Source organism: Zea mays, chromosome 1 (genome assembly GCF_902167145.1).
Source record: "Zea mays cultivar B73 chromosome 1, Zm-B73-REFERENCE-NAM-5.0, whole genome shotgun sequence".
Taxonomy (NCBI): domain Eukaryota; kingdom Viridiplantae; phylum Streptophyta; class Magnoliopsida; order Poales; family Poaceae; genus Zea; species Zea mays.
Genome location: NC_050096.1, coordinates 282,698,039 through 282,769,692, shown reverse-complemented (window position 1 = coordinate 282,769,692; position 71,654 = coordinate 282,698,039). Strand labels below are relative to the sequence as shown.

The 71,654-nt window shown below is 44.1% G+C and overlaps 2 protein-coding genes and 1 pseudogene across 6 annotated transcripts in view; 1 reads left to right on the top strand and 2 right to left on the bottom strand.

Annotated features, from left to right (window-relative positions):
- Nucleotides 1-5,283, bottom strand: part of LOC100191229 (uncharacterized) — a 5,659-nt gene extending 376 nt beyond the window's left edge. Inside the window, exons 1-7 of one of the 2 annotated variants that reach the window (XM_008649119.2) lie at nt 4,646-5,283; nt 4,477-4,548; nt 3,858-4,042; nt 3,218-3,281; nt 2,871-3,121; nt 2,719-2,757; nt 1,891-2,004 (exon numbers count right to left, since the gene is read on the bottom strand). In XM_008649119.2, the coding sequence (XP_008647341.1) occupies nt 1,903-2,004; nt 2,719-2,757; nt 2,871-3,121; nt 3,218-3,281; nt 3,858-4,042; nt 4,477-4,548; nt 4,646-4,691 (759 nt within the window). In that variant the 5' untranslated portion in view covers nt 4,692-5,283 and the 3' untranslated portion in view covers nt 1,891-1,902. 2 annotated transcript variants of the gene reach the window in all.
- A 29,036-nt stretch (nt 5,284-34,319) lies between these two features.
- LOC103645611 (uncharacterized) lies at nt 34,320-35,678 on the top strand (annotated as a pseudogene).
- A 705-nt stretch (nt 35,679-36,383) lies between these two features.
- On the bottom strand, nt 36,384-40,863 carry LOC100383052 (evolutionarily conserved C-terminal region 2). 4 transcript variants are annotated; one of them, XM_008646108.3, is made up of 9 exons: nt 40,288-40,863; nt 39,999-40,063; nt 39,717-39,879; nt 39,558-39,625; nt 38,768-39,319; nt 37,941-38,525; nt 37,650-37,862; nt 37,071-37,217; nt 36,384-36,993 (listed from the first exon to the last, which is right to left on the bottom strand). In XM_008646108.3, the coding sequence occupies exons 1-9, from the start codon at nt 40,322-40,324 to the stop codon at nt 36,943-36,945; spliced, it is 1,881 nt and encodes a 626-aa protein (XP_008644330.1). In that variant the 5' UTR covers nt 40,325-40,863; the 3' UTR covers nt 36,384-36,942. The 4 variants fall into 4 exon arrangements, with proteins under 4 accessions (XP_008644330.1, XP_008644321.1, XP_020393976.1 ...); XM_008646099.2 differs by having other exon boundaries at nt 36,384-36,983; nt 38,768-39,316; nt 40,288-40,738; XM_020538387.2 differs by having other exon boundaries at nt 38,768-39,316; nt 40,288-40,660.
- Nucleotides 40,864-71,654: the final 30,791 nt, after the last annotated feature.

Below are 71,654 nucleotides of genomic sequence, written 5' to 3'. Positions count from 1 at the left end.
GCAAGTTTATCAGCTTGCCGCCTCAAACAAGATCAGGGAACAACTGATCTCTTCTCTGGCCTCCAACAGTAATAGGTTAGTTGCATTGTAGACGAGAACTTGTAGAACGTTGCTTTAAGTAAGGTCTTGATATTAAGCTGCCAAAGCTCAGTTGGTCAAGCGTGTAGATGCAAATTTGGGTGCGAGACCTCATAAATGTGAATTTGGGTGCATATCTTCTTAATAAAATGCCAAACATTCCTCCTAGGTTGGTCCGGTTTTAGAACATTTTCCTAAGGGCCCGTTTGTTTCCCTTGATTTTGAGGAATTAGAATCTAACTAATGGAGTAGTCTATTTTTTAGAATGTGACATTCAATAACTTTCCAACATTTATATATAAGCCTATCTCAAATTCATGGGTGAGATATGGAAATTGATTCTATAGATTTACATACTACTTTTCTAATGTACAACTTATAGCACACTCTTCTACTTGTTTTTTATAGCATAAATGTAGTGTATAACTATGTCTCTCATATGATTTAGGATAATATACAAATAAATTACATATACAAATATAATAACTTAATTAGTTTGTGTGTAAATTATGATTATTGGAATGAAATTCAATTCCAACCAAACAAACGGGTCCTAATAGCTTTTGTTGAGGATCTAGCTGTGGCTGTTATACTCATGTTTAGCGCTAGTTTGGGAGTCCAAAAACCAGAGGGGATTGGAGGGAGCTAAAATTTCCTCCTTATTCAATTTTGAATACGAAGTGGATTTTAGCCCCTCCATTCCCCTCCGGTTTTGTTGCTCCCAAACTAGCTCTTAGAGTTAGAATTTGGGCCCTATAATTACCTAAATTAATTACCCCAATTGTAATGGGTTTGGCCCAACTAAGGGCTTATTTGGTTTGTGGCTAACTATGCCACGCTTTGCCTAAGGTTAGTCGTTCGAATTGAAGAACTAACCTTAAGTAGAAAAGTTAGGTAAAGTGTGACAAGTTAGACAGCCAACCAAACAGGCCACTCTTCTATAAAAATATTCACCCAACCAGGATTAAGGTTCAGGTTTCATTCATTCCAACTGTGGCTGCAATATACGACATAATATGCATGATGCATGCTAGTTTATAATTGAAATTTCTTGACAGGAACAATCTCTAGTCATGTTTAATTCTACCACCCCAGCGAGCTATCCCCCTCTATCCCTAAATAACCGTTGTCCTCGCTTCCGAAAAAGTCAAAACATATTCAGCTTTGACCAAATGCATACAAGAAAATAGTAATATTTGTAATATATAATTAGTATAATTAGATTAGATAGATCCTTGAACATATTTTCATAATAAACTTGAAGATACAAATGTTGCTACTATTTTCTATAAACCTAATTAAATTTTTAAAAAGTTCGACAAACACGCCTTCCATAGCGACAGTCAATAAAATACGGAGAGACTAGGTAGCTTCTTCAGTGCACCACTAATCCCCATGCATTTGGATTTTTTCCCTAGAACAACAGAGTTACATGTCATTTCATTTAAGAAACTTTGTGTGCGCTTGTGTGTGCGCGCGCACAAATAGAAATGGAAAATGTGAAGAGCCACTGCATTTTAGAGTTATTTTTTCCTGTATCGTTTCATTTAATAAAAGAAATAGTACACGGAGAGATCAAGAGGCCTCTCCAAAACCAAACCCCTTACCTTATATTAGCACCTATTACAAAATTTAGACTTACTGTGAACAGCTAATACTATATGAGAATTTTCTTTTCTAATGAGGAAAGACTGTAGAAAAGGAACGGCTTAACATGGTTTTAAAATTACTATGTCCTACATTAAAAAAGGACTCAGTTTTATAATATTCAGATTTCTGGAAATCAACAGTGGTTACTACCATCATACCTACTTGGAGAACCTCTCACTGAAGATTCCTGCACGTTGGGCAAAACCATTTCCCCTTGAATCTCGTTTCTGGTGTAAGACCCACACACGTGTAATGAAACCATTCACCTCCTCCACACTGTAGTGTCAAGGCGAAACAGTTAGCATTTATATTTATATAAGAGATAGGTTGCTCTCACATTGAGAAAAAATTTGTATTGTAAAATAACAAGCTTTGGTGTTTCTAATGTGATTGTTCAACACTATTGTGGATTCAAAACACACCATTTGTTTGTCAGAAACCTTTCTTTAGTAATGATGTTTGGAAATCGTAATTATTATAGTGCAGGCTTAAGCATGATCACAAAGAGTCATACACCATGCATGTCGGCATATGACAGTGAATTGTTGACAAAAAATATTCGGATACACCATGTAGGTGCTTTAACTGGTTTACAAAGAATTATTTGTTTATCTATTTTCTTTCTTCAAAGGTGTATACATTGATAATAACAGTTTATCAAACATCAAATACTGGCAATATTTAACGTTGAAAGATGACCTATGTATCAAGCAAACCAACTGAACAGAGTTTTCTTTTTGTTGTGCGCAATGGCAACAGAAGAAAACTACATAGTATAGACTTGATAAGATCATAGATTATCAGTCAAGCTGCAACAAAGCATAACGAATGCTACATTCTGGTGTTTGAAATAGGAAAAGAAAATCTTAAAATCACAGCAAAGTTCTAAAGCTTATCCAAGATCTGATTAGATTAAAATGTAAAGAGAACTATTTTATACTCTGAAAAATAACTAATGAGGCGTGATTGTTTGGCACCAAGATGACTTACATTCTCATTGTCACAAGCAATCATGTCACCATATGAAATCTGAAATAGCAATAACAAAGAAATCTTTTTTTCAGAAAGTGATCACGAAAAAAAAAGTTTCATGCAAATAAGTTCCAGGAAATATTAGCACGCATATTATCTTCAAAACTGACCTGGTGGCATATACAGTATGTCGGTTCATTTGGATCAATTGTTTGATCCACATCCATAGATGTACCTGCTTTCTTGCTGCTACCTGGAGGGGGCATTAAATCAAAGTCCATACCCCTTTCCCTGTCCCATTCCCTCTCTCTAAATTTTTTTGATGCTTGAGGTGTACTAAAACCAAACCTCCTTTTCTCATCCCTGCTAACCACCGGAACTGGAGGAAGGACTGTAGGTTCATCTGGAGGTATCTTCCCTTCTGCAATTAAAATAGAAGAAATCAATAATCTGTTTGACGAAGATCTAAGAATGGCAGCCCACGATAATGCCTAGCATCTGCCATGAGTGCTAATACCATGCTTTAAATCTTCTGCAAACTGGCCCAAGTCTTCATCAAGGCGTTTTATATGGCTCTCTATCTGTAAAATAATGCACAAGGTGCTTGCAATCAGATATCCACGGTCCACGCAAAGCCAGTCACACTGAATAAAATGGAAAGACTATAGAAGTTGGCATTTTATTTCTTGATTGATCCATATTCACCAAAATCTCTTTAGCGGGTGTTACATCTGTTAGGCTTCTAATATAAACATCTAATCTTAGATATATGGAGGCATAGATAACAATATGAAATTATAAATCGTATCATGCTCTTCATATTCAAGTTCAATTTCTTCTTGCTGACCCATATCTAGTAGTTTTAGTTAGTACTCATATTTGAATTTGCGGCAGCTTTTGACTGCAAAGACTTGACTCTATAATTAGTTTAGGTTTATATAAAATTACAAATGCATACTCTCATAGTTCCTTTTGGATTTCAGATAAAAAAAAAGTTGGACCTGATAGGGGAATAGAAAAGAAACAGCAACTAAGATAGTTATCAAATATGAAACAAATGTATTGTTGCACTAGGTGAGCATTTAAAATTGAAAAGAACTCATACCGAAGCTTCTTAAACCTAGGACCACAGGGAAACAACAGGAAAGAAGCAGTACCAGGTCATAAGCTTGGCGTGCCAGTAAGACTTTCTCGGTGCAAAGATTCAGAGCATTGTCCTGGCTAGCTTCAATGTCCTTCTTCATCCTCTCCGACTCATCATCATCCATGTTTGACCTGTCATACCCATGGGATGATACTCCTAGAATATACTTTATCTGTTCTTTGGTCTGACCCATAATGCCTGAAACACAAAATCGCATAGGCAAAAACAATCATTCACTTATCATCATCACATCAAGCAGCAATAAGTGCTTGGATAAAGTCTACAGTTCATGAAAATGCCAACTTAGAATCAACTGACTAAAAGAAATTGTCTACATACTCCATCCCGAAAAGAGTGCAATTCTCGATACAGTTCTAAGTCAGACCATATTTAAATTGACCAAAAAAATGTACAATAAACTAGTATGCCTACGATTTATGACATCAAATAGGCATCAATATTCATCGTGTAACATATTGTCATAGCTTAGCTTTTGAAACTATTTTCTACAAACTTAGTCAAATTTAAAGTGGCCAGACTTGGACAAGATTTGAAGTTGCACTTTTTTGGAGACTGAGGGAGTACAAGATAAGCAAACATAAGAAAAACAGAGATGGGGAAGAAATCATCACCATGTGCCCTGTCATCGAGCTCGCGCATGGTGGAGAGAATCCTTTGCAGGTCGCCGGCCAGGGTGCTCGAGTCTACACGATTCCAAACACAAAATAAACTGGTACGGACGAACAATCGGAGGGGGTAGAAAACTTCATAATCCGTGAAATAGGGGCGCGTAAGTCTCACACTCGAGGTAGTCGTCGACGTACACGCCGGTCCGAGCGATCGCCATGCCTGTCTATGATTGCTCGCGTCTCCGGGCAGGGTTCGATGAATCGATGCCCCGGTTTGGGGAACTAGGGGTGGAGAGACGAACCGTAACGGGACGGGACGGTCCTCTTCTCGCTGGCGTTTGGTTGGATGTGAGGAGAAGTGGGATGGGCTCGTCCCACAGGCGAATATTCACCGTAGATGCGGGACGGGGTCGTCCCGCTTGCAGGGCGTGAAGCGCCGTTTCCCGAGAAGACGGGCTCAAGGACAGCGTGGTGGTCTCCGGCGAAGGAGCGGGCGCGAAGGGACAAGGGGGCGTGGACAAGCTCCGGTGAGGACGGCGCTGAATCGACCTTCGACCCTTGGCTCGGGGAAACGCGAGCACGCAGCGACTCGGGGAAGCGCTGGGGATCGGAAGCGCGGACCGGCACGGGGAATGTCGAGCGACCGGCGACGACGGGGAGGCCCCAGCGACCGGGTGGGCTGTGGGCGGCGGCGAATCTACCCGCCGAGGTCGCGATAAACAATGTTATGTGCAAGGATAATATTCTTACTAAGAGCTGATTTGGTGATTAGGTATCCCAAGGGGATCCATGGGGGAGGAATCCCTTCCAATTCAATTTTGAAAAGTAAGAGGATTTCTTCCCCTAGGGATCCCCGATCACCAAATTAGTCCTAAGAGCATCTCTAACGATGCCTCAAACTAGTGCCTCAAATTAAAATATAGGGCTCTACACAGGAAAAACTACTCCAACAGTGCTCTATTTCATAAAATTTTGTCAAAAAACTATAGGGCACCCTCTCAAGTGACTCAAATATACTACACCGTAGTGGGCTGCCCTATAATCTAGATTTGGGGCTTTACTGTTGGAGCGGGGTGTTTTGTTGGTGCCCTAAATTCTATAAAATATACTCATTTTCAAATTATAGGGCATTTTTATAGGTCACGTTGTTGGAGATGCTCTAACCGATTCACCTATAGTGTGTTTGGTTTGAGCAATAAAGTGGTTCATTTTCTTCTCACTCCTCACTTTTTTTATTTGGTTTGTGGAATAAAATGGATTGATTCATCACCACCTCATTTCTCATAAGCTAATCTCTACTACTTATTAAGGCTGTGATAGTAGTCGGCCATTCCGCGTTCTGTCATTCCCTGTTCTGCCTTTCCGATTCCCTCCTCCCCGCGCACAGTCCATTCCCTGCCTTTCCGATTCCCTCCTCCCCGCGCACAGTCCATTCCCATGTTCTGCCACCAGTACAACCGAAGTCTAGCTAAAATTAAAAAAAAATACACATGGCCCCAAAGGGATTTGAATCCATGACCTCTCAAGCAAATGTTAGCAGTAGCTACCACTACACCACATGTGTGTTTATGTCTACATCTATAACAGAAAACACATCTACTACATCTCTCCTCAAGCCCACCTGCTATCCTTGCACAATGCGTAGTAGTAGATAAGTATCACCGAGATTCTTAAATTATATTTTTGGATGAAGGGAGTAGTATTTAAAGAAGAGTCTTGCATGCAATTTCTTTTGTTTGAATAGTGTTTTCAACTTAAATTATTTTTTTGCATGTGTGACATTTATTCTTCGTAATATTTTTTCCATGGATCTGACTTGTGAGTCATTTTTATAAACCAACGCCAAACATGAATTTATGTTTCTTACTTGAAAACCCCGAACAAACTCTATTAGCAGGAGGCACTCGTGTTAGGGTCGCTCATCGACGACAAGAAGAAACTTGGCGACTGCCAGTTCGACCTCTAGAAACAGTCCTACGTGGTCGCATGTGCCGCTATGTACGACAAGTTCCGGCACAGCCGCCGCTTGGACGCGGTGCAGAGCGGCTGCTTCGCGTTGTCCATCGTCAAGCAGGGGGACCTCATGGTCGTCGCCGACGTCGGCGACTCTCGGGTTGTTCTGGGCACCGCATTCGACGACAACGCCATCACGTCGTCCAGCTCATCGTCCACCTGAAGCCCAACCTGCCACGTAAGTCGCTACCGACTGGCCATGAATTCTTGTGCGCTGAGACGATGGCCGTTGCTGACGTTGTATGAGTATCCTCGAACACGATGTATGTAGAGGAGTAGCGCATCCGGTGGTGCAACGGCCAGGGTACTACCTTGCTGATGAGCCTAGGTGCACTTCGTTTTACAGCCCAACCAAGAGTCATCAGTACTCGGTATGTCGCGCGCGTTCGACGACTACTATATCGAGGATTGTGGCGTCATCTTGGCGCCATAGGTGACGCAGGGGAGGACCGACAACAATGACCAGTTGGTCATCCTCGCCACCGTTGGGGTAGCTTTTGTGCCGACTTGCCTTTAATTCTCTTCGCAAACACACACTTGCTTTTTTGTTTAAGCAAAAGCGTATGTTGGTACGTGTCTGATGACTAACGATGTACGAGGAAATTTCTTCCGGTATGTGTGGAACGTGTTCTCCAATGATGAGACCATGCAAATCGTAACATATATCGAAGTCTGCATGATACTGATGGTTGCAATGTATTGGTGAAACAGATAGATTATAAATAACAAAATTTATGTATGGCCAGAATCACAAATTGGTTATGAAACATTTTCTCATAACGATATAACACACATTTTGTATATAAGTTATCGTAGTATACTGGTATTATATATTTCCGTTGCAACGCACGGGCATTCAGCTAGTAATTAGTATATATATGAGGAGTGGGTTGATTCCACCAAAATTAATGGAATGAACTTATGATACATTAACTCATGAAGCATAGAGTGACTCCACAAACCAAACACACCACTACTAATGTAACCAGAAGAGTTGAACCATTGCCTACAATGATAGATGAAGGACTATAAGAGTTTAAAGGATGAAGTTTAGAGATATTACCGACTGATGGAATGGTATGGTGCAACACACCAAAGTTTGTTACCAAAGCATTGATCGAGTTGAGAGGCGGACGTAACTCCATGGTGCTGAAGGTGTTCGTGAACGACAGTTAGTTCTATCCCACACATGTCTAGGGTGACCAACCTAGTGCAGGAGCAGGTGTAGGAGTTGCCTACGGGTACAACGGTTGCTTCCGTGCAAACCCTAAGGGCATGTAGTGGCTCGACGTGTCCATAAATCCCTGTAACCGCTGCTATCGTATGGACGCCAAGCTAGGGTACATGGCAATGTGCCCCTACCATAGGTTAACGTACGTCGCCCAAGGAGGGGCCCCTTGTCATCGTTGTTGGTGGTGGCAATGGGAGCGGTGGTGGTGTTGCCAAAGTTGCCACTACCATGGTCATTATTGTGTTGGTTGTTGTTCCTCTTTCTATTGTTGGTGTCAGAGTTGGACTGGTTGGTGTTGTTGGTGTCGAACTTGACATTAGGCGGGTGAGGTGGTGTGGAGCATAATGACTTCAAAGCGGGTGGCACATTGTTGGAGTAGAACGCCATAGGAACAATAGCTCGACTAGAGGTGTCTAGGTTGATCTCCTACAGGAGGAGGTTATCATGAGCCTTGAGGAAGTTTGGGAATGGTGAATAGCGTCGAATGATGGCCCCAACTTGCTAGAAGTGTTGGTTTACATTGAGCGAGATGTTGAGGACGATGATATGATCGTCAATGAGTGACCCCACATCATCTAGGGCATCGACCATGCCTTTAAACTTGCAACATTACTCACTCACGGTGACGTCACCCTATACAAAATTGTTGAAGACAACATCAAGGTGAAGAGTACCTATCACGCGGTTACCAAAGAACTGGTTCTTGAGGCTGAGCCACAGGTGTCACGCAGTGCGGCCACTTCCTAGATGACCTCCTGTGAATTCTCTAAGCCCCTAAGTGGTGTTTTGGTAATTAATGACAACTGATTGTATACTAACAGTTCCTTGAGTGATAAGATTGCAGGACTGAACCACAAGGTACAACAAAGTTCTTGAGGAATCATAACCATTGATTGTGGATCAAGTGAAGGCAAAAGGTAAAACATAGGTTTTTGCTTTTACCAGTCAGCAGGTGTTTAGAGAAGAAACTGACTGGAATAGTAGGATAGACAGTCGTACTATTAAGAGGGGTCAATGAACTTGAATGGTGTATAACTTAGTGCCTCGTAGAGCATAAACGGTAATATGTGCATGAGGTCTAACAGCGCTACGGATTTCAAAATTAAGATTCTTTTGAAATAGCGCAAAAAACTTGTTTCCCTGTGGTCGGCGGACCGTCTGGGCCAGATGGGCGGACCGTTCGCGACTCTGCCAGGGAGGTCTGTCTCTGCCTTGTTGTGGCGGACCGTCCGGCCCCGGCAGGCGAACCGTCCGCATAAGTGAAATCGAGTTTGGGCAGGGACGGTGTGTTTTTGGGACTTTGTGAAAGTCGCCTAGAGGGGGGTGAATAGGCAAATCTGAAATTTATGAACTTAGACCGAGTGAGCTTCTCTTCTCAATCAATCGGGACACTAAGTCCCCACAAGGACCACCACACAATTGGTGTCTATTGCCTTGATTACAATTGAGTTGAACACAAGAAAGAATGAAGAAGAAAAGCAATCCAAGCGCAAGAGCTCAAATGAACACAAGTCTCTCTCTCTCACTAGTCACTATTTGATTGGAATGATCTTTGTACTTGAGAGAGGATTTGATCTCTTTGATTGTGTCTTGTATTGAATGCTATAGCTCTTGTAAGGTGTTTGAAGGCTGAAAACTTGGATGCAATGAATGGTGAGTGGTTGGGGGTATTTATAGCCCCAACCACGAAACTAGCCGTTTGGTGGAGGCTGTTGTCGCATGACGCACCGGACAGTCCGGTGCGCCAGCCACGTCACCCGGTTGTTGGGTTCTGACCGTTGGATCTTCTGACTTCTGGGCCACCGGATAGTCCGGTGGTGCACCGGACAGTCACTGTTCACTGCCCGGTGCGCCTTCTGGCTCTGCTCTGACTTCTGCGCGCACTGTAGCGCATTAACTGCTCTCTGCAGACGACCGTTGGCGCGATTTAGCCGTTGCTCCAATGGAACACCGGACAGTCCGGTGCTACACCGGACAATCCGGTGAATTATAGCAGAGCGGCCCCCAGAATTCCCGAAGGTGGCAAGTTTGGAGTCGGGTTCCCTGGTGCACCGGACACTGTCTGGTGGCACACCGGACAGTCCGGTGCGCCAGACCAGGGCACACTTCAGTAGTCTTTTGCTCTTTTTATTTGAACCCTTTCTTGGTCTTTTTATTGGTTTGTTGTGAGCCTTTGTCACCTGTAAAACTTATAATCTAGAGCAAACTAGTTAGTCCAATTATTTGTGTTGGGCAATTCAACCACCAAAATTCATATAGGAAAAGGTGTAAGCCTATTTCCCTTTCAATCTCCCCCTTTTTGGTGATTGATGCCAACACAAACCAAAGTAAATATAAAAGTGCAGAATTGAACTAATTTGCATAATGTAAGTGCAAAGGTTGCTTGGAATGAAACCAATAATTATTTCTACTAGATATGCATGGATGACTTTCTTCTAATTAAAATTTTGGACCACGCTTGCACCACTTGTTTTGTTTTGCAATGTTTTGGAAATTCTTTTTCAAATAGTCAAAGGTATATGAATAAGATTTTGAGAAGCATTTTCAAGATTTGAAATTTTCTCCCCCTGTTTCAAATGTTTTCCTTTGACTAAACAAAACTCCCCCTTAATGAAATCCTCCTCTTAGTGTTCAAGAGGGTTTTAGATATTAATTTTGAAGAGGGTATACCAATTTGAAATTATATCAAAATAAGATACCAATAGAAAAATCTTTTCTTAACACAAATTTGAAAGACTATTTTTTTTGAAATTGGTGGTGGTGCGGTCCTTTTGCTTTGGGCTAATACTTTCTCCCCTTTGGCATGAATCGCCAAAAACGGATACTTGTGAGTGAAATATAAGCCCTTTATACTTTCTCCCCCTATGGTAAATAACATATGAGTGAAGATTATACCAGAGGTGGAGAGTGGAGTGACGGCGAAGGATGAATACTTTGATGGAGTGGAGTGGAAGCCTTGTCTTCGCCGAAGTCTCCAATTCCCTTTCAATCTATGACTTAGCATGAAATGCACTTGAAACCACATTAGTCATAGCACATGAAAGAGATATGATCAAAGGTATATAAATGAGCTATGTGTGCAAAATATCAATCAAAATTCCTAGAATCAAGAATATTTAGCTCATGCCTAAGTTTGGTAAAAGTTTGCTCATCTAATGGCTTGGTAAAGATATCGGCTAATTGTTCTTTGGTGTTAACATATGCAATCTCGATATCCCCCTTTTGTTGGTGATCCCTTAAAAAAGTGATACTGAATGGCTATGTGTTTAGTGCGGCTATGCTCAACGGGATTATCCGCCATGCGGATTGCACTCTCATTATCACATAGAAGAGGAACTTTGGTTAATTTGTAACCATAGTCCCTGAGGGTTTGCCTCATCCAAAGCAATTGCGCGCAACAATGGCCTGCGGCAATATACTCGGCTTTGGCGGTAGAAAGAGCCACAGAATTTTGCTTCTTTGAAGCCCAAGACACCAGAGATCTTCCCAAGAACTGGCAAGTCCCTGATGTGCTCTTTCTATTAATTTTACACCCTACCCAATCAGCATCCGAATAACCAAGTAAATCAAATGTGGATCCCCTGGGGTACCAAAGGCCAAACTTAGGAGTATAAACTAAATATCTCAAGATTCGTTTCACGGCCCTAAGGTGAACTTCCTTAGGATCAGCTTGGAATCTTGCACACATGCATACGGAAAGCATTATATTCGGTCGTGAAGCACATAAATAGAGTAAAGAACCTATCATTGACCAGTATACCTTTTGATCTACGGATTTACCTCCCGTGTCGAGGTCGAGATGCCCATTTGTTCCCATGGGTGTCTTGATGGGCTTGGCATCCTTCATCCCAAACTTTGCAAGAATGTCTTGAATGTACTTCGTTTGGCTAATGAAGGTGCCCTCTTGGAGTTGCTTGACTTGAAATACTAGAAAATACTTCAACTCCCCCATCATAGACATCTCGAATTTTTGAGTCATGATCCTACTAAACTCTTCACATGTAGATTCGTTAGTAGACCCAAATATGATATCATCGACATAAATTTGGCATACAAACAAATCATTTGCAAGTGTTTTAGTAAAGAGAGTAGGATCGGCTTTTCCGACTTTGAAGCCATTAGCTAAAAGAAAATCTCTTAGGCATTCATACCATGCTCTTGGGGCTTGCTTGAGCCCATAAAGCGCCTTAGAGAGTTTATAAACATGGTTAGGATACTCACTATCTTCAAAGCCGGGAGGTTGCTCAACATAGACCTCTTCCTTGATTGGTCCATTGAGGAAGGCACTCTTCACGTCCATTTGATAAAGCTTGAAGCCATGGTAAGTAGCATAGGCAAGTAATATGCGAATTGACTCAAGCCTAGCTACGGGTGCATAGGTTTCACCGAAATCTAAACCTTCGACTTGTGAATATCCTTTGGCTACAAGTCGGGCTTTGTTCCTTGTCACCACACCATGCTCATCTTGCTTGTTGCGAAATACCCACTTGGTTCCTACAACATTTTGGTTAGGACGTGGAACTAAATGCCATACCTCATTTCTCGTGAAGTTGTTGAGCTCCTCTTGCATCGCCAACACCCAATCTGAATCCCTTAATGCATCTTCTACCATGTATGGCTCAATAGAAGACACAAAGGAGTAATGTTCACAAAAATGAGCAACACGAGATCGAGTGGTTACCCCCTTATGAATATCGCCGAGGATGGTGTTCACGGGGTGATCTCGTTGGATTGCTTGGTGGACTCTTGGGTGTGGCGGTCTTGGACCCTCATCATCTTCCTTGTCTTGATCATTAGAATCCCCCCCTTGATCATTGTCCTCCTCTTGAGGTGGCTCCTCTTGATCTTCATCATCATCATTTTGAGCTTGATCCTTATCTTGAGTTGGTGGAGATGCTTGCATGGAGGAAGATGGTTGATCTTGCGCATGTGGAGGCTCTTTGGATTCCTTAGGACACACATCCCCGATGGACATGTTCCTTAGCGCGACACACGGAGCCTCTTCATCATCTAGCTCATCAAGATCAACTTGCTCTACTTGAGAGCCGTTAGTCTCATCAAACACAATGTCACAAGAAACTTCAACTAGTCCAGTGGACTTGTTAAAGACTCTATATGCCCTTGTGTTTGAATCATAACCAAGTAAAAAACCTTCTACAGCCTTGGGAGCAAATTTAGATTTTCTACCTCTTTTAACAAGAATAAAGCATTTGCTACCAAAGACTCTAAAATATGAAACATTTGGCTTTTTACCGGTTAGGAGTTCATAAGATGTCTTCTTGAGGATTCGGTGAAGATATAACCAGTTGATGGCGTAGCAAGCGGTGTTGACCGCCTCGGCCCAAAACCGATCCGAAGTCTTGTACTCATCAAGCATGGTTCTTGCCATGTCCAATAGAGTTCTATTCTTCCTCTCCACTACACCATTTTGTTGTGGCGTGTAGGGAGAAGAGAACTCATGCTTGATGCCCTCTTCCTCAAGAAAGCCTTCAATTTGTGAATTCTTGAACTCCGTTTCGTTGTCACTTCTTATTTTCTTGATCCTCAAGCCGAACTCATTTTGAGCTCGTCTCAAGAATCCCTTTAAAGTCTCTTGGGTTTGAGATTTTTCCTGCAAAAAGAACACCCAAGTGAAGCGAGAATAATCATCCACAATAACTAGCCAATACTTACTCTCGCCGATGCTTATGTAAGCTATCGGGCCGAATAGATCCATGTGGAGTAGCTCCAGTGGCCTGTCAGTCGCCATGATGTTCTTGTGTGGATGATGAACACCAACTTGCTTCCCTGCTTGACATGCGCTACAAACCCTATCTTTCTCAAAATAAACATTGGTTAGTCCCAAAATGTGCTCTCCCTTTAGAAGCTTATGAAGATTCTTCATTCCAACGTGGGCTAGTCGGCGATGCCAGAGCCAACCATGTTAGTCTTAGCAATTAAGCAAGTGTCGAGTTTAGCTCTATTGAAATCAACTAAGTATAGCTGACCCTCTAACACTCCCTTAAATGCTACTGAATCATCGCTTCTTCTAAAGACAGTAACACTTATATCCGTAAAAAGACAGTTGTAGCCCATTTTACATAATTGAGAAACTAAAAGCAAATTGTAGTCTAAAGAGTCTACAAGAAAAACATTGGAAATAGAATGGTCAGGAGATATAGCAATTTTACCCAATCCTTTGACCAAACATTGATTTCCATCCACGAATGTGATAGCTCGTTGGGGATCTTGGTTTTTCTCATAGGAGGAGAACATCCTTTTCTCCCCTGTCATGTGGTTTGTGCACCCGCTATCGATGATCCAACTTGAGCCCCCGGATGCATAAACCTACAAAACAAATTTAGTTCTTGATTTTAGGTACCCAAACAAATTTGGGTCCTTTGACATTAGATACAAGAACTTTGGATACCCAAACACAAGTCTTTGACCCCTTGTGTTTGCCCCCAACATATTTGGCAACTACTTTGCCAAATTTGTTAGTCAAAACATAAGATGCATCAAAAGTCTTAAATGAAATACTAGGTTCATTTGATGCAATAGGAGTTTTCTTCTTAGGCAATTTAGCATGTGTTGATTGTCTAGAACTAGATGCCTCACTCTTATACATAAACGCATGATGAGAGCTAGAGTGAGACTTCCTAGAGTGAACTCTCCTAATTTTGTGCTCGGGATAACCGGCAGGGTACAAAATGTAGCCCTCGTTATCCTGAGCCATGGGAGCTTTGCCCTTAACAAAGTTTGACAATCTTTTAGGAGGGGCATTAAGCTTGACATTGTCTCCCTTTTGGAAGCCAATGCCATCCTTAATACCTGGGCGTCTCCCACTATAAAGCATACTACGAGCAAATTTAAATTTTTCATTTTCTAATTCATGCTCGGCAATTTTAGCATCTAATTTTGCTATATGATCATTCAGTTTTTTTATCATAGCCATGTGATCATGAATAGCATCAATGTTAACATCTCTACATCTAGTGCAAATAGTGACATGCTCAACGGTAGATGTAGAGGGTTTGCAAGTTTTTAACTCAACAATCTTAGCATGTAAAATGTTGCAAACATCTAAGTCTTTAGCCTTAATAATTAATTTTTCATTCTCAATATTAAGGCTAGCAAGAGAGGCATTCAATTTATCAATCTTAGCAATTAAACTAGCATTATCATCTCTAAGATTGGTAATTGAATCATCACATACATTTGAACTCTCAACCTTAGCAATTAATCTAGCATTTTCATTTCTAAGATTTGAGATAACATCATGGCAAGTGCTTAGCTCATTAGTTAAATTTTCACATTTTTCAACCTCTAGAGCATAAGCATTTTTAACTTTAACATGCTTTTTGTTTTCTTTAATTAGGAAGTCCTCTTGGCTATCCAAGAGTTCATCCTTCTCATGAATAGCACTAACCAATTCATTTAATTTTTCCTTTTGTTGCATGTTTAAGTTGGCAAAAAGGGTGAGCAAATTATCCTCATCATCACTAGAGCTAGCATCATCACTAGAAGTAGCATACTTAGTGGAGGATCTTGATTTTACCTTCTTCTTGTCGTCCTTTGCCATGAGGCACTTGTGGCCGACGTTTGGGAAGAGCAGGCCTTTGGTGACGGCGATGTTGGCGACGTCCTCGTCGGAGGAGTCGGTGGAGCTCTCGTTGGAGTCCCACTACCTGCAAACATGGGCATCGCCGCCCTTCTTCTTGTAGTACCTCTTCTTTTCTCTCCTCTTTCCCTTCTTGACGTTATCCCTGTCACTATCACTAGACAAAGGGCATTTAGCGGTAAAATGACCGGGCTTACCACACTTGTAGCAAACCTTCTTGGAGCGGGACTTGTAGTCTTTCCCCCTTCTTTGCTTGAGGATTTGGCGAAAGCTCTTGATGATGAGCGCCATCTGCTCATTGTCGAGCTTGGAGGCGTCGATGGGGACCCTACTAGGTGTAGAGTCTTCTTTCTTCTCCTCTGTTGTCTTGAATGCAACGGGTTGCACATCAGATGTGGAGGAGGCGCCTTGCTCGATGATTTTCTTGGAGCCTTTGATCATCAATTCAAAGCTCACAAATTTTCCTATCACTTCCTCGGGAGACATTAGTCTATATCTTGGATCACCACGAATTAATTGTACTTGAGTAGGGTTAAGAAAAACAAGTGATCTAAGAATAACCTTGACCATTTCATGGTCATCCCATTTGATGCTCCCGAGGTTGCGCACTTGGTTCACCAAGGTCTTTAGCCGGTTGTACATGGCTTGCGGGTCTTCTCCTTGGTTGAGCATGAACTGACCGAGCTCCCCCTCGATCGTTTCCATTTTGGTGATCTTGGTCACCTCGTCTCCTTCGTGCACGGTCTTTAGTACATCCCAAATCTCTTTTGCACTTTTCAATCCTTGCACCTTATTATACTCCTCCGGACTTAGAGAGGAGAGGAGTATAGTAGTTGCTTGGGAATTAATGTGTTGGATTTGGATGACTTCATCCGCATCATAATCTTCATCCCCTACCGAAGGTACCTGTACTCCAAATTCAACAATGTCCCATATACTTTTGTGGAGAGAGGTTAGGTGATATCTCATCAAATTACTCCACCTAGAATAATCTTCACCGTTAAACATTGGTGGTTTTCCTAATGGGACCGAAAGTAATGGAGTATGTCTAGGAATGCGAGGGTAGCGTAGGGGGATCTCACTAAACTTCTTGCGCTCATGGCGCTTAGAAGTGACGGACGGCGTGTCGGAGCCGGAGGTGGATGGCGATGAAGAGTCGATCTCGTAGTAGACCACTTTCTTCATCTTCTTTTTCTTCTCGCCGCTCCGACGCGACTTGTCGTGTGAAGGGGATCCCTTCACCTTGTTGCTGGACTCCCCGGATGGAGCCTTCCCATGGCTTGTGGCGGGCTTCTCGCCGGTCACCATCTCCTTCTTGGCGTGATCTCCCGACATCACTTCGAGCGGTTAAGCTCTAATGAAGCACCGGGCTCTGATACCAATTGAAATTCGCCTAGAGGGGGGTGAATAGGCAAATCTGAAATTTATGAACTTAAGCACACACTACAAGTCGGGGTTAGCGTTAGAAATATAAACGAGTCTGAAAGAGAGGTCGAAAACAAATCACAAGCGAATAAGAGCGGATGACACAGTGATTTGTTTTACCGAGGTTCGGTTCTTGCAAACGTACTCTCCGTTGAGGTGGTCACAAAGACCGGGTCTCTTTCAACCCTTTCCCTCTCTCAAACAATCACTTAGACCGAGTGAGCTTCTCTTCTCAATAAATCGGGACACTAAGTCCCCACAAGGACCACCACACAATTGGTGTCTCTTGCCTTGATTACAATTGAGTTGAACACAAGAAAGAATGAAGAAGAAAAGCAATCCAAGCGCAAGAGCTCAAATGAACACAAGTCTCTCTCTCACTAGTCACTATTTGATTGGAATGATCTTTGGACTTGGGAGAGGATTTGATCTCTTTGATTGTGTCTTGTATTGAATGGTATAGCTCTTGTAAGGTGTTTGAAGGCTGAAAACTTGGATGCAATGAATGGTGGGTGGTTGGGGGTATTGAAAGGGAAATGTGCCTTTGGGCCATTTCTAAGTATTTTGGTGATTGAGTGCAAACACAAGTGCTTAAATGTGAAAATATGCCCAAGGATGATCAAAGTGCAAATCACAAGTTAAGGTATGTTTCTAAGCCTTAGTACATTGGTTTTGTGTACTAATATATTTGTCTAAGTGTTAGAAACAGATAGAAGAAGAGAAGAGAAGACTTGGCTGTGTACAGCCAAGGGGCTGCTTCGGTCTGGGGCACCGGACTGTCCGGTGGTGCACCGGACAGTGTCCGGTGGTGCACCGGATAGTGTCCGGTGCGCCAGGCTGCCTCGGCCGAAGAGGCCGCTCTCGGGTTTTTCTCCGGCGACTTCGGCTAAAATTCACCGGACTGTCCGGTGTGCACCGGACTGTCCGGTGAGCCAACGGTCGGCCGGGCCAACGGTCGGCCGCGCGATCGGCGCGCGACACGTGGCCGAGCCAACGGTCGGAAGGAAGCACCGGACTGTCCGGTGTGCACCAGACTGTCCGGTGCGCCAGATCTGCAACGGTCGGCAACGGTCGGCTTCACCATTTAAGGAAACAAATCGGGCACCGGACAGTGTCCGGTGTGCACCGGACTGTCCGGTGCGCCACGAGACAGAAGGCAAAGATGGCTTTCCAGATTTGTTCCCAACGGCTCCTAGATGCCTTGGGGCTATAAAAGGGACCCCTAGGCGCATGGAGGAGGATACCAAGCATTCCTACAACTCTTCTAAGCACCAAGACATCAATCTCACGCATTCGTTTCATTGTGATAGCATATAGAGCTCTTGTGGAGTTGTGAACTCTTTGTGTTGCGTTGCGAGCTCTTGTTGCGACTTGTGTGCGTGTTGTTGCTCTGATTTTCGAGTCTTGTGTGCGTTGCTCATTCCCACCTTACTCCGTATTCTTTGTGAACTCAATTGTAAGGGCGAGAGACTCCAAGTTGTGGAGATTCCTCGCAAACGGGAAAAGATCAAAGGAAAGAAAAACACCGTGGTATTCAAGTTGATCATTGGATCACTTGAGAGGAGTTGAGTGCAACTCTCGTCCGTTGGGACGCCACAACGTGGAGTAGGCAAGTTTTGTACTTGGCCGAACCACGGGATAACCACCGTGTCAACTCTGTGATCGCTTTCTTGTGGTTATCGTGTTTTGAGTTCTCTCTAGCCACTTGGCCATACTTGTGCTAACCCTTAACAAGTTTTTGTGGCTTAAGTTTTGAATTTTTACAGGATCACCTATTCACCCCCCCCCCTCTAGGTGCTCTCAATTGGTATCGGAGCCATTCTCTTCAAGAAAGGGACTAACCGCCCGAAGAGATGGATCCTAAGGGGAAGGGAATTGTGATAAACGACAAGGAGAAGGAGTCCTTCGTCAACGAGCCAAGGGATGACAAGTCCAATGACTCGGGCTCGGGCCACAAGCGAAGAGATGGGAAGAAGAAGAAGACAAGACGCATCAAGGAGATCGTCTACTACGACAGCGATGAGTCCTCTTCTTCCCAAAAGAACGACGACCACGACAAACAAAGGAAACCGGTTAATTCGAACTTTTCATTTGATTATTCTCGTATTCCACATAGTTCGAATTCGCATTTGCTTTCCATTCCTCTTGGTAAACCTCCACATTTTGATGGGGAGGACTACGGATTTTGGAGTCACAAAATGCGTAGTCATTTATTCTCTCTCCATCCAAGCATATGGGAGATTGTAGAGAATGGAATGAAATTCGATAGCTCGGATAGCCCTATGTTTATCAATGAACAAATTCATAAAAATGCACAAGCTACTACTGTTCTCTTAGCATCTTTGTGCAGGGAAGAGTACAATAAGGTGAGCGGCTTGGACAATGCCAAGCAGATATGGGACACCCTCAAGATCTCTCACGAGGGGAACGACATCACCATGCTCACCAAGATGGAGTTGGTGGAGGGCGAGCTTGGACGATTCGCCATGATAAGGGGAGAAGAGCCAACTCAAACTTACAACCGGCTCAAGACCCTTATCAACAAGATAAGGAGCTACGGAAGCACGCGTTGGACGGATCACGACGTCGTCCGCCTAATGCTCAGGTCATTTACCGTTCTTGATCCTCATCTCGTGAACAATATTCGTGAGAACCCCAGGTACACGATGATGACGCCCGAAGAAGTACTTGGAAAATTCGTGAGCGGGCGGATGATGATCAAGGAGGCAAGGTACGTCGATGACGCGTTGAACGGTCCAATCCACGAGCCTCAACCCATTGCTCTCAAGGCATCGAGGAGCAAGGAGGCACTACCAAGCAAGGTGGCGCAAATTGAGGCGGCCGGGCTTAATGATGAAGAAATGGCTCTCATCATTAAGCGCTTCAAGACGGTGCTAAAGGGTCGCAATGGACAGCCGAGCAAGACTAAGACCAAGGGGAAGCGATCATGCTTCAAATGCGGTAAGCTTGGTCATTTTATTGCTAACTGTCCTGATAATGAAAGTGACCAGGAAAAGGGAAACAAGAGGGAAAAGAAGAAGCATTATAAGAAGGCAAAGGGTGAGGCGCATCTAGGCAAGGAGTGGGACTCGGATTGCTCCTCATCCGACTCCGATAATGAAGGACTCGCCGCCACCGCCTTCAACAAATCAACCATCTTCCCCAACGAGCGTCACACATGCCTTATGGCAAGGGAGAAGAAGGTATGTACTCGCAACTCTACCTATGCTTCTTCAAGTGAGGACGAATCTAGTGATGAGGATGAAGTAGATTATTCATGTTTGTTCAAGGGCTTAGATAGATCTAAGATAGACAAAATTAATGAATTAATTGATGCCTTGAATGAAAAGAATATACTTTTAGAAAAGCAAGAGGATTTGTTGTATGAAGAGCATGATAAATTTGTTGAGGCACAAAAATCCTATGCTTTAGAAGTTAAGAGAAATGAAATGCTTTCTTTTGAACTATCTACTTGTCATGAAACCATTTCTACTTTGAAAGGTGTCAACAATGATTTAAATGCTAAATTAGAAGTAGCAAACAAATCCAATTCTTGTGTAGAACATGTTGAAATTTGTACTAGGTGTAAAGACTTTGACATTAATGCTTGTAGTGAACACCTAGTTTCAATTTCCAAGCTTAATGATGAACTCGCTAGTCTTAATGCTCAACTTAAGACTAGCAAGAATGATTTCGATAAGCTAAAATTTGCAAGGGATGCCTACACAATTGGTAGACACCCCTCAATTAAGGATGGACTTGGCTTCAAGAGAGAAGCTAAGAACTTAACAAGCCATAAGGCTCCCATTCCCGCCAAGGAGAAAGGGAAGGCCCCTATGGCTACTAGTGCTAAAAGGAACCATGCATTTTTGTATCATGATAGAAGACAAACTAGAAATGTAAGTCATGATGCTTATGATTCATATGTTTATGATTCTCATGCCATGTTTGCTCCTAGTTCTTCTTATGTGTATAATAGAAATGTTACTAGGAGAAATGTTGTTCCTAAAAGAAATGCTATTCATCATGTGCCTAGAAGGAATGTTATTCATGCTCCTAGGAAAATAGCAAATGAACCTTCTACAATTTATTGTGCTTTGAATGCTTCATTTGCAATTTGTAGAAAGGATAGAAAAGTAATTGCTAGGAAGTTAGGGGCAAAATGCAAAGGTGATAAAACTTGCATTTGGGTCCCTAAGGAAATTGTGACTAACCTTGTAGGACCCAACAAGAGTTGGGTACCTAAGTCCCAAGCCTAAATTTGCCTTGCAGGTTTATGCATCCGGGGGTTCAAGCTGGATTATCGACAGCGGATGCACAAACCATATGACGGGGGAAAAGAAGATGTTCACCTCCTACGTCAAAAATAAGGATTCCCAAGATTCAATTGTATTCGGTGATGGGAATCAAGGCAAGGTAAAAGGGTTAGGTAAAATTGCGATTTCTAATGAGCATTCTATCTCTAATGTATTTTTAGTAGAGAGTCTTGGATATAATTTGCTATCTGTTAGTCAATTATGTCATATGGGGTATAACTGTCTATTTACAAACGTAGATGTGTCTGTCTTTAGAAGGAGTGATGGTTCACTAGCTTTTAAGGGTGTATTAGACGGCAAACTTTATTTAGTTGATTTTGCAAAAGAAGAGGCCGGTCTAGATGCATGCTTAATAGCTAAGACTAGCATGGGCTGGCTGTGGCATCGCCGCTTAGCACATGTGGGGATGAAGAACCTTCACAAGCTTCTAAAGGGAGAACACGTGATAGGTTTGACTAACGTTCAATTCGAAAAAGATAGACCTTGTGCAGCTTGTCAAGCAGGGAAACAGGTGGGAGGAGCACATCACAGCAAGAATGTGATGACCACTTCAAGACCCCTGGAGCTGCTGCATATGGACCTCTTCGGACCCGTCGCCTATCTAAGCATAGGGGGAAGTAAGTATGGTTTAGTTATTGTTGATGATTTTTCCCGCTTCACTTGGGTGTTCTTTTTGCAGGATAAGTCTGAAACCCAAGGGACCCTCAAGCGCTTCCTCAGGAGAGCTCAAAATGAGTTTGAGCTCAAAGTGAAAAAGATAAGGAGCGACAACGGGTCCGAGTTCAAGAACCTTCAAGTGGAGGAGTTCCTTGAAGAGGAAGGGATCAAGCACGAGTTCTCCGCTCCCTACACACCACAGCAAAATGGTGTGGTAGAGAGGAAGAACAGGACGCTCATTGACATGGCGAGGACGATGCTAGGAGAGTTCAAGACCCCCGAGTGCTTTTGGACGGAAGCCGTGAACACTGCTTGCCACGCCATCAACAGGGTCTACCTTCATCGCCTCCTCAAGAAGACGTCGTATGAGCTTCTAACCGGTAACAAACCCAATGTATCTTACTTTCGTGTATTTGGGAGCAAGTGCTACATTCTAGTGAAGAAAGGTAGAAATTCTAAGTTTGCTCCCAAAGCTGTAGAAGGGTTTTTGTTAGGTTATGACTCAAATACAAAGGCGTATAGAGTCTTCAACAAATCATCGGGTTTGGTTGAAGTCTCTAGCGACGTTGTATTTGATGAGACTAATGGCTCTTCAAGAGAGCAAGTTGTTGATTGTGATGATGTAGATGAAGAAGATGTTCCGACAGCCGCTATACGAACCATGGCGATTGGAGAAGTGCGGCCACAGGAACAAGATGAGCAAGATCAACCCTCTTCCTCAATTATGGTGCATCTCCCGACTCAAGACGATGAACAGGTTCATCATAAGGAGGCGTGTGATCAAGGGGGAGCACAAGATGATAACGTAATGGAGGAAGAAGCGCAACCGGCACCTCCAACCCAAGTTCGAGCGATGATTCAAAGGGATCATCCCGTCGACCAAATTCTGGGTGACATTAGCAAGGGAGTAACTACTCGATCTCGATTAGTTAATTTTTGTGAGCATTACTCCTTTGTCTCTTCTATTGAGCCTTTCAGGGTAGAAGAGGCCTTGCTAGATCCAGACTGGGTGTTGGCCATGCAAGAGGAGTTAAACAACTTCAAGCGCAATGAAGTTTGGACACTGGTGCCTCGTCCGAAGCAAAATGTTGTGGGAACCAAGTGGGTGTTCCGCAACAAACAGGACGAGCACGGGGTGGTGACGAGGAACAAGGCTCGACTTGTGGCAAAAGGTTATGCCCAAGTCGCAGGTTTGGATTTCGAGGAGACCTTTGCTCCTGTGGCTAGGCTAGAGTCAATTCGAATCTTGCTAGCATATGCCGCTCACCATTCTTTCAGGTTGTTTCAAATGGATGTGAAGAGCGCTTTCCTCAACGGGACAATCAAGGAGGAGGTGTACGTGGAGCAACCCCCTGGCTTCGAGGATGAACGGTACCCCGACCATGTGTGTAAGCTCTCTAAGGCGCTCTATGGACTTAAGCAAGCCCCAATAGCATGGTATGAATGCCTTAGAGACTTTTTAATTGCTAATGCTTTCAAGGTTGGGAAAGCCGATCCAACTCTTTTTACAAAGACATGTGATGGTGATTTGTTTGTGTGCCAAATTTATGTCGATGACATAATATTTGGTTCTACTAACCAAAAGTCTTGTGAAGAGTTTAGCAGGGTGATGACGCAGAAATTCGAGATGTCGATGATGGGCGAGTTGAACTACTTCCTTGGGTTCCAAGTGAAGCAACTCAAGGACGGCACCTTCATCTCCCAAACGAAGTACACGCAAGATCTGCTAAAGCGGTTTGGGATGAAGGACGCCAAGCCCGCAAAGACTCCGATGGGGACCGACGGACACACCGACCTCAACAAAGGAGGTAAGTCCGTTGATCAAAAAGCATACCGGTCAATGATAGGTTCTTTGCTTTACTTATGTGCTAGTAGACCGGATATTATGCTTAGCGTATGCATGTGTGCTAGATTTCAATCCGATCCTAAGGAATGTCACTTAGTGGCGGTGAAGCGAATTCTTAGATATTTAGTTGCTACGCCTTGCTTCGGACTCTGGTATCCAAAGGGGTCTACCTTTGACTTAGTTGGATACTCAGACTCCGACTATGCTGGATGTAAGGTCGATAGGAAGAGTACATCGGGGACGTGCCAATTCTTAGGAAGGTCCCTGGTGTCATGGAACTCTAAGAAACAAACCTCCGTTGCCCTATCCACCGCTGAGGCCGAGTATGTTGCCGCAGGACAGTGTTGCGCGCAACTACTTTGGATGAGGCAAACCCTCAGGGACTTTGGCTACAATCTGAGCAAAGTCCCACTCCTATGTGACAATGAGAGTGCTATCCGCATGGCGGAAAATCCTGTTGAACACAGCCGCACAAAGCACATAGACATCCGGCATCACTTTTTGAGAGACCACCAGCAAAAGGGAGATATCGAAGTGTTTCATGTTAGCACCGAGAACCAGCTAGCCGATATCTTCACTAAGCCTCTAGATGAGAAGACCTTTTGCAGGTTGCGTAGTGAGCTAAATGTCTTAGATTCGCGGAACATGGATTGAATTGTAGCATACATGTAGTTATGCTTTTGATCATGTTCCTTTTTTTGCATTATGTTGCTTATTATGGTGCTCAAGTTGTACAAACACTCCCTGGACCTCACAAGTCCGTTGCAAAGTGATGCACATGTTTAGGGGGAGATGTGTTACAACTTGACCCTTTGAGACTAACCATGTGCTTGAGTTTGGTAATTTAGTCTCGAAGGAGGATTGAAAGGGAAAAGGTGGACTTGGACCATGAAAGACTTCCACTGCACTCCGATGAGAGGGTAACTAATTCCAAGTTCATCTCATGAAATCTTATTGCCATTTGCTCTTAATTGAAGACTTTGGTGAGGCAATGAGGTTAAAAGGCCAAGATTGATCCCGTTTTGGTGCTTGATGCCAAAGGGGGAGAAAATAAAGGCCAAAGCGATAAATGGATCAGCTACCACTTGAGAGATTTTGAAAATAGTAGAATAGAGTTTTTGTTGTATCAAAAGCTTTTATTGTCTCTCTTGTCAAAAGTTGGCTTCTTGTGGGGAGAAGTATTGATTATGGGAAATAGGGGGAGTTTTTGAAATCTTTGATCAATCTCTTTTGGAATGACTCTCTTTATACTTCAACATGTGTGTTTGACTTAGAGATAGAGATTTGAGTTTGATTTGCAAAAACAAACCAAGTGGTGGCAAAGGATGATCCATATATGCCAAAATTGAATAAAACCAATTTGAGTTTTTATTTAAAGTGATTTTGCACTTGTTCTAGTTGCTTTATATTGTGTTGGCATAAATCACCAAAAAGGGGGAGATTGAAAGGGAAATGTGCCTTTGGGCCATTTCTAAGTATTTTGGTGATTGAGTGCAAACACAAGTGCTTAAATGTGAAAATATGCCCAAGGATGATCAAAGTGCAAATCACAAGTTAAGGTATGTTTCTAAGCCTTAGTACATTGGTTTTGTGTACTAATATATTTGTCTAAGTGTTAGAAACAGATAGAAGAAGAGAAGAGAAGACTTGGCTGTGTACAGCCAAGGGGCTGCTTCGGTCTGGGGCACCGGACTGTCCGGTGGTGCACCGGACAGTGTCCGGTGGTGCACCGGACAGTGTCCGGTGGTGCACCGGACAGTGTCCGGTGCGCCAGGCTGCCTCGGCCGAAGAGGCCGCTCTCGGGTTTTTCTCCGGCGACTTCGGCTAAAATTCACCGGACTGTCCGGTGTGCACCGGACTGTCCGGTGAGCCAACGGTCGGCCGGGCCAACGGTCGGCCGCGCAATCGGCGCGCGACACGTGGCCGAGCCAACGGTCGGAAGGAAGCACCGGACTGTCCGGTGTGCACCGGACTGTCCGGTGCGCCAGATCTGCAACGGTCGGCAACGGTCAGCTTCGCCATTTAAGGAAACAAATCGGGCACCGGACAGTGTCCGGTGTGCACCGGACTGTCCGGTGCGCCACGAGACAGAAGGCAAAGATGGCTTTCCAGATTTGTTCCCAACGGCTCCTAGATGCCTTGGGGCTATAAAAGGGACCCCTAGGCGCATGGAGGAGGATACCAAGCATTCCTACAACTCTTCTAAGCACCAAGACATCAATCTCACGCATTCGTTTCATTGTGATAGCATATAGAGCTCTTGTGGAGTTGTGAACTCTTTGTGTTGCGTTGCGAGCTCTTGTTGCGACTTGTGTGCGTGTTGTTGCTCTGATTTTCGAGTCTTGTGTGCGTTGCTCATTCCCACCTTACTCCGTATTCTTTGTGAACTCAATTGTAAGGGCGAGAGACTCCAAGTTGTGGAGATTCCTCGCAAACGGGAAAAGATCAAAGGAAAGAAAAACACCGTGGTATTCAAGTTGATCATTGGATCACTTGAGAGGAGTTGAGTGCAACTCTCGTCCGTTGGGACGCCACAACGTGGAGTAGGCAAGTTTTGTACTTGGCCGAACCACGGGATAACCACCGTGTCAACTCTGTGATCGCTTTCTTGTGGTTATCGTGTTTTGAGTTCTCTCTAGCCACTTGGCCATACTTGTGCTAACCCTTAACAAGTTTTTGTGGCTTAAGTTTTGAATTTTTACAGGATCACCTATTCACCCCCCCCCCCTCTAGGTGCTCTCAGGTATTTATAGCCCCACCCACCAAACTAGCCGTTTGGTGGAGGCTACTGTCGCATGGCGCACCGGACACTGTCCGGTGCGCCAGCCACGTCACCCGGCCGTTGGGTTCTAACCATTGGAGCTTCTGACTTCTGGGCCACCGGACAGTCCGGTGGTGCACCAGACAGTCACTGTTCACTGTCCGGTGCGCCTTCTGGCTCTGCTCTGACTTCTGCGCGCACTGTAGCGCATTAACTGCTCTCTGCAGACGACCGTTGGCGCGATGTAGTCGTTGCTCCGCTGGCACACCGGACAGTCCGGTGCTACACCGGACAGTCCGGTGAATTATAGCGGAGCGGCCCCAGAATTCCCGAAGGTGGCAAGTTTGGAGTCGCGTTCCCTGGTGCACCGGACAGTCCGGTGCGCCAGACCAGGGCACACTTCGGTAGTCTTTTGCTCTTTTTATTTGAACCCTTTCTTGGTCTTTTTATTGGTTTGTTGTGAACCTTTGGCACCTGTAAAACTTATGCTCTAAAGCAAACTAGTTAGTCCAATTATTTGTGTTGGGCAATTCAACCACCAAAATTCATATAGGAAAAGGTGTAAGCATATTTCCCTTTCACTTTGTACTACGGACTGTCTGGGGTTTTTAGCCGGATGGTAAGTGGTCCATGTGCGGACCGTTCAGCCATGATTGTCGGACTGTCCGCTCGTATTACTGAGACTGATCAAACTGTCTATTACGCAAGTGTGTCAGGTTCCGGACCGTCCAGCCTCAGTGGGCGGACCATCCGACCTTTACTTTTCTGACAACTCTGACAGGTTTCAAACGGTCGATATAGCCGTTACTGGTACGGTGGACCGTCTGTGTGTACGCAGAAACTGTGTATGCTGCTCATAACGGCTACATATGAGTAGAGGGGTTATAAATAGAAGGGTGGCTCGTGTGTGGAGGCTCTCTTGGCCGTTTCTAGCAGACATTGAACTCATTTGTGAGCCTCTCACTCAAACACTCACACTAGTTGATTGAGATCACATTCTAGTGAGTGATTAACACACTCTAGTGCATTAACATTCGTTGCAATCTTTGAGGCACTAGGTGATACACCGGGAAGCGTCATGGACTTGTTACTCTTGGAGGTTGTCGCCTCCTAGACGGCTTGGGTGTTGTCTTTGTCGAGCTCTCCGTGAAGACTGTGGAGGAGCCGCGAAGTTGATTGTGAGAGGTTTGCGCCTACCTCGCCGAAGCGGCAAAGGTGACACTAGTGAAATCGAGGTATTGAGTGAGTTCTTGTCCACTTGGCTCAAAGATCAAGTCGTGTCTTGGTAGAGGAGCAAGTGAGAGCTTGAATTCCACCTCAACGTGGATTAGGGGTGAACGGAAAATCACCGATACCACGGGATAAATCTTGGTGTCCTTCTTGCAACTATTTTACATTGTTTACAAGTAGTTGGTAACTTATATATTGTTTATCTTTGTGGCATTAGATTAGATTGTTCATTACATTTTGATGTTTCATCAAGGCTAGAAATATTTACATCTATTGTTGTTTTTTATTGAATTTGTCTAGTGTATTTCATTATAGTCAAAACCATCTATTCACCCCCCTCTAGCCGGTGTCCTAGATCCTACACCTCCTGAAGATCAGGGAGTTCGTGTTGGTGAGCCAACAAAGGACAACAACATCCATATGGATCTAGTCAGGGTTTTTGGAGTGGGTAACTGTAGACTCAATGTTGTCAGTGAGGGTGTATCTTGTTAGTTCTACCAACATTAGATCACGCCAACATGCATAATTGGTCGATGAGGCGTCCAGACCGATGTCGATGAGGTCACAAACATTCTGAACTGCATCTACCTAGATGTGGAGGTTGGCAACAATGATCTCCACATACAATGAGAAGTTAGTTGTGTCTTCATAGACGAGGAAGATGACAATAATGTTTTGACTATGGAGGCCTTCTCAAGATTGGAAACAATCGTTTGCTCCTTATCAAGAAGCTGGTGGGTAGCCAACACACGACAGCATGCGGCAGTGGCCTTTTCTTCGGCATCGTTGGCGGTGATTAGGGCGGCAAGCCGCTCCTTAAGGGCATCAATGTTCAGCTATAAAGACCGTTTGAAACTCTGTCAGAAAAAGTCAAGTCTAGACGGTTCGGGACCTGTCAACTTGGAATACCAGAGCACTGGCCAGTTAAAACAACCCGAGCGGACTGTCCGCCAATCATGACCGGACGGTCCGTACACAGACCACTTACCGTCCCGCTAAAACTAACCGACTATAAATCTTCTACGTTCCTATCGTTCCTATCATCTCAAGGCATGAGTCAGTAAGAGCATGTAGCATCGTGTCGAACCACGTAGAGCAGGCGCTAATGGATCATGAGCAACGGTGGTGGCGCGCAGCCCCGGTCCTATGATTTTAAGGGCCCCTAGGCGAACTGGTCACGGTGGGCCCTCTAGACTATATAAAAATTCTATGATATAAAGCGATGCAGATTAGCACTTCGTAGATAAATGATGATGTGCATTAGAATTAATTTTTAAAATATCTAAGACGCTAGATAATATACAGCGGTGCAGATTAGCACTTTGCAGGTTGAGAAATAAGAATGACGGTCACAGAGAATCTGAATCCTGATCGCTCGACTGTGCATGACTGGAGGCTAGCACATCGGTGCCAACATCCTAGAATCCTAGATGGCTGGATCGGCAAGATGGCGAACAACGATCACGTGGAGGGTGTGATCGCACAGACGCGCACTCGTGTGGCGGTGTGGGCATGGCGGTTGTGCAGTGGGCAGCGCGTGTTGCGCAGTCCATGTGTGTCGGACATCCATGTGCTTAGACCTACCGGCTTGTGGCTACCCTTACTATTTTAATGCTAGCGTATAGCTCGTGCTAACGCTACTGGCGTGTTTCATGTGTGTCCAATATAAAGTCAAGTTGGTATGTGACACGACACGAGCATCGTGACCTTTTTCGTCGCAATGCAGGGGGCAATTCCCTGTGTCATCAGAATTTATAATCATCCCTTGTGTGCCATTACCCTACATGTCATACACACAAAATTCTTTATGTCACATAATGGCACACGAAAGATAAGTATAAATTATGATGGCACATAGAAAGTTTTTCCTAGTTCTAACTCATGACTATCGACAAACACAATATCTAGACTATCAAATATATTCTAGGAGAAAAAATTTACATGCGCCTGAGCCGCAAAAGACATGACCTATGTAAACACACAAACCCAACATATCTTCTCCCGTAACTTTTAGCATCTGTGATTGAAAAGACATACTAGTATTTTAGGACTTCAAAGCACGACACAGTTCTGACTTGAATCTCTACTAACTATTAAGAAGGCAGTGTAGACTGCCCCCGCTCCCGGCTCCGCCCGCCCGGAAACACCGCCACGCTTCCAACCCCCTCCTCAAACCACGCCGGGAACGCCGGAAACCCCGCCGCACGCAACTCCTCTGTCGCCTCCACCGCACACAGCATGCGCGCTCCTTCCCCGCTCTCTTCTCGTCCCCGCGTCGCTCAGATCTGCTCTGGCTCCTCGCCACGTGCGCCCTCGGACCTCGACCCATGGCGCTCCCGCGTCGCTCAGATCTGCTCTGGCTCCTCGCCACGCGCGCCCTCGGACCTCGACCCATGGCGCGTCGATCTGCCCCCAGACCCCGCCCCGGCTCCCGACTCCTCTCCCTTCCCTACATCGCGCTTCCACGACATCGCGCGTGGGGCCACGACAACGTCGACATCGCGGTCGCCACCTCTGCCAACAAATGCCTCTATCGCGCCGAGCTCTCAGCGTGGCCGCGCCATGAATTCCTCAACTCGCCATGGGTCCGCGCGCGGGAGCTCCTCAACCAACTCTGTCGTCCCACCGCCCCATTGCGATCCGCCAACCCAGCTCGATCCCATGCGCCCCCCTTAAAAGCGGCGGCGCACACCCGTGTCTCCCTCTCGCCCAACCACCCCCACCGCCACCCTCACCCTAGCCCCGAACCCTCCTAGCGGCGGCCCCGCGCGTGCAGGCGCGCGACATCCTATCGGGAGGCGAGGGGGGCTCCGATGACCACCAGTGCCACACCTGATGAACCATCCGCATCACCGCCTCGCTCCCCGTCGTGAATAGGGTTCTGTCATATATGTGCTCGATTGGTCCAGGAACTCTGAGTCCCGCTTCCAGTTCATTGTCATGAATACGCGCAACACTGGTACACGGCGATCACTGCTCGGATCGGTCACCCGCGGCGCCCAGACAGGGATTCAAATCACTACGCTATTGTTGCAGATGCCTTACAATCTCTTTTGGTAATGTGGATTCTCTTTTCGTCCATCTGTTTCTTATTTATTTCTTGTTATATAGGCTCGATTAGCATCCAGATTCAACGTTTGGCATGGCATGACTATTCCTAAAATATTGCAAATGATCATCTTCTTCGAAATATAAAAAAATGGTACCATTTGTACCTACGGTATTCGTCATTGCTTTGACTGAAAACAAAAGTCTATTTGTGTTATGCGCTCAAACAGATGTACACAATAGACGTGCATTACCTGTTCTATATATCAGATGCATATAAACTACTCCATTTATTTCTACAGCTTGTCGATTCAAATTCCAAGGAGATGAAGAGCAAGACAAAGGAGTGAAATGACATAATCAAGCCAGACATAGTAAGTTTTTGTGTTCACTGGTTCCCATGAGGATTATGTAATAATTATAGCTTTTAGTTTTCTCCTATTACATTATGGCCACTAACATTTACTACCAGGCAAATAATGTTTTTCATATTTATAGCTGTTGAAACGAAATTAGTTGGTTAAAGTTAAGGATTTGTACTTGTTCATGATATCTTGAGGTTCCTCCGGCTCTAGATGTTTAAGAAATTTAAGTAATATACACCAATTTCATGAGTACACTTCACTTGCTTATGTAAATTTAATGTCATGCTAAGGAGATAATGATCCAGGCCTTTGTCTTTGATTTTTTTGTTTATTCTGTATAGATTAGACTTTTTTGTTATCTATGACAAATATTTCTCATATCTATGTATGTGTGTACTTATAGTCAGGCTGATAATAACAACTTCAGTGGAAGCTCCATCCTGCTGAATACAACAACATACGAACACTTCTAAAGTTGTGAGTGTAACAACCTTTTCGGTCGTGTTCTCTCTTTTCAGAATTTGAGGTAGATGAGGGCAAAAGAATTTAAACAGCTATTACAACTTCTGTTATTGAGAACAATTGTTAAAAATGTAGGCATTGGTGAGTAAAAACCTAAGGTTAAAAGAAGAATATTTTGAATAAAAGTGTTTGTATTTGCTAAATGGCTTATGCTTTTAGTTGAGATGGGTAGTATATCAAAGTTCAGGGCATCACATAGATAAGAACGAATTTGCTCTGTGTGCAACAAAAAGCTCGTTTTTACACTACTCTTCTATTGCAGCCTATAGATGCCAAATAGTTGGATGCAACTGGTCCATTTATCTGGAAATATTTACATTTAAAAAAATCTCGAAAAAATTACATTTAAAATTTTATAGGTAGTCTTCTTCCATTCTGTGGAGATCATTTTCACTCATAATCGAAACAACAATTAATTCATTATATTCATTCAAGGACAAGCGCCACACAATCAACATCATGTTTAAACCCAAATCAAGACGTGTTGAGTAAATCATCCTTTTACATGTTACCAGGAGTCTAAGGAACTACAGTTTGGGTTGTTCCAGATTTGAGTGTCATACCTAAATTTGGCTACTTGTAACTCCAGATTAAATGCAATGTTTCCTTTCTTAGTTTTTGGACATCTTACAATCATAAATTATCCTTTTACATCAACTTGCAGCCTTTCAAAAACATATGTTTTGCCAATATTATTTCTTAAATGCATTTAGTATTGTATCTTCATTTTAGAGTGAGAAATCTGCAATGACTCCATTGTGCTTTGGTAGCGTACAGTGCCCTGACGTTTCCTATTGAATTCTCTCCTAGAGCATCATCAAACATCTTGTAATATTTTATCCTGAGCATGTTTCAGCAATAGCCACCTCATGCTTTTTGATAGTTATAGTAACATACTTGCCCATTTGCTTGAGCTTTAATTTCTTTGCTGACAACCTTTTGGTTCAGGTGTAGAGCTTTGTTTCATTTGTGCATTGCTGCAACACTTTGATGTTGTTTGGTTCGGGTAAATTGTTTCGTGATGGGTTTACACCGCTATCAAATAACGTTAGTTGTTGTTTGGTTCGGCCAAAATGTTATCGCCTCCCACGGGATCGGATACAAGCCTTCACAACATCGTTACCACCGCTCTACCAGCGTTATCAATTACACCTGCACGTTTTTCTCTCCACTCGTGCATGTTCCGTCAACCAAACAAATGGAGGTAATCATTGCACCTAAGCATATGCCACCCGCAATTCATTCCATTGTCGTTACCAATCTCGAAGCCAAACCAAACAGCACCTTTGTACAATAGTCTGTTTTTTGACATAGTAAATTTACTTGCAGATAAATACTTGTCATCTGATCCAAATAAGTTGACTGATATGAAACAAGATGTTTTCGGTAGCAACTGAGACATCTTTGGTTACTCTGGAAATACTAGGGATGATATGTTGCCACTTTCAAGTACTTCTGAGGAATCTCGCTTTATGAAAATGGAAGAGAACAATTCCAGGAAAACGGGAGATTTTGTCACTGCTCTCAAGGAACTTGTAAGTCTAGCTAGATTTGTTGATTATTGACTTCATACTCTTTCATGAAGCAGACCTTATGATGTATATAAAAATACACTGCAGTGCACAGTTGAGGGATATAACTTAGTTTTTCAAGCCTGTCCATCTCCAGCAGATGGTTATTTGGGAAAGAATCTTATGCTCATGTACAAATTGGTAGGCAAATTCTAGGCAAAGGAGTTGGGTTAAAATGGGAAGAGGCCAAGCTCCACGTAATGAGCAGTCTAATACTGACTGACTTTGTTTTCCTACTGTTACCTTAGTTTCCTTGCCTAAAAAATCTGGATTCATTTAGTAAACCCAGAGAATATCTCTGTTTGCATTTAAATCAGCATCAAGGATGGTCATGCTTCATTTTGTTTTCTTGTGTGGGTTTAAATTTTTTATATGTAAACTGGACTTATGTACTATTTCCTTCAACGGGCATGTTTTGCTCAATCAGCTCTTGTTTCTTTATTGACATAAAAACTCAAACTATCCAGTAAGGTCTAATCAAGCCCTCAATCACTTTTTTGCACATTTATTTCATAGTTGATTGGTCAGTGATGCTTTTACCTACGCATTTGCGTGAAAGAAAATTCTAGCTTTCATGAAACTTTTTTCGAATCATAAATAAGACTGATTCGTAGTATTTTTTATGGTAGATGCCTACAAGGCAGTAGACTAACTAGATCGATGCCTCCCGACCTTTCAGTTTTGCATTACTTTAATATGCCATTTAGAAATGCTTTTTGGGTGGCATCTCTTCTTAATGCTTCATTCGAGATCACCATAACTATCCAAGGACCTGGTGTCCTGCATCCATGGATTAGTTGTTGTATTGTCAGTTTGCTTATTTCCTCTTTCCTTTGTTTCATTATGGATTTTTGGACTTTGGTTGCTTTAGTGCTGTGAGCTGCTACTTGTGTTTTTAATTGATCACGAAACTGCTTACTGAAATGCAGGCCATACTATTGGTTCACGTGCCATCTAAATTTAGGACCTTCACGATTGAAGGCTCTTCTCACTTATGTAATTCTTCCTTCTAAATCCATTTTTAATTTATTCATTTAGCAAATGGCCCATAGTTTATTTTTTTGTTTGTTTGCTTGAATTCAGTCAAACAAAGTGAGAAAGGTGTGGTTCTTATTGCTTCTTTATGCCATAATTATCATACCTCTGAAGAACGTTTGAACGAAATGATGGACAAGTCTCACAAGGCAATAGAAGACGTTTTCAGTATGAAAGCACAAAGTGCTTCAGAGTTCAAAACAAAGAATTTCGATAAGATAGACACATGCATGGAACCCTTCCTCACATGAATAAGAAGGGTGTTGTGAGCCAAAAATGGGATGCCATACCAACAGTCAACAGGTAGATAAAATGAAAAAAATGATACATAAAGTAGGCCTCACTTGAATCCAAGGTATCTGGCGTATATAGGAATAACTGTATTTTACCTATCCTTTCTCTGCAAAAGCTGCTCAAGTGCTTGAATCAGACTGTGTTTTATGGAGCAACAGACAAATCCCCATGGGCCACAATTCCACCTATTTCTCCACAAGTGCACCACCTTGCCCCTCTAGACCCCAATTTACTCTCGAAACTTGTTTGTTTTTTATATTAATATAATTTGGAAATTACCAAACATTTTGAGGTAAAGGATGGAGGTATAAGCCTGTGTAAGGAGAAACATGTGCCTGCATCCACATCGAAGTGGGCTCTGTCACTCACCACTCCAGCGCGCGGCAGGCAGCAGCGGGTGGTATGCTCGGTGGTTCACGGCCGGGCTTGCGAGAGCGGGACTGGACCGCTGCTGCTGTGCTGCCTCCTGTGCTACACCACACTAAAGCTGAATATAGAAGATATGGTTGATCTTATGACATTGTTGGACCCTTCTACTGGAGGTCGAATGCTACCATCACCGGTAACTGGCCAAAACTTCTATTCACCTGGTTAATAACTACCCCACGAAACCCCACTACAACGTTCCTCGAGTAGCAGGACGAGTGGTACGACCCTGCCACGCTCGCCGCTTCCTCCGCGTGGGACGTAGCCAAGCTCCGCGCCAGGTTCTGTGTGCCGTCCACACCCCTGGAAGACACCCAGTGATGCGATCTCCATGCCGGCGCGCGGCTCTGCGTCTCTTGTTCGCTCGACGACGTCAACCTCAAGTTCTACGACGCCGTCCTCGATTCGGTGTGTTCCTTCCCATTTCATCATTGCACATAATACGTAGATTCAAATGACAACGTCGATTGTTTTATTTCTTGTTTGACATTTGAGATTTGAGACCGTGAGAGCTGGACACGCTGATGCAGGTGTTTACAGCGGCTCACCAGATCGCTGATGGCATGGAGCGGTGCGCGTGCCGTTTCACGGTGCAGTGGTCGGATGGACCGCACACTGGGAGCATGGAGGAGACCGGCATTGAGCGGGTTTGCTGCGTGTAGTCCTCGCCGGTGCAAGACCCAGTGCTTATCGAGTTCCTGGACGGCGTGACCAAGCTGGTCGGGGATGCCAATGGGGAAACTGTCCCAGGAGATCCACGCCGCGCCGCCAGCCGAAGGCGGCGTCCCTACAAACACGCCACTGGGATTTCAACGAAAATTTGGGTCCAGCAAGTAGGCAAGCAGCAAGCGGTTTGATGTGTATTTTTTTTATTGCAAATGCTACATACATATGTTTTTCAGTCAACCCAACTCCATCTTATTTTGTATTTTTCTTAGTGTTCAATACTATTTGGATTTTATTAAGTCAGAAATAACAAAGATAATATAGAAAAGTGGACTTCCAAATGCAGAAGCAGTTGGAAAAATTGTATATCTTATGTATCTTATGTAACTTGATCGAACTGTTATATTTTAGATCTTTTGTTTAGCATTTTTTAATCCACATGTATTTCTCTATCATATAAAACTCTATATTGACTCTTTAAAATAATTTATGTGAATTTGATAATGTCTGTCACACGGATTCTGTATACCATAGTGAAATGATAGTGAGAGACTATGCACGAGGCATGCAAATTAACAAGACTCATATAAGCGTCGAACAGTGTGTTGATGATGATCAGAGACATAAGGGAAGCACCTGATCAGGTCTTAACATGTTTGACTTCCGAGCAGACTTTTGTTTGGCTTTCGAGCAGGCTTTTCTCCAGATCCCCAAGGAAGAAAACATCCGGTCAGATGTGTCGATGCTTATTATCCCCAACGTACATAAGTTATCAATGGTATTATATGTTTCCGTTGCAACGCACAGGTACACACCTAGTACTCCATTAAAAGATAGTTACGCGCCAATTTTAAGACATTCTCCTACAAGCACAGAAACTGAGGCCGCTGATGAACACAAAATGGATAAAAAACAAGATATAATCAATACAGAATACGGGGATAAAATGGTTTAAACCTAGAGTCTTTTTGTCTTATTACTCTCCACAGTACCGCAACATGCAAAAAAAACTACCTTAATGTTGTTCAAAGTATAGGAAATAGGCTGCTTCGTTAACAATGATAGAACTAAAACAAAAAGGCAAAAAAAAACAAGGGTTACAACAAACTCGGTGTCGTCACAGGGGTATGTAAGAAGCCTAACACGGGTTCCAAGACACCAAAAACCAGTCACACAACTAGCAAAGCGACAATAAGTAAAATCTGATTCACTCCCATGATGAGCCCCATCTCACGAACTCCAGTACCGAAAGAAGTCCAGAATTCAGGCAGAATCAATAGGTTTTGATTTGCAGATACCGCAAAACCTGCAGCATTTGCACCGGTATGGTGCCGACCAGTATGCATGATGCTTAGTTGTCATTTGATATTCCACTTTCAGCTACTGGTTTGGAGGCATCCGCCGCCACCTCAGCAGGAGTGCCTTCCTTGCTCGTTGCCTGTTTCTGTGACCCTGGTTTGCCATTAGTCGCATCCTTGTCTTTCTCTTGAGAAACATCGGCCCCCTGGCCAATGCTAAGAAACAAGGCGTCAGAGACCATCATTCAAGCCATACAGAACCACAGAAAACTGTAATAAGAACAGATACTTGCCTGGCCTTGAAGCAGTTGCTGATTCGCCCTCTTTTCCTGCATCAACTTTTGGCGATTCTCGTAAAAACCAAAATCATCCAAAATTGACGTTTTAGTAACATGTTCTTTGAAAATCTTCAACATTTCAAGACCTTGTTCCAGCTTAACCTGCAGCATTATGGACAGCATTAGGATCACTATCACAACTCACAAGTACACTTCTCAGAAGACCAACAATATTTATTATCAACAATTCATAGTGATACATAATTTTTAAACCACCCTCTCTTCAACAGAAACCAATAAGTGAATGGCCAGACAACATTATGACTTCATGAGTTGTCATGCAGACTCGCTAATACCCCTCAGGTCATGGCATAGTCATATATATGACGACTGTAAACAAGGAAATAGACAGATCATATTTTGCCGTTCCCACTAGCTAAAAGCCCCCGCCCGCTGATAAACCAGTAAAAAATTTAAATATCCTGAAAAGAAAGTAACCAAAACATTATCTTTACAGTACCCTTAGCCCGTTGCATCATGATGCAATTAATCACTTAATAAGCATCTAAGCCAGGTAACTCTCAGGAAATATACCTCTTGTGTGTCACGGCTGTTTGTCACAGGCTTATTATCATTGTTATCCAGTGTAATATGCTTCAAAGTGTTGTTGGGCACATCCTTGACTATGTGCCACTTGAGTGGAAAACAACCATTCCACTTGTCTTGTTGCCAATACTCCACAGTCTTATCAAAGTCGACAGGACCAACCATTTCAGCAACACCAACAAACTGACCACTTGTGTTCACCTAAGGGACAAGCTCAAGGTCAAAAAGGGACTGCCAAAGAAGTACAGGTAATAATAGGGAAAGATGCTACAGACTTACAGAGAAAAACAAGAACACCGGGCAGTCACTGGATTTCTCCTGAGCCTCTCGGTACCCAGCATCCAGCTTCTTATTTCCATTAGGAGTGCTAGCCCACACATTGTATTTTATACTCTTGTGCACATCATCCTCACTATATGATTTGATAACAAAGAACTTTGCATCCTTGTAGGTTAAAGGAAACCCTTCCTGGTTAAATTGGCCTTTGTCTGGAAGAGTACTGTTCTGTTTCCCCACTGAAGGGAGGGCTTGGCCCTTCACAGCAATAGTTACAGTAGGACCGAATTGTTTTTGGTGCTTGAAACCACCAGACCTTGGTCCTCTGTTCAGCTCGGTAAAGCCATCTTGGTTCTCACCACTAAAACCAAAAGGTGCACGCCCTCTGGGCTTGTATTTGGTATCCACAACTCCCCACCTCCCATTGTTTCTCGAGCTATACATGTTTGATCCAAAACCAAGGCCACCCTTCAGTGTGTTCCCATACTGACCATACTGCCCATATAATCTGTTGTCTGGGTACATCCTAGAAGGATATCTAGGTGAGGTCAGACCCATTCCAGACGAAGGCATCTGTGCATGTATACCCTGGAAATAAATGAAACCAACAGCTAAGATTTATTCAGGTACACTGCATATATTTCTCATAATAATCCAAATATGCAAACACATCACATTTGTATGTGCAGTCTTAAGAAAGGAAGTACAATTTAATACCAATGGTATGTGAGAGCAAGCTTTAGATGTCATTGAATGCCAGACACAAGTAATTACTTAAAAAGAAACTCTGCAACACAATATTATGAAAATAATTTGTTTGGCGAACACACCATGAGGTTTGTTGTTGGATGCTGGCTCTGACTTCTCATAGAAGACGAATTGGAACGGTAAGATGTGGAACTAGCAGTTGGTATCTGATGCCCATTCGAGTAAACTGGACCATCGTACCATTGAGCTGGAGAACGAACACCATTGTGACCATAATTGCTTGCAGAAGGTCCACTGCCTTGCATAGGTCCTCTTCCATATAAACCACTGTTTGCTACCGATACATTCAGGTGGGTTTGCTTACGTGGCAGCGAACTGTTGTGAGCAATTGTCATACCATTAGCCCTCACGTTTGGAGTTGCTTTTGTTGCATCTACCAAAACTCGTGCCTGCTGACTGGCAACAGAGGGCGGTTCAGGTTGAGAACTGGCACCATTTAGACCATGTTTTGCGTTTGTTGGTGTTGGTTGCTGATAATATTGAGACGGGTATTGATATTGCTGAGAACCATATGACTGGCCATCATGCCCAACAGTTGGTACTGGAGAACCCGAAGGATATGGGCCGTATGGAGCATAGCCATATCCAAGGTACATGTCTCCATACACGGTCTGCTACATTAGTTCAACAGAAAAGAAAGTATCAGCTCCATCCCTTATGTTATCCACAAGAGTAAATAAGTGATTCACCAAAATTCATAGTTAACAAATTTGAATGTGTAGTGTGTACACATGCCACTGTATTTGTTCTCAGATTTCTAGAGAAAGTGGAAACGCATAATTCAAATGTATCTTAAACTCAAAAATACACCTAGCTGAGATAATTGCACAGTCAACACAAATGTTAACTTACAGGGGGCATCTCCATTCCTTCATGACCAGCATACCTTGAGTCCCATTCATTGGCTGAGCCATCATAACCTGAGAAGCAGCATACAAGAATCAGGCATTGCAATTATGAACGTAGCCACCTACCAAGGTCTGAGGCGACAAGGAGCACAGGTTTATGTACCACTAGGGAAGTAATAGGCTGGAGAGGCATATGCACTGGGCTGGTAGAAGAAATTAGGATCCATGGCCTCCTGTAGTAGAGGTGTTATCGACCTGTCCACCTGTGAAGCAGCGCTCTGTGCATCTCCAGCGTGGGTAGATCCTCCATATGGCATCCCAGAAGGCTACAATTATACGATTCAAGTAGCCATTAATTTTTTTTTATCCTCGGTGAATTTCTCCTTCCACTAAGAATAATTCCGCAAAACGAAACGGTCGCCCAAAACAGCCTAGAAAGTTATACCTTCTTGGCAGTGTCGGAGCCATCCTTGCCCTCCAGAGACAGCTTCTGCAGAAGATTGGTGGTCTCTGCAACTCACGAATCAAGGAAGAAGCACACATATAATTCAAGCAAGCACCTCACAGTTCGATCGATACAGTTTACCTAGTGAAAACGAACAGAATTTTTTCCCCCAATATAAGGGTGACCAAAAAAAATAAAAATGTTTCTTGAAACCGACTCCTATAACACTGCTCAAAGGCCCTGAACACGGATCAAACCCGCCAAAAAAACGAACAGGAAGCAAGGATACGGTCAGCAGCGCTAGGGGCAGGAGCAACTGTCGACATGGCTTCTTCTCGCGAGTCAATTCGATCTAGGACAGACGTCTGCCGCAGCTACCAACACCAAACGACTGCTCCTGGATCGGATTCAAGGCCGGTGTAAAAAATCGATAAGATAATTCTTATCTGTGGTGGGGAGAGGCGGTGGGTAGGTGGTGGTGGAGGATAAACCCTAGGGAGGGGGGAGGGGAGACGAGGCGAGGATAGCCGCCACAGACGCCACGCGAGGGGAGGGAAAGGAGCCCCCCAGCGAAGAGGTAGAGGGGTTTTAGCGATTCGAAGGGCGGTGATTCAAATACCGACCCAAGCCCATCCCCGCTGCTCGTTATCTTCCCAACTTCTGCTCCAGGTACACAGAACTTGTGAACATGTTGGAAAAAAGTGTCAAGTCTCCAGGAGAACATGTGGTGGCACGCTAAATTAACAATGCTCCTTGGTTCGATTTATGGTAGACATAGGAAAAATACCAGAGAAAAGTAACACAAGAAATAGAATATGATGAACAAAATCAAAATACGACGAAAACCCTACCTAGCGATACCTTCAAGAGCTTTTCTAAATTTCAGTCTCTAAATTATCATTATAGTCATTTACATAAAAAATATTTTCTATATCTTTTTAATCTCCAACAGCTTTTATATATCCTGTTTGCATTCTATAAAGCCATTCACGTTTTCTATCTTTGGCGGCAACACTATTGTTTTTCTTCTTCGATGAGTAGACCACATGTTCTCCTTGTTTAATGGATTGCGCTAGCCCATCATTGCCTCTGACATCTATCACCACCTAGACTAGCATAATCCAAATCAGGTTGTTTCCCACCCCTAGCTCAGCGGTGTCTGACCCCTATACTCGTTACCACCACCAAACTGACCACTGTTGTTGGACCCCTTGCTTTCTAAGTCCAGTTATGTGGTACTCCCTACCCTAACCCTAGGGCTCTCCTGGAAATTAAAATAAAACAAAATCCTAAGCCTAAATCCCACGGTCATTGCTCCATTGTCCGACCCACGGCAGTCTCGCATCGATCGCCCCGCCCTTCACCCACGAAGCATTATGCATACTTTTGTTTAAGATTTAGAAATATAGCACAAAATTTCTATGATTCTTAGGTTGATGTTTATGCAAATTATTATTGTATTCTCTTTCTTTTTTCTCTCGATGTAAATCAATTGGTCAAAGCAATGTCTTTCCTCGAGTTTAGCCCAATAACAAAACCAATTCCATGGTCACCACGACGTCCTCGTTTTCACATACACAGACTCGATGTCATTTGTGAAACAATGTCTAACATTCTAAATTCAATGAACCTATCGAGTGTTACGATCCTTGTGACCATGTAAAACAATAGAAATATGTCGATGCCAATTAATGGAATGGTCAACTTCCATCGTTAGTGATAGCGTTGTGTGTGATGGCTCTGAGGTTTCCTACAAAGTTGGTGTCTAGGTGAATATTAATGTGGCTTGGTATGGTCTTTGAATCGATGAGTATGCAAATTCAATTATTCAAACATGCCGTTCAGGTGATATGCAGGTTGCTTCTTCTTGCCATGCTCCATGTAATACTTCTTTGCGGAACATGCATAGTGTTTCTTTCCAACAAGATTCATGTAATGCTTCTTTTGTGGGGGCGAATGTTAACAAAAAAAATTTTGTTGTGTGGCTTAGTTTATTGTCTAAAATATCACAAATAAATGCCCCCAAAAAAATATCACACATAAATGACCCGGCGTTTTACTATAACTTGTATAGATACATTAAATAGACAGATATTATTAGTTTTATCGGTTCATTTATTATGTGCCAAAAAAACCTTAAATGTACCTCATGTCCCTTTGTACATGTTACATTTTTCTCATATTTTTTAGGACTACATACGTATTGTGTGCATGTTGGTAATGTTAGTTGGTACATCACTCGTGTCGTGTCTCTCATTTGATTGAAATTATGTCTCTAGAACTACACGAGGTCATACAAACACATTATGTTATTTTTATCTCCACAGTGTTTGTATTCAAGTCAAGTTAAGTATTAAGGTTCCATTTGGCATGTTTTCACTTCAGTAGTGAAATTGATTTTGTTGGCTTCGGTTTTATGAACAACTCTTTCGGTAAAGCTAGAGCTGTTTTGGTAAAACCGTTTGACAAAACAGCTCTGCATGTAAAGCTGTATAAAACAATTTGTTTGTTTCGGACTAAAACCGACTGTTCAGACTGTTGTAGTTATCCGCAGAGATAAACACTATAAAGCAGTAGAAGTCGGTGCGAATTAAAGTCAAACATGTTTTTCCACATAGAGACCAATAACCCACCACTACTGAGGTGAATCGCCATGATTTCTTCGTCCATCTCAAAACTATATGACAGTATAAACTAGTGAGCTTCCTGAGCAAGGTCGTTTTGTGTTTTGTCTTGTTTGATTGCTTCTTAATTTCCAAAGTAACATGTGTTTACATGGTTATTATGGTCATACATAAAGATTATTTACTTGGAATTACAAAAAACTAAAAAGTATAATCATGTTTTTTATGTGCCGAGAACTCTACCGACCCATATTCATGGACGTTATTACAGAGGTAATATGTGATTCAAAAAAATATATACTGCATATCGTTTTTGCCGTGTGGTTGTGTGACCGTGTCCGTGTGGCTTCCGCATTAATATCTGTTTAAACTATACTACATCATCAGGAAGACAGAAAACCCTAGGCTGCGTTGGGCCAGCCGCCAGCCCACGACCCAATCAGGCCCATTCTGTGTAGGCTGTAGCTGTGGTCCTTGTTGATTGCAGAGCTTTCTCCACAAAGCACCGAGCTTGTTCTTATCTGGAAGCGGTTTCGTTGCTTGACGAAAGATCTCTCTCGATGCCCTTGCTTGTCCTCTCTCGTCGTGTGGCATCTGGAGCACAGCTAAGCGGCTGTTTCGAAGCCCACTTGTAAAGCCAGGAGCCAAGCGAAGAGTTTGCATTCCTGAGCGTACGTTTTTGCCCCCCATCGAAAACACCAATAAGCTGACACCAGAAAGAAGTATCCTTAACGGTTCACACCAGCGTGTAGTCACAGCTGTAAGCTGTTTCAGGCAACGCGGTGACCGACTAGTGGAGTAGTGGTGGCGATAAGCTGACAAAACCACTGCCCCATATAAGATCGGTTTAAAACAGCTTCACCAATTTCAAATTCATATTTCAAAAAATTAACAAAGTCTTGGTCTACTAAATATAGACTAGCATATAGTATGTGCTAACGTTATGATCTGGAAAGAAATGATCGACACCAGGAGACGAGGGGAAGAGGAGGCTGGGAAGGCAGGGATCAGATAGATGATTCATATAATACTGTCTATTGAATTTGAGAACAACTCAAGTTTACTAAATTTAGAAGAAAAAGATATCCATAAGTACCACTAATTACACATGTACCGATTCCATCGTCTCATTTTTCCGACGACGCCCTTCTTGATCGACTGGTCATGGCTCCGCCCCCCCTCCCCCCACACCCATTCTTTCCCGATCGTGCCCTTTTTCCGGTCACGCCACTGTTCGACTCGGTTCTGGACACGCGTGGGCGTGGACACACTATGGGACTGTTTGGTTCAGTTTTGCTGACTAACTTTTCTGAGAATCTGGCTATGGAGAATCAGACTGTGTAAAGAATCTGAATATCATCGTGATTACGTGCGGAGAAAGATGAAGTGCTTCAAAAGGTTCAGTATGTAGAAAGTAAAGGATTCCTACTATCGTGACGACTCGACCGATTTTATATTCATGTTGATTTTGGATATTTTTTATCAAAGAAATTATTATAGAAATGGACCGAAAAGCTAAGATGTTTGTGTCGGTGTTTTGGGTCCGACCGCACACCCGGGGTTGCCCCTCAAGGTGTTTTTAGGAGTAGGACGGTGTCGCCGACTGTAGCTAAATGGTTCGTGTCGGATGCACGAGGAACAATGGACAGTGTTTACAGGTTCGGGCCGCTTGGAGATGCGTAACACCCTACGTCCTGGTGAGAATGCTTTACGTGGTGGATTACAAGGGAGCTCTCTAACACTAGAGGGTAGAGAGTTGGGATGGATGGCTGAGTAGTGAGATCGATCCTTCTGAAGGGGTGCCCCCTAGGACTTATATATTCGACCGTGAGGCAATACATGCGGATGTGATAACAATGCGCACCTAAGAGATAGTGAACTGATTGAGTCTATCTTCCTATAGTTCTGCCGACTTATCCTCACCTGGTTCCGTTGTACGGGGCTCCAGCGCGGGGAAGTCGGGTCTCTGTTGTGGTTGCTTGCTCAACGTTGTTAGGCCATCCGGGCTCGCACCGATCCGGCCTTATGTCGATCTGCTTCACTGGTCGTTCTTCCCCAGGCCCATGAAGGGATGACCTTACGATTTATTGGGCCCTTGGGCCTTTCGTGAGGTCTTTTATCCTTCCAGTGGACCCGGGGGATATCTGTCCCCACAAGCCCCCGATCTTTGGGTTGATTTTGAGATAATCGGCCCAAAGATCCTAGGTCCAGCTTGCGGTCTTCGTTTATGGCAAGAAATGCTTTCCGGACAGTTTGGTAAAAACGATTTCTTATTGTCTCCTTCTACTTTGATCACTCGAAAATTGGTGCTCTGTCTCACACTCGTGCCTTGGAGATCAGCATTTCGTATTGTTGGACCCTGAACTTCATTGGGTGCACCCAATGGGTGTAGCCCCCGAGCTTCGAGTGGATTTTTGAAAATAATCCACTCGAAGGTCTTCATCAGAAATCATTTTTATTTTCCGCTTGCACTTTGTTGGAGGTCAGCTTTGCCTTTAATCTTGCCGTATGCTTTAGAAGTTAGCATTATCTTGACTTGAAATGGCGATTCATGGGGTGCACCGGAGGTGCACTAATGGGTGTAGCCCCTGAGCTTCGAGTGGATTTTTGGAAACAATCCACTCGAAGGTCTTCATTTCGTCTTCTTTTGTTGAGAGTCATCCTTTCTTTTTCCGAATGCCTTAGAGGTCAGCATTATGTCATCGATATTATGCTTTAGAGGTCAGCATGTATTTTGTCTTTGAGGCCGAGTTCGTGATCTGCCCGTATCTTGCTAGGTGGTGCAATTTATTTGATCTGTGACTGATTGGACGTTTGTTGGACGTCCCCTGGCTAGTCTTCATGTCGCTTCTGTCGGTCAGACTTTGTACTTCACCGGCTATATTTGGCTTTCCTTTGATCCTTACTGATATCTCATTTTTGTTTTGAGGTATTCATTGCATGCCCTGCACGGATGTGACAGTTTTGAAAAATATACTGATAATTCCTAGGCGTCCCCCCAATGGGTGTAGGCAAGGGACGTCTTGGTACGCTAAGTGTTTTAGCCGACTGCTTCTGAGTAGTAATGTGACGTGACAGCGGGTGTAATCATATCGCCCGCGCAGTTGACTGGAGTCCCAATGGGTGTTGCGTTGCGTGAAACGGCGTCAGCCGCCTGACGTATCTTCAGACGAGTTGAAGTGTATATTGAATATTTTGCGACTGTTCAGTGACCGTGGTAGGAGGTGAGCGGTTGCCTTCTTCTTCTATAAATAGTGTCTTTGCCTCTCCGATTTTTTCACATCTCTTGTTGTTCTCTACTGCTTGCTTTTTTCTTCTACCTTCATTTCCACCATGGGCAAGAGTAACAAACGCAAGCGCGAGTCGACTCCTCCATCGGAGGACTTCGGCAACTCGGAATACTCGGAGGAGGAGTTCTCCTCCGAGTCTGAGGGGTCTCCGGCTCCTGTCTCTCCCCCAGCGTCGTCTGACGATTCAGATGACTCCCCGGGGATTGCCGCGGAGGTCTGGACTTATATCCGGGCCGTCGAGCGCTCTGGGCTCGAGGGCTCGGATGAGTCGGAGTACTCCTCGGACGAGGAGGACTCTTCGGACTCGTCCGAGGAGGGCGGTGGCGGCGATGGTGGAGACGACGACGACGACGGAGGCGACGGTGATGACGGCGACGATGGCGGTGACGGCGGCAGCAGGGGCGGCAGCAAGGGCGGCAACGGCGGCAGCAGCAGGGGCAACAACGGCGGCGGCGGCAAGGGCAGCAACAAGGCCAGTGGCTAGATGCCACTGGTCTTTAGATGTTAGTATAAGTTAGAAGTAGTATAATGAAATAATGTAGTAGTAGTTAGTAGTGTAGAGTAGTAGAGTGTAGCGTAGTAGTAGTAGTAGCAGTAGGGAAGTATCGACTCATAATGAGTTGATTTGTAAGTTCTGTAACTTCCCTTAATGAAGAATGATTTCGTCTCCTCCTGTGTTGATTATTTTGCTTCATAGTCAGTTGATGGTTGTCACGATATTTATTGTCAGTGACGTTCTCTATCTGTTATGCTTGTGTCGTAACTTGGAGTTCTCGAATCACTCATCCGTTTGCCTTATTTGTGAAGTCGATTCCTCTGGAATAGTAGCTGAGTAACTCGGGCATCATATCATCAACTTTAGGGGTGATGGCTGAGTTATTATTGTCAACATTTACGCTTCTGAAGTAGCGTCCAAATGATGACGAAGCCACATCAGCGTTGGAATGACTGATGATCACGTCGGCGCTTTTTTAGAGGTAACAGCCGAGTGACTTATGACGACGTCGGCGTTTTAGAGATAACTGTCGAGTGACTGAAGACGATGTCAGCATTTTAGAGATAACTGCCGAGTGACCGAAGACGACGTCGGCGTTTTAGAGATAACTGCCGAGTGAATGATGGTAACGTCGGCGTTTTAGAAATAACAGCCGAGTTAGAACGGGCTGCGTCGGCCACTTTGAAGGTAATAGCCGAGTGATGATGTGGCACACCGGTGTTTTAGAAGTAACCGTCGGGTGATGACATGGCACGCCGGTGTTCTAGAAGTAATCGACGGGTGATGATTGGGCGCTTTTTGGAAATGGTATCCGACCCGGGAAGATCCCATATGTACTGCGCTTTCAGCCGCCCCTGCTTTCCGTGCCCTAGTTCTTGCTTTCCTGCCTCCAGATCTTCTCTGTCCTTTTGCAATTCGGCTCCCGCTCTGTTCGCCGGTGGAGTTGAGATGGCGCCCAAGCGAAAGGCCTCGAGTTCATCTGTTGCAGTGATTCCCCCTATCGACCCCAACAGCCAGCTGCCTTTCGCAGGTAACCATATGTCTGTTGTTTCTGAGCCTGACCTTCTCCATCTCGTGTCCATCGGGGTCCTTCCTCCGAAGGAGCTCTGTTCTTGGCGGATTTGCCATGGGGTCACTGTTCCAACGAAGGATACCCACGAATCCGTGATTTATGTTCCTTTTCTTCTCCGCGGTCTCGCTCTTCCTATTTCTCCCTTTTTCAGCGGTCTCCTTGATTTCTATCGCCTTAATTTGACCCATCTGAATCCAAATTCCATTCTGCAAATTTCCATTTACGTTCATTTATGCGAAGCTTTTCTTGGCGTCCTACCACATTTTGGACTGTGGAAGTACTTGTATCACTGTCGCCCTGGGATGGCCGGGGGGCAGCATCAGCTGGTGGGGGTGCGAGTTTGGAGATGCGCCGTGGGAGGAAGACTGACTATCTTGAAATCCCACTCAAGGATAGTATCAAGGGATGGCGCTTGGAGTGGTTTATTGTTGAGAACCACGGAAATTCTCTCCCTCCACGGTCAGGAAGACAGCCGGATGTTCGTACTCCGAGTTGGACCGAGTCTCCCACGGACCATGAGGTGGCTGAGGCAGGGGCTTTGCTGGCTGAGGTTGGACTGCTAAAGGAGAGGGGTCTGACTGCAGAGGCTGTGGTTGCTGATTTTGTTTTCAAGAACATTCAGCCGTTGAAGGATAGGGCATACCCGGCCTACCTATACCGAGGTCTAGCTGACTCAACCCGGGTCGCCAACAGAAGAATTCCTGCTGTAGACTTGGTGAACCGGCTTGAAATGATACTCAGAGGCAAGGTATCAAATGTTGGCGCCCCTGTCGCATACTCGGCCTGAAACCTGCCTCCTTCCAAGGCCTTTACTCATTTTGTGTCGAATCCTCCTGCTGCTGACGGCGGTTTGGGCCTTAGAGTGCGACCCTCTGCCGAAGAAGTTAGTGCTTTGGTTGCCTCGCTTGGAGAAATTCCTGATGATGAACGACAGGTCCACTTTGAGGTGCCTTTGGATCCTAGTGATGCAGAGATAAGTGCTATGCTTGATATACTGGCTGAGGACTCTTCTGATGCTGCTCCTGCTGGGACATTGGTGGTGGCGCCTCTCCCGGAAGCTGGTACAACCTTGGATATTCAGAGGCCTGTCAGTGTTCGCCCGAAACGCCCTTGTCGAGCCAATCAACTTGATTCTCCTGCTGATGAGCAGAAAAAGAAAAAGAGACGTCTTCGGCGAGTATCTAGTTTGGATCGGGATGTTGGTCCTTCGGTTCCTGCTGCTGAGGAAGTGCCAGTTGGGGACTTGTTCTCAAGTGCTATGAATTAAGAACAAGGCAACATAAAATGTTAAATGTTAACGTCCTTCGTCCATGAAGCATTATTCCCTTGAGGATAATGGGCCTTGGACGAAGGTTGATGAGAGTAAAATTACGAAGCTTAAGTCTTCATAATTAAATTTCAATACATATTGTGAGGTAACATAAAATAAAAGGTATAAATAAGGTAAATAAATCATAGACGAGTTATGTTATATTTAATAAATTGAATCATTGAATACAATAATACCTCTGCCTTGGCAAAGGTTGGATTCCGAAAGATGCGATTGCAATTACTAGAATGCGTGAACAGTAAAGGAATACTGTTCACTATTTATAGGCACAGGACGCAGCCTGTGAGAAATTACAAGTATGCCCCTTATGAAAGCTTACAACATTGACTCAGACCTTTATGGACTAAAAGGTCATTCTATCTTTAAGTCGGTTTGTAATACCGAAGCTTCACGAAGACGAACCTTCGACCATCTTATACAAACAGCTTCAGCCGAAAACCGCTTCCTCCTGTAAGACCTTCGGCGACGAAGCATAGGCCCAACAGTAGCCCCTTTCGCGGTGCTAGATCGTTTTTCGTAACGAGCTTGATCCGTGAAAAAAGTCTCTTAGGCTTCGGGGAGCCGAAGGTCCAAAAAACACCTTCCTTGAGCTCGTTGTCGAGAAACGATTTAATTTCCCAGCGCGTAGCGGTCCCACGTTGCAGAGTTACTGTTTGGTCTCTGCGGTCCACCGCACAGCGAGTGCAAGCGGGTTTCCGCCTGGTGTAAAAATCCTGGCGCTTCGCCTTCTTTCCTGCAGTACTATATAAACAGATGAGTAGGTGTGAAGTTACCACAGCATTCATTGCTATTTGCACTGTTCTGCTGCCAAAATTTTTAACCATCGCCGAAGCTTGTCTGTCGGAATCAAACGAAGCTCCAGTTTGAGGCCTGCTTCGTCAGAAAAAACTTCGGAAGAAGAAAGTGTTAAATTTCCACATATTCATAATTAAATGGCCAGAGTGCGTTCTACCGCCAGGGTTGAGCGTGAGGGGGGCGAAACTGAAGCTTCGGAGACTGTTCCCATCTCCGAAGCCATGCAACGATCCGGGCTGGTGACTTCGGAAAAGATCCCTAGTGATGATGCAGAACAAGCAGAACAAGCAATCGCTGAAGTAGAAGAAGAAGATATTGAGGAAACTGATCCCGAAGATGATTATCACATTGCCATGCCAAGCAAACCCAGCCACTTGGACTTCGGGAAATCTACTGTTTCGAAGGCTGATCTGTCCAAGATGGTAAAGTCAGGCTTTTTTACTGAAGACCAGAAGAAGCTATTACGCTTCGGGGGAGAAGAGACTACCCCAAAGCCGGAGAAGGATGAAATTGTTATTTTCAAGAGCTTCCTAAAGGCTGGATTAAGATTCCCCCTACATGGGATTATTGCAGAGGTACTGAAAAGGTTCGGTATCTATTTTCACCAGCTGACCCCTAACGCTATCGTTAGGCTTAGTGTTTATATCTGGGCACTCCGAAGCCAAGCGGTGGAACCGTTTGCGGACAGCTTTTGCCGAGTTCACGAACTGCACTATCAGACGAAGGCTAGAAAGGATGGATTACATGACAATTTTGGTTGCTATAATTTTGCTTATCGAAAAACTACGAAGTTTCCTGTGATCAGCTACCGAAGCAAATGGGCAGCAGGGTGGAAATCGGAGTGGTTCTATGTCAAGGTTGATGACGATAAGGAAAAGCTTGTGCAAAGTCCACTTGAACTAATCTTCGGAGAAACCCGCCCCCACTGCAACATGACACCAGAGGGTCCAACTCAAAAAGCAATGTATGAATTCAAAATAATTGCAGAGCATATCAGTACAAGGGACCTGGTCCAGGAGTTTTTGGCTTTCAAGGTTTTTCCTAGTGTAAAAGAGTGGGAAATGCCGAAGCTGAAGGGGGAGAGAAAAGAAGGTGAACTCGTGCGCTTACCTTACTACTTCAAGTTTAAGAAATACTTTAAAACACCTTGCCAAGAGTGGCTGGATACAATTGAAGTGATGTGCAATGAAATACTTGGCAATTATTCTAAAAAAGAAGATCAGTTGATGACCGCAGCCTTCGGCACCCGTCCGAAGCGAAGACTAAACCGAGTGCTGGACGCCCTGGGTTTCGAATACCCTGATTATGTAAATCTGAACAAAGGTGCCGGAGGCCAAAAAAGGAAAAGGATAACTGAAGCCTTAAATGAAGATGAAAAAGAATTACCAAAGAAGAAAATTCCGAAGAGGAAGAAAGCGTCTTCTCCGAAGCGTAAAATATCCGACGAAGAAGAAACCCCCGCATCACCCTCTGCCGCTGACGTTGAGGAAATTCTGAAGGTAATGACTGAATCCTTACCTGCGAAGCTAAGTCCACTGGGGCCCCATCTGACAAAGTTTTTTCAGAAGGACAAGGAGCCCGAAAAATCGAAGAAAATAATTAAAGCAAAGAGACAAAGAATTATCACTGTGACAGAAGTAATTGACAAGACACCGCCAAGAGCTTCAGCTCAGAAAGCACCAGCGACTGCGGAAAGGACAGATATTGAAATTGCACCTTCGGAGGTCGCAGCTGCCGAAGCTGCCTCAGCTGAAGATTTGAACCTGGAGAGCACAATTGAACACATTGACAAAATACTGCTAGACATGGCTGCAGAAGAAGCTACCACCGCCGCCGAAGAGGCCGCGACCGCAACGTCGGAGAAAGGGAAAGAAATTGCTGATGAAGCTTCAGAAAACGAAGCCTTCATGTTCCAGAATTTAGTTGGGGAAAAACTATCAAAAGCTGAGATAGAAGAGCTTAGAGAGTATGCCAAATCCTGCGGATACAAACCTGGAGCACTCCTCTTCGGAGGCGTTGATGATGAAAAATTAGATTGTATTCGAGATCAAACCGGAGCCAAAGTTATCGGTACTCTGTCCAAGAGTATCGGCTTTCCGAAGCTAGAAACAGACATCAGCCGCTACCGACGACAACATATCGTTGGTAGTTTATTTTATTCCAACTTCAAGGTGAACTACTTTTCCCTTAACTTTTATTGTTTCTAATGATGAAAACATGTCTGACGAAGGTTGTTTTCGTGCAGAGTATGCTGTTGAGCAAAGCCTTGCAAATGCAGCAAGATTTTGAAGATAAGAAGCACGAAGTTATAATTGAAAATTTGGAAAGCAGAATAAAGGAGCAATCAGATGCTTTCGAGAAAAAGAACTTTGAGCTCCAGGCAACCGAAGGTTTACTGGCGGAAGCTGAAGCAAAAATAATAGAACTGAACACGAAGCTTCTCCGCCAGTCTGAGCAGTTCGAACGAGAAAAACAAGATCTTAATGCAAAACTTGAAGCCGAAGCTCAACAAAATTCAGAATTGAGAAAACTATTGACGGGCCTTCAAGAAAAATGCTTGGAATTTAGCAACAAATGCATTCAACGATTAAGAAAGATTTTTCACTCAGTTGGAGCCAGCAGTGAAAAATTCACCCCCTCAGCTGAAGATCTACCAAAAACCTTCGAACATATTGAGGGTGAAATTGACGAGCTCGACGAAGTCATAGCTGGGCATGGTGACTTCTGTGCCTGGGTGGCTTCTCGGGGCACTACTGCAGCTTTCCTAAAAGCTGGCTGCGAACATGGAAAGATTGTCAATAGGCCAAATTTCACTTTATCACCATCAATCCTAGATGATATTCCTGATCTCGCCCAAAGTATCTCTAATAGATTTGTGAAAATGATATGGACAAAAGGTGGCCGAGAAAAGGCTGGAGACGAAGCTCGGAGTCACCTTGAACCTGTAAGAAACCATACCTTGCGCTTACCTTTTCCTGCAAGCTCGATTTTTACTTATGACAACCTTATTCATGTAGGATGACGAAGCCGAAGCCGATGATTAAGAAATGATGCCGAAGCTGAAGCTCCTTGGAGATTAAATAGTAGACTGTAGACAGTACTTGAGAAACTTTTGAGATAACTTTTGCAAATGTAACTAAAACTTTATTGAATTCTGTTCATACCTTGTAATATATTCTTATCCTTCCATTGATGTATGAGAAGTGCTTTGATGTGGACGAAATTTTTCTTTTTTGAGCCGAAGGCGAAAAAACACCTTCCCTTCTTTTCGTACGCAGCGAAGCATAGAAAACAACATTTTCCTTCTTTCCGAAGCTCTCCTTTTTGTACACGAAGCTCTTTCTTCCCTTTTTTTCTTTTTGCCGAAGCAACCACTTATGCCATGAAGATGATTATCCTACATATGCCTGGATGAATGTTTATGAATGCAAATGATATGATGTAATGTGATGTGCAAATGAATGGCCAAACACGTATCCGAAGCCACACTCATAGCCATTATTTCCTTAAAAACAATCACACCTCAGCTCTGCATTCCCTTAGGAACGACTTTGGAGCTTCTTCGCCTTTACTTTTGGCGGAATCAGCGTTGACTTTTTGCTGTAAGCTCTGCATTCCTTTAGGAACGACTTTGGAGCTTCTTCGCCTTTACTTTTGGCGGTATCAGCGTTGACTTTTCGCTGTAAGCTCTGCATTCCCTTAGGAACGACTTTGGAGCTTCTTCGCTTTTTACTTTTTGGCACTCGATGGTGCGCTCTCAGCTTTTACATTTACATTCCTTGGGGGATTTTGCTCTTATAGAACTAACAAAGGAAATTACATGTGATGGCCCCATTAAAAACCTTTCTCCCCCTTTAGAAAGGAAAAGGGTGCCATAAGAAAGAAAAAACATAAAAAATTACATCAAGTTACACATAATATCGCCGAAGCTCATCCGCATTCCAAGATCTAGGAATGTCGTTGCCGTCCATATCCTTCAATCTGTATGAACCGGGTCTTGACGAAGATGCTACTAAGAAAGGTCCATCCCATTTCAACTGCAACTTGCCCACTGTTTCTGGGTTGGCCACTCTCCGAAGCACCAAGTGTCCTGGCTCAATATTTTTTAGCCGAACCTTTCTATCTCGCCATTTGATTGTTTCGGCTTGATATTTATTGATGTTCTCCACGGCTTGCAGCCTGATCCCTTCTAAAGCATCCTTTTCTACAGAATAAGCAGCTTCGGAATCTGATTCTGCCGAAGCTACTACCCTTATTGATCCGGTTTTAGCTTCCTCCGGAGTTATTGCTTCGTCACCGAATAACAACTTGAATGGAGTAAAGCCTGTAGACCTTGATGTTGTTGTGTTGTGGCTCCACACCACTTTGGTTAACTGATCTGGCCACTTTCCCCTGGGTTGATTGAAGATTAACTTCATTATTCCTGTCATTATAATGCCGTTGGCTCTTTCCACGAGTCCGTTTGACTCCGGATGCCTGACTGATGCAAAATGGATCTTCGTACCAATTTGGTCACAGAAATCCCTGAAAGCTTCGGAGTCAAACTGTGTTCCATTATCCACAGTGATAGCCTTTGGCGCCCCGAAACGACAAACAATATTCTGCCAGAAAAACTTTTGGACGGTGGCCGAAGTTATTGTGGCTAAAGGCTTTGCCTCAATCCATTTAGAAAAATATTCCACAGCTACTACAACATATCTCAGGTTCCCCTGGGCCGGTGGTAACGGACCTAACAAGTCAAGGCCCCACCTTTGCAATGGCCAAGTGGGTTGTATGAGCTGTGTTAAGGACGAAGGTTGTTTTTGATCTCTTGCACATTTTTGACAACCTTCGCATTTTTGAACTAATTCTGCTGCATCCGAAGCTGCCTTCGGCCAATAAAACCCTTGGCGGAAAATTTTTCCAAGTAACGGCCTAGATCCAATGTGAGATCCACACAGGCCTGCATGTATTTCTTTCATTAACTCTATACCTTCGGTTCTAGATAAACACTTGAGTAGCGGAGCACAAACTCCATGCTTGTACAATTCCCCTTCTATCATGACATATGGACGAGCTCTTGCCTCTATCCTCCTGTTATAAGCTTCGTCATCTGAAAGGAATTTACCCTGAAGATAAGAGATGATCTCAGTTCTCCAATCTTCGCTATAAACAGGAGATATATTGAGGACTGCTCTTTCAAGAAGTTCCACCGAAGGTGCTTTTATTGTTTCGAAGAACACATCCGAAGGTAAGGGCAGCCCCTGTGCTGCTGACTTAGCTAGCAAATCAGCATGCTCATTTTGTCCTCGAGGGATATTTTTGACAGAAAATCCCTCGAAGGAAGCTTCAACTCTTCGAACCATATCCAGATACTTTTCAAGCTTCGGATCTTTAGCCTTGCAACTCTTGTCGATATGACCCGAAACAACTTGGGAATCAGTTTTAAGAATGGCCCTTCTGATTCCCATTGCTTTTAGCTTCCGAAGACCCAGAAGCAGGGCTTCGTACTCGGCAATGTTGTTTGTGCAACTAAAATCAAGCTTTGCCGCATAACAAGTTTTAACTTTGGAAGGTGAAACCAACACAGCAGCCGCTCCCGCTCCGAAGGTTCCCCAGGACCCATCGCAAAACACTGTCCATGCTTCGGCGTCTTTATTTGTTTCTTCCTCCTGAGCCCCTGGCGTCCAGTCAGCAATGAAGTCTGCTAACGCCTGGGACTGAATCGAAGATCTATGAACATATTCAATACAAAATTCATTGAGCTCTGCAGCCCATTTTCCAACCCTTCCAGTAGCTTCTCGGTTCCTCATAATATCCTTCAGAGGTTGTGAAGAAGGAACAATTATGTTGTAAGCTTGAAAATAGTGCCGAAGCTTCCTGGATGCCATCAAAACAGCATATAACACCTTCTCTAATTCTGTGTAGTTTTTCTTTGATATACTAAGAACTTCAGATACAAAATATACTGGGACCTGCCTCCTAACTTGGCCATCAAGCTTCTCCTGGACAAGTGCTGCACTTACCGCTGAATGTGAAGCTGCCACATATAATAATAAAGGAGCCCCTGGCGTAGGTGGAGTTAGTGCTGTTAGATCTATCAAATACTGCTTCAGCTCTTCGAAAGCCTTCTGCTGGATTGGTCCCCATTGAAAGACTTCGGCTGACTTCAACACTTCGAAGAATGGTAAGTTTCTCTCTGCTGATCTGGATATGAATCTATTAAGAGATGCCAACCTTCCTGTCAATCTTTGAGCCCCCTTTTTTGTAGTTGGTGGCTCCATCCGAAGTATAGCTTCAATCTTACTTGGATTAGCTTCAATTCCCTTTGTTGAAACCAAGCATCCTAGAAATTTCCCCTTCTTTACTCCGAAGACGCATTTTTCTGGATTCAACTTTAAGCCAGCTTGTCTGAAACTGGCGAAGGTCTCCTGCAGGTCAGCAATATGATTCTCCTGCTTCGTGCTTTTTACAATGATGTCATCAACATAAGTTAGCACATTTCTGCCTATCTGAGACTGGAGAACCTTCGCAGTCATTCTGCTGAAACTTCCTCCAGCGTTTTTGAGCCCCTCAGGCATCCGAAGATAACAATATGTGCCACTTGGAGTTATGAAGCTAGTCTTCGGCTCATCTTCCTTCTTCATCCAGATTTGATGATAGCCTGAATAACAGTCTAACAGACTCATGAGCTCTGAAGAAGCTGCTGCATCAACTAAAGAATCGATCCTTGGCAGTGGGAATTCATCCTTCGGATAAGCCTTGTTAAGATCTGTAAAATCGATACACATTCGCCACTTGCCATTGGCCTTTTTTACCATAACAGTGTTAGCTAGCCATTCTGGGTACTTCACTTCTCTGATAACTCCTGCGCTGAGGAGTCTTTTGACTTCGTTGCGAGCACCTTCGGCCTTATCATCTGACATTTTCCGAAGCCTTTGCTTTCTGGGTCTGAAGGATGGATCGACATTGAGCGAGTGCTCAATAACATCCCTATTAACTCCGCAGAGATCATTGGCTGACCATGCAAAAACATCTTTGTTGTTGAACAAAAACCTTATTAAGGTTTTCTCTTGTTCTTTGGATAACTGAGAGCCCAACAGCACCTTCTGCTCTGCTATATCCTCACATAAGAGCATGGGCTTCGGCTGATCTGCTGAAGCTGCTTTCTCCCTTCTGAATTTGTATTGTTCACAAGCTTCAGCTCCATCTATGTTATGGATTGCTTTTGAATCAGTCCAGTTTCCTTCGGCCCTTCTGGCAGCTTCCTGGCTTCCATGAATAGCGATGGGTCCGTGATCCGAAGGTATCTTCATGCAAAGATAAGCAGGGTGAAGAATTGCTTCAAAAGCATTGAGGGTGCCACGACCAATAATTGCATTGTAAGGGTATTCCATGTCAACAATGTCAAACACAATTTGCTCAGTTCTAGTGTTGTTGATGAACCCGAAGGTCACTGACATGGTAATCTTGCCCAGTGCTACAATCTGTCTTCCTCCGAAGCCACAGAGAGGATGTGTAGCATCATGAATCTTATCTTCTGGCTCTTGCATTTGTCTGAAGGCCTTAGCAAATATGATATCAGCTGCACTACCTGTGTCAACCAAGACATTGTGGACCAGAAATCCTTTGATAACACAAGAGATAACCATGGCATCGTTGTGTGGGTAATCCTTGAGCTGAAGGTCCTCTTGGGAGAAGGTAATAGGAATGTGAGACCATCTTGACTTGATGAAGGGTCCTTGCACCCCAACATGCTGTACCCTTCTCTGTGCTTCCTTCTTTAGTTTCTTGTTAGCTGGCTCTGAGGACGAGCCACCTGTGATCGGGAGCACCAGCTTCGGGTCCGAAGCAGCTCCAGCTTGGTCGTTGAACGAAGCCATCAGCTCAAAAAGTGGAAGTGAGTTCACCGGAGGTGGGCGCCAATGTTGGGGACTTGTTCTCAAGTGCTATGAATTAAGAACAAGGCAACATAAAATGTTAAATGTTAACGTCCTTCGTCCATGAAGCATTATTCCCTTGAGGATAATGGGCCTTGGACGAAGGTTGATGAGAGTAAAATTACGAAGCTTAAGTCTTCGTAATTAAATTTCAATACATATTGTGAGGTAACATAAAATAAAAGGTATAAAGAAGGTAAATAAATCATAGACGAGTTATGTTATATTTAATAAATTGAATCATTGAATACAATAATACCTCTGCCTCGGCAAAGGTTGGATTCCGAAAGATGCGATTGCAATTACTAGAATGCGTGAACAGTAAAGGAATACTGTTCACTATTTATAGGCACAGGACGCAGCCTGTGAGAAATTACAAGTATGCCCCTTATGAAAGCTTACAACATTGACTCAGACCTTTATGGACTAAAAGGTCATTCTATCTTTAAGTCGGTTTGTAATACCGAAGCTTCACGAAGACGAACCTTCGGCCATCTTATACAAACAGCTTCAGCCGAAAACCGCTTCCTCCTGTAAGACCTTCGGCGACGAAGCATAGGCCCAACAGTGCCTGTGCCTGAATTTACTGACGCTGACCCCAATGGGTGTGATCCATCTGTCGCTGATCCCAATGGGGGTGCTCCATCTGTCGCTGATCCCAATGGGTGTGCTGTCTGCGTTGCTAATGAAAACGACGGGGAGGAAGAAGATGAAGTCCCTTTGACTCGGAAGAACAGTCGACAATATGTTGCCAGTGGGGAAAGTAGTGGAGTTCCTTCTCCTGCCCTGTCTACCCTCATTGGTATACAAGAATTGTCTCTGGTGAACTTTGATCAGACTCTTGAAGATATGGTTCCAGATGATCTGTTATCAGAGCTGGCGGATGGTGACGCGATGGATGTTTGTGCTGATGTGTTCGATGCCGGGTTGGGGTCATCCCGGGCAGCGTCCCGCGCCTCATCGACCTTGGAGCGCGGTCTTGAGGGTCAAGAAACTGACTTGAATCGTCTTGCTCCCATCGAAGTAGCTGAGGGACCTTCAGCCTTAGAGGCGGCTACCGCAGAGAACTTGGGCCTCGAGGATGGTGTTGACACTTATCCAGCCCCCGAGGGTGTTACCGGGGATGATTCAGCTCGGGTGGGAAGCGTAAGCCGCGGCCCAGCCCCCGAGGGTGTTGCCGGAGACGATCCGGCTCAAGTGGATAGCGCAAACTATGACCCAGCCCCCGAGGGTGTCCGAGCGGGGTCTCCCTCTTGTACTTCCATGGATGTTCACGCAGGATCTCCCCCACACTCTGGTTGCATGGTGGTAGCCCAAGCTTTTGGTCAGGGAATCGCTTTAGAGGCTAGCGTTCCTGACGACCAAGTTTTGGGCTCTGCTGATGACACTGAATTGGTTCCTGCTGGTTCATTGCAAGCTGCTCCAGATGGTGACCCTGCTCCAAGCCATCAATTGATTTCTCATGATTTTGGAATCCCCTCATTCTTCTCCAACCTCCAGGTACTACGACCTATTCTAGTCTGATTTTAGCACCTGACGAACTGCTGTCTTTGCACTTATCTGCTCTCAATATCAGGCATTGGTGGACGAGATGGCTAGTCAGCTGAAGTTACAGGGTGCTTCTGTTCCAGAAAGAGCTTCGTCTCTGGCACGTTGGAATCCGGTGCTGCTTCAACGGCGTGTCTCTGACTTAGAGGCGACAAATGCTGGTTAGTGCTTTTCTGCTTCCCTTCGTCTACCTTATTAAACTGCTTCTCAATTTGACCCTTTTGCTTGATTGTTTCTCGCTAGATATGGCTCGGGAGTTTTCTGTTCTTGAAGAAAAGCATTCTCAAAGTCAGGCTGAACTGGTCCGGCGGTGCTCTGATTTTGAGGAAAAGTATTCCCAAAGCCAGACTGAGCTGGCCCAGGCCTCTACTGCTCTGAATGATGCTAACACGCTGAACTCTACTCTTCGCGCTCAGCTTGATTCTGAAAAGGTAACTCATGAAACTGTGCCTTGTATTGCCGTGTTCTTATTGCTTGCTTGATGTTTGAAGAAGCTGATTCTTGTTTGTAGGAAGAAAAACGTGCCCTTGTTGCTTCTCGTGACAATCTTGACAGGCTATATCGTAACTCTAGCAACTCATTGACCATCCTGGAGAGGAGTCATCGCTTCACCATGGAGGAGTTAGACAATCATCGCTGTAAGCTGCAGGAATCCACGGATGACGTGATCCGCCTCAGGCAGTTGATATCAGCTAAGGATGCTGCTATCAAGGAACTGCGTGCTTCCAAGAAGTCCATCGCCCAGGACTAGAGACCGCTCAGTTGGTTGTCAAAGTTGTTGAAGAAACTTCCGTTACTCTGAGGGCCCAGCGCGACAGAGCCATGGATAAAGCCATTCGCGCGGGGCAGATCTTGATGAGGAGACCCGGCGTGGTTGTTCCCGACGATATAAGGGCTGATGTGAACGCTGCTCCTGATTCCTCAAGTCGCCCTTCTTCGTCGGTCGCTCCTGAGAAGGATGTTGCAAAATAAAGAAACATTGCGTGCTTTGAGCGCGCGGTTATCATGCTCGGATATTTGTTAGAGGACATCAGCTCGACATTTGAATGTTACTGTTACTCTCCTATTGTTTTAGAATTCAGCAGTACGTAAATTTGCAGGAGTAAAATGTTGTGTGATGATTTTGAAACTTCCTCACGGGATATAGAGGTCACCCCTATATGAGTAATCGTAAGCATGTAAAATCGCCTTAAGTCGTTGCTGACTTAAATCGATTGCTTTTGTTAATAGGGCATAGTAGTAGTCCCAAGTTAAGTAAGCGCGAGCATGTTGCACCGTCTTAAGTCGTTGCCGACTTAAGCCGATTGCTCCGTTAGCAGGGCATAGTGGTCACCCCGAGTTAAGTAAGCGCGAGCATGTTGCACCGTCTTAAGTCGCTGTCGACTTAAGCCGATTGCTCCGTTAGAAGGGCATAGTGGTCACCCCGAGTTAAGTAAGCGCGAGCATGTTGCACCGTCTTAAGTCGTTGCCGACTTAAGCCGATTGCTCCGTTAGAAGGGCATAGTGGTCACCCCGAGTTAAGTAAGCGCGAGCATGTTGCACCGTCTTAAGTCGTTGCCGACTTAAGCCGATTGCTCCGTTAGCAGGGCATAGTGGTCACCCCGAGTTAAGTAAGCGCGAGCATGTTGCACCGTCTTAAGTCGCTGCCGACTTAAGTCGATTGCTCTGTTAGCAGGGCATAGTGGTCACCCCGAGTTAAGTAAGCGCGAGCATGTTGCACCGTTTTAAGTCGTTGCCGACTTAAGCCGATTGCTCCGTTAGAAGGGCATAGTGGTCACCCCGAGTTAAATAAGAATGCAGGTCGATCATGAACAAACTGAGTATTCTTGAAGCCTTTTTTATTGATGACATATTTCCCATTTTACAGTGTACATTGTCGTCCCGATAGCTTTTGAAATACAGCTAGGGATAAAACTTTCTGAGGTGTTCTATATTCCAGGAGTTCCCAATTTCTGTGCCGTCCATTTGAGTGAGACGATATGGTCCCGGCCGAGTGACTTCTGCTACTATGAATGGTCCTTCCCATAAGGGTGATAACTTGTGCCGTCCCTCCCCTGTTAGAATTCGGCGGAGGACGAGATCTCCCACTGAAAAGGATCGTCGTCGCACGACCTTGTCATGATAGCGTCTCAAAGTCTGCTGGTATCGTGCTGATTGAATTATTGTGTTCAGTCGTTCTTCTTCGAGTACATCAATATCCTCCAGCCTAGTAGCTTCGGCTTCTGCTATGCTTTCAAAGACCAACCTTGGCGCCCCAAACTTGAGATCAGCGGGTAATACTGCCTCTGACCCATAGACCATGAAGAAAGGAGTGTTTCCATGCAGAGCTCGGCTAGATTGAGTTCTTAGGCTCCAAACCACGTAGGGCAATTCCCTTATCCATTTTCCTGTGAACTTTTCATTTTTATCGAAGACCTTTTTCCTGAGTGCCTCCAATATCATCCCGTTAGCTCGTTCAACCTGCCCGTTGGCTCTTGGGTGTGCTACCGAAGCATACTTGATCTGAATGCTCTTTTGCTCGCAGAAATCGAAGAACTCTGAACTTGTGAAGTTGGATCTTAGGTCAGTTATGATACTGTTCGGTATTCCGAATCTGAATATTATGTCTTGTATGAATTCCACGGCCTTGGCTGAGGTTAAAGAAGCAATGGGTTTGAATTCTATCCATTTAGTGAATTTGTCGATTGCTACCTGAAAGTCGCCTAGAGGGGGGTGAATAGGGTGAAACTGAAATTATCAAAAATAATAACAACTACAAGCCGGGTTAGCGTTAGAAATATAATCGAGTCCGCGAGAGAGGGTGCAAAACAAATCGCAAGCGAACAATGAGTGAGGCACGTGGATTTGTTTTACCGAGGTTCGGTTCTCGCAAACCTACTCCCCGTTGAGGTGGTCACAAAGACCGGGTCTCTTTCAACCCTTTCCCTCTCTCAAACGGTCCCTCGGACCGAGTGAGCTTTCTCTTCTCAATCACTTGGAACACAAAGTTCCTACAAGGACCACCACAAGATTGGTGTCTCTTGCCTCAATTACAAGTGAGTTTGATCGCAATAAAGAATCAAAGAAAGAAGAAAGCAATCCAAGCGCAAGAGCTCGAAAGAACACAGGCAAATCTCTCTCACTAATCACTAGGGCGTTGTGTAGAGTTTGGAGAGGATTTGATCACTTGGGTGTGTCTAGAATTGAATGCTAGAGCTCTTGTAAGTAGTTGAAGTGGGAAAACTTGGATGACTTGAATGTGGGGTGGTTGGGGTATTTATAGCCCCAACCACCAAACTAGTCGTTTGGTGGTGGCTGACTGTCGTATGGTGCACCGGAAAGTCCGGTGCACACCGGACATGTCCGGTGCGCCAGCCACGTCACCAGGTCATTGGGATTCGACCGTTGGAGCTTCTGACTTTTGGGCCCGCCTGGTTGTCCGGTGTACACCGGACAAGTACTGTAGATTGTCCGGTGCACCTTCTCGCAAGAGCCTGACTTCTGCGCGCTTCTGGCGCGCATTAAATGCGCATGCAGGTGACTGTTGGCGCGAAGTAGCCGTTGCTCTGCTGGTTCACCGGACAGTCCGGTGAATTATAGCAGAGCAATTTCCCGAGGCTGACGAGTTCCAGAGCCGCTCTTCCCTGGGGCACCGGACACTGTCCGGTGTACACCAGACAGTCCGGTGAATTATAGCGAAGCGCCTCTGGATTTTCCCGAAGGTGAGGAGTTTAGCGTGAAGTCCCCTGGTGCACCGGACACTCCGGTGCGCCAGACCAGAGGTGCCTTCGGTTATCCCTTGCTCTCTTTGTTGAACCCCATACTTGGTCTTTTTATTGGCTAAGTGTGAACCTTTGGCACCTGTATAACTTGTACACTAGAGCAAACTAGTTAGTCCAATTATTTGTGTTGGGCAATTCAACCACCAAAATCATTTAGGAAATAGGTGTAAGCCTAATTCCCTTTCAATCTCCCCCCTTTTTGGTGATTGATGCCAACACAAACCAAAGCAAATACAGAAGTGCATAATTGAACTAGTTTGTATAATGTAAGTGCAAAGGTTGCTTGGAATTGAGCCAATATAAATACTTATAAGATATGCATGGATTGTTTCTTCATTTTTAACATTTTGGACCATGCTTGCACCACATGTTTTGTTTTTGCAAATTCTTTTGTAAATCCTCTTCAAAGTTCTTTTGCAAATAGTCAAAGGTAAATGAATGATTTTGCGAAGCATTTATCAAGATTTGAAATTTTCTCCCCTGTTTCAAATGCTTTTCCTTTGACTTAAACAAAACTCCCCCTAAATGAAATTCTCCTCTCTAAATGAAATTCTCCTCTTAGTGTTCAAGAGGGTTTTGATATATCAATTTTGAAATATTATTTTTCTCCCCTTTTGAACACAATAAGATACCAATTTTAAATTTATTAATTGAAAATCATACCAATTGAAAAACTCTGTTTAAAATTAGGTGGTGGTGCGGTCCTTTTGCTTTGGGCTATTACTTTCTCCCCCTTTGGCATGAATCGCCAAAAACGGAGTCATTAGAGCCCTTGGAATTACTCTCTCCCCCCTTTGGTCATAAATAAATGAGTGAAGAATATACCAAAGAACGGAGTCCTTATCTCCCCAAAGATGGAGAGTTGCTCGGAGTGATGGCGAAGGATGAGTTACAGAGTGGAAGCCTTTGTCTTCGCCGAAGACTCCAATTCCCTTTCAGTACACCTATGACTTGGTTTGAAATAGACTTGAAAACACATTAGTCATAGCATATGAAAGAGACATGATCAAAGGTATATGAATGAGCTATGTGTGCATATCAACAAAAGAAGTTCCTAGAATCAAGAATATTTAGCTCATGCCTAAGTTTGTTAAAAGTTTGTTCATCAAGTGGCTTGGTAAAGATATCGGCTAATTGATCTTTAGTATTAATGTAAGAAATCTCGATATCTCCCTTTTGTTGGTGATCCCTTAAAAAGTGATACCGAATGGCTATGTGTTTAGTGCGGCTATGCTCAACGGGATTATCCGCCATGCGGATTGCACTCTCATTATCACATAGAAGAGGGACTTTGGTTAGTTTGTAACCGTAGTCCCTAAGGGTTTGCCTCATCCAAAGTAGTTGCGCGCAACAATGGCCTGCGACAATATACTCGGCTTCGGCGGTAGAAAGAGCTACGGAATTTTGCTTCTTTGAAGCCCAAGACACCAAGGATCTTCCCAAGAACTGGCAAGTCCCCGATGTGCTCTTTCTATTGATTTTACACCCCGCCCAATCGGCATCCGAATAACCAATCAAATCAAATGTGGATCCCCTAGGATACCAAAGCCCAAACTTAGCAGTATAAACTAAATATCTCAAGATTCGTTTTACGGCCGTAAGGTGAGCTTCCTTAGGGTCGGCTTGGAATCTTGCACACATGCATACGGAAAGCATAATATCCGGTCGAGATGCACATAAATATAGCAAATAACCTATCATCGACCGGTATACCTTTTGATCGACGGATTTACCTCCCTCGTCGAGGTCGAGATGCCCATTGGTTCCCATGGGTGTCTTAATGGGTTTGGCGTCCTTCATCCCAAACTTGCTTAGAATATCTTGAGTATACTTTGTTTGGCTTAGGAAGGTGCCCTCTTGGAGTTGCTTCACTTGAAATCCTAAGAAATACTTCAACTCCCCCATCATAGACATCTCAAATTTTTGTGTCATGATCCTACTAAATTCTTCACATGTAGACTCGTTAGTAGACCCAAATATAATATCATCAACATAAATTTGGCATACAAACAAGTCATTTTCAAGAGTTTTGGTGAAGAGTGTAGGATCGGCCTTTCCGACTTTGAATCCATTTGCAATAAGAAAATCTCTAAGGCATTCATACCATGCTCTTGGGGCTTGCTTGAGCCCATAAAGCGCCTTAGAGAGCTTATAGACATGGTTAGGATACTCACTGTCTTCAAAGCCGGGAGGTTGCTCAACATAGACCTCTTCCTTGATTGGTCCATTGAGGAAGGCACTCTTCACGTCCATTTGGTAAAGCTTGAAGCCATGATAAGTAGCATAGGCCAATAATATACGAATTGACTCAAGCCTAGCTACGGGTGCATAGGTTTCACCGAAATCCAAACCTTCGACTTGGGAGTATCCCTTTGCCACAAGTTGAGCTTTTTTCCTTGTCACCACACCATGCTCATCTTGCTTGTTGCGGAAGACCCATTTGGTTCCTACAACATTTTGATTAGGACGTGGAACTAAATGCCATACCTCATTCCTCGTGAAGTTGTTGAGCTCCTCCTGCATCGCCACCACCCAATCCGAATCTTGAAGTGCTTCCTCTACCCTGTGTGGCTCAATAGAGGAAACAAAAGAGTAATGCTCACAAAAATGTGCAACACGAGATCTAGTGGTTACCCCCTTATGAATGTCGCCGAGGATGGTGTCGACGGGGTGATCTCGTTGGATTGCTTGGTGGACTCTTGGGTGTGGCGGTCTTTGTTCTTCATCCTCCTTGTCTTGATCATTTGCATCTCCCCCTTGATCATTGTCGTCATCTTGAGGTGGCTCATTTGCTTGATCTTCTACTTCATCAACTTGAGCTTCATCCTCATTTTGAGTTGGTGGAGATGCTTGCGTGGAGGAGGATGGTTGATCTTGTGCATTTGGAGGCTCTTCGGATTCTTTAGGACACACATCCCCAATGGACATGTTCCTTAGCGCGATGCATGGAGCCTCTTCAACACCTATCTCATCAAGATCAACTTGCTCTACTTGAGAGCCATTAGTCTCATCAAACACAACGTCACAAGAAACTTCAACTTGTCCGGAGGACTTGTTAAAGACTCTATATGCCCTTGTGTTTGAGTCATATCCTAGTAAAAAGTCTTCTACAGTCTTAGGAGCAAACTTAGATTTTCTACCTCTTTTAACAAGTATAAAGCATTTGCTACCAAAGACTCTGAAATATGAAATATTGGGCTTTTTACCGGTTAGGAGTTCATACGATGTCTTCTTGAGGATTCGGTGAAGATATAACCGGTTGATGGCGTAGCAAGCGGTGTTGACCGCCTCGGCCCAAAACCGATCTGAAGTCTTGTACTCATCAAGCATGGTTCTTGCCATGTCCAATAGAGTTCTATTCTTCCTCTCCACTACACCATTTTGTTGTGGGGTGTAGGGAGAAGAGAACTCATGCTTGATTCCCTCCTCCTCAAGGAAGCCTTCGATTTGAGAGTTCTTGAACTCCGTCCCGTTGTCGCTTCTCTCTTGATCCTTAAGTGTTGGGGACTTGTTCTCAAATGCTATGAATTAAGAACAAGGCAACATAAAGTGTTAAATGTTAACGTCCTTCGTCCATGAAACATTATTCCCTTGAGGATAATGGGCCTTGGACGAAGGCTGATAAGAGCATAATTACGAAGCTTAAATCTTCGTAATAAAATTTCAATAGATATTGTAAGATAACATAAAATAAAAGGTATAAAAGGGATAAATAAATCATAGACGAATTACATTGTATTTACTTAATATATTGAATTATTGAATACAATAATACCTCTGCCTTGGCAAAGGTTGGATTCCAAAAGATGCGATTGCAATTACCAGAATGCGTGAACAGTAAAGGAATACTGTTCACTATTTATAGGCACAGGACGCAGCCTGTGAGGAATTACAAGTATGCCCCTTATAAAAGCTTACAACATTGACTCAGACCTTTATGGACTAAAAGGTCATTCTATCTTTAAGTCGGTTTGTAATACCGAAGCTTCACGAAGAGGAACCTTCAGCTATCTTATACAAACAGCTTCAGCCGAGGACCGCTTCTTCCTATAAGACCTTCGGCGACGAAGCATAGACCCAACAGTAGCCCCTTTCGCGGTGCTAGATCGTTTTTCGTAACGAGCTTGATCCGTGAAAAAAGTCTCTTAAGCTTCGGAGCGCCGAAGGTCTAAAAAACACCTTCCCTGAGCTCGTTGTCGAGAAACGATTCAATTTCCCAGCGTGTAGCGGCCCCACCTTGCAGAGTTACTGTTCGGTCTCTGCGGTCCACCACGCAGCGAGTGCGAGCGGGTGTCCGCCTGGTGTAAAAATTCTGGCGCTTCGCCTTCTTACCTGCAGCACTATATAAACAGACGAGTAGGTGTGAAGTTACCACAGCATTCATTGCTATTTGCACTGTTTTGCTGCCAAAATTTTTAACCGTCGCCGAAGCTTGTCTGTCGGAATCGAACGAAGCTCCAGTTTGAAGCCTGCTTCGGAGGAAGAAAGTATTAAAGTTTCACAAGTTCATAATTAAATGGCCAGAGTGTGTTCTACCGCCAGGGTTGAGCGTGAGGGGGACGAAACTGAAGCTTCGGAGACTGTCCCCATCTCCGAAGCCATGCAACGATCCGGGCTAGTGACTTCGGAAAAGATTCCTAGTGATGATGCAGAACAAGCAATCGCTGAGGAAACTGATCCCGAAGATGATTATCGCATTGCCATGCCAAGCAAACCCAGCCACTTGGACTTCGGGAAATCTACTGTTTCGAAGGCTGATCTGTCCAAGATGGTAAAATCGGGCTTTTTTACTGAAAATCAGAAGAAGCTATTGCGCTTCGGGGGAGAAGAGACTACCCCAAAGCCGGAGAAGGATGAAATTGTTATTTTCAAAAGCTTTCTAAAGGCTGGATTAAGAGTCCCCCTACATGGGATTATTGAAGAGGTACTAAATAGGTTCGGTATCTATTTTCACCAGCTGACCCCTAACGCTATCGTTAGGCTTATTGTTTATATCTGAGCACTCCGAAGCCAAGCAGTGGAACCATTTGCGGACAGCTTTTGCCGGGTTCACGAGTTGCATTATCAAACGAAGGCTAGAAAGGATGGATTGCACGACAATTTTGGTTGCTATAACTTCGCCTATCGGAAAACTACAAAGTTTCCTGTAATTAGCTACCGAAGCAAATGGGCAGCAGGCTAGAAATTTGAGTGGTTCTATGTCAAGGTTGATGACGACAAGGAAAAGCTTGTGCAAAGTCCGCTCGAACTAATCTTCGGAGAAACCCGACCTCGCTGCAACATGACACCCGAAGGTCCAACACAACAAGCAATGAGTGAATTCAGAATTATTGCAGAGCATATCAGCACAAGGGACCTGGTTCAGGAGTTTTTAGCTTTCAAAGTTTTTCCCAGTTTGAAAGAATGGGAAATGCCGAAGCTACAGGGGGAAAAGAAAGAAGGTGAACTTGTACGTTTACCTTACTATTTCAAGTTTAAAAAGTACTTCAAAACACCTTGCCGAGAGTGGCTAGATACAATTGAAGTAATGTGCAATGAAATACTTGGCAATTATTCCAAAAAAGAAGATCAATTGATGACCGCAGCCTTCGGCACCCGTCCGAAGCGAAGGCTTAATCGAGTGCTGGACGCCTTGGATTTTGAATACCCTGACTATGAAAATCTGAACAAAGGTGCCGGAGGCCAGAAAAGGAAAAGGATAACTGAAGCCTCAAACGAAGATGAAAAAGAGACACCAAAAAAGAAGATTCCAAAGAAAAGGAAAGCGTCTTCTCCGAAACGAAAAATATCCGACGAAGAAAAATCCCCCGCATCACCCTCTGCCACTGATGTGGAGGCAATTCTGAAGGTAATGACTGAATCCTTACCTGCGAAGCTAAGTCCACTGGGGCCTCAACTGACAAAGTTTTTTCAGAAGGACAAGGAGCCCGAAAAATCGAAGAAAACAATCAAAGCAAAGAAACAAAGAATTATTACTGTGACAGAGGTAATTGACAAGACATCGCCAAGAGCTGCAGCTCAAAAAACACCAGCCGCTGCGGAAGGGACAGATGTTGAAATTGCACCTTCGGAGGTTGCGGCTGCCGAAGCTGCTTCAGCTGAAGTTTTGAACCTGGAGAGCACAATTGAAAATATTGACAGAATACTGCTAGATATGGCTGCGGAAGAAGCTACCACCGCCGCCGAAGAGGCCGTGACCGCAGCGTCGGGGAAAGGGAAGGAAATTGCTGATGAGGCTTCAGAAGACGAAGCTTTCATGTTCCAGAATTTAGTTGGAGAAAAACTATCAAAAGCTGAAAGAGAAGAGCTTAGAGAATATGCAAAATCCTGCGGATACAAACCTGGAGCACTCCTCTTCGGAGGCATTGATGATGAGAAATTAGATTGTATTCGAGATCAAACTGGGGCCAAAGTTATCGGTACTCTGTCAAAGAGTATCGGTTTTCCGAAGCTAGAAACGGACATCAGCCGCTACCGACGACAACATATCGTTGGTAGTTTATTCTATTCCAATTTCAAGGTGAACTACTTTTCCCTTAACTTTTATTGTTTCTAATATTGAAAACATGTCTGACGAAGGTTGTTTTCGTGCAGAGTATGCTTTTGAGCAAAGCCTTGAAAATGCAGCAAGATTTTGAAGACAAGAAGCACGGAGTTATAATTGAAAATTTGGAAAGCAGAATAAAGGGACAATCAGATGCTATCGAGAAAAAGAACTTTGAGCTCCAGGCAACCGAAGGTTCATTGGCGGAGGCTGAAGCAAAAATAAGAGAACTGAACACGAAGCTTCTCCGCCAGTCTGAACAGTTCGAACGAGAAAAGCAAGATCTTAATGCAAAACTTGAAGCTGAAGCTCAACAAAATTCAGATTTGAGAAAACTATTGACAAGCCTTCAAGAAAAATGTCTGGAATTTAGCAACAAATGCATTCAACGATTAAGAAAAAATTTTCACTCAGTTGGAGCCAGCAGTGAAAAATTCACCCCCTCAGCTGAAGATCTATCGAAGACCTTCGAACATATTGAGGGTGAGATTGACGAGCTCGACGAAGTCATAGCTGGGCACGGTGACTTCTGTGCCTGGGTGGCTTCTCGAGGCACTGCTGCAGCTTTCCTGAAAGCTGGCTGCGATCATGGAAAGATTGTCAATAGGCCAAATTTCACTTTAACACCATCAATCCTGGATGACATTCCTGATCTCGCCCGAAGTATCTCTAATAGATTTGTAAAAATGATATGGACAAAAGGTGGGCGAGAAAAGGCTGGAGACGAAGCTCGTAGCCACCTTGAACCAGTAAGAAACCATACCTTGTGCTTACCTTTTCCTGCAAGCTCGATTTTGACTTACAACGACCTTATTCATGTAGGATGACGAAGCCAAAGCCGATGATTAAAACTGACGCCGAAGCTGAAGCTCCTTGAAGATTAAATAGTGGACTAGACAGTACTTGAGAAACTTTTGAGATAACTTTTGTAAATGTAACTAAAACTTGTCTTTAATGAATTCTGTTCATACCTTGTGATATATCCTTACCCTTCCATTGATGTGTGAGAAGTGCTTTGATGTGGACGAAATTTTCCTTTTTTGAGCCGAAGGCGAAAAAACACCTTCCCTTCTTTTCGTACGCAGCGAAGCATAGAAAACAACATTTCCCTTCTTTCCGAAGCTCTCCTTTTTGTACACGAAGCTCTTTCTTCCTCTTTTTTTTTTCTTTTTGCCAAAGCAAGCATTTATGCCATGATGATGATTATCCTACATATGCCTGGATGAATGTTCATGAATGCAAATGTTATGATGTGATGTGACGTGCAAATGAATGTCCAAACGCGTATCCGAAGCCATACTCATAGCCATTATTTCCTTAAAAACAATCACCCATCAGCTCTGCATTCCCTTAGGAACGACTTTGGAGCTTCTTCGCCTTTACTTTTGGCGGAATCAGCGTTGACTTTTCGCTGTAAGCTCTGCATTCCCTTAGGAACGACTTTGGAGCTTCTTCGCCTTTACTTTTTGGCGGAATCAGCGTTGACTTTTCGCTGTAAGCTCTGCATTCCCTTAGGAACGACTTTGGAGCTTCTTCTCCTTTACTTTTTGGCACTCGATGGTGCGTTCTCAGCTTTTACATTTACATTCCTTGGGGGATTTTGCTCTTATAGAACTAAAAAAGGAAATTACATGTGATGGCCCCATTAAAAACCTTTCTCCCCCTTCGGAAAGGAAAAGGGTGCCATGAAAGAAAAATAAAAAATATGAAAAATTACATCGAGTTATACATAATATCGCCGAAGCTCATCCGCATTCCAAGACCTAGGAATGTCGTTGCCGTCCATATCCTTCAATCTGTATGAACCGGGTCTTGACGAAGATGCTACTAAGAAAGGTCCATCCCATTTCAACTGCAACTTGCCCACTGTTTCTGGGTTGGCCACTCTCCGAAGCACCAAGTGTCCTGGCTCAATATTCTTTAGCCGAACCTTTCTATCTCGCCATTTAATTGTTTTGGCTTGATATTTATTGATGTTCTCCACGGCCTGCAGCCTGATCCCTTCTAAAGCATCTTTTTCCACAGAATAAACAGCTTCGGAACCTGATTCTGCCGAAGCTACTACCCTTATTGATCTGGTTTTAGCTTCCTCCGGAGTTATTGCTTCGTCACCGAATAATAACTTGAATGGAGTAAAGCCTGTAGACCTTGATGTTGTTGTATTGTGGCTCCACACCACTTTGGTTAACTGATCTGGCCATTTTCCCCTGGGTTGATTGAAGATTAACTTCATTATTCCTGTCATTATAATGCCATTGGCTCTTTCAACGAGTCCAT

Bases quoted from the DNA above. Each gene is read 5' to 3' on its own strand.
- LOC100383052 (NM_001175728.1), bottom strand. From the start codon at position 40,324: ATGTCGACAGTTGCTCCTGCCCCTAGCGCTGCTGACC. The intron at 40,064-40,287 runs GTATCCTTGCTT...CGTGAGTTGCAG, and splicing joins TGCCCCTAGCGCTGCTGACC to AGACCACCAATCTTCTGCAG. The intron at 39,320-39,557 runs GTAAGTTAACAT...GAACTAATGTAG, and splicing joins AAGGAATGGAGATGCCCCCT to CAGACCGTGTATGGAGACAT.